General features: G+C 48.7%; 2 protein-coding genes and 1 pseudogene across 8 annotated transcripts in view; all 3 read right to left on the reverse strand.

The window, feature by feature from the left end:
* Positions 1-2,764: 2,764 nt before the first annotated feature.
* Positions 2,765-30,803, reverse strand: LOC123019445 (cytochrome P450 2J5-like). The gene is made up of 12 exons (XM_044422335.1): positions 30,792-30,803; positions 28,933-28,961; positions 24,974-25,088; positions 16,426-16,588; positions 13,253-13,402; positions 9,201-9,361; positions 7,785-7,961; positions 6,946-6,951; positions 5,730-5,871; positions 4,468-4,655; positions 3,581-3,722; positions 2,765-2,955 (listed from the first exon to the last, which is right to left on the reverse strand). Exons 1-12 carry the CDS (start codon positions 30,801-30,803, stop codon positions 2,765-2,767), a joined length of 1,476 nt encoding a protein of 491 aa, XP_044278270.1.
* Positions 30,804-35,096: 4,293 nt separating this feature from the next.
* Positions 35,097-60,798, reverse strand: LOC123019446 (annotated as a pseudogene).
* A 6,313-nt stretch (positions 60,799-67,111) lies between these two features.
* AP2M1 (adaptor related protein complex 2 subunit mu 1) overlaps positions 67,112-71,092 on the reverse strand; it is a 32,034-nt gene continuing 28,053 nt past the window's right edge. For all 7 annotated transcript variants that reach the window (XM_044422298.1, XM_044422305.1, XM_044422302.1 and 4 more), the window contains 5 exons: positions 70,911-71,030; positions 69,774-69,909; positions 69,197-69,294; positions 68,936-69,047; positions 67,112-68,185 (listed from right to left, as the gene is read on the reverse strand). In XM_044422298.1, the coding sequence (XP_044278233.1) occupies positions 68,051-68,185; positions 68,936-69,047; positions 69,197-69,294; positions 69,774-69,909; positions 70,911-71,030 (601 nt within the window). In that variant the 3' untranslated portion in view covers positions 67,112-68,050. The remainder of the gene's footprint in view (positions 68,186-68,935; positions 69,048-69,196; positions 69,295-69,773; positions 69,910-70,910; positions 71,031-71,092) is intronic.

Below are 71,092 nucleotides of genomic sequence, written 5' to 3' on the forward strand. Positions count from 1 at the left end.
TATTTTAATGCATCCATGCTTTCTCTTGTACTGGAGTTCTGGTGTCCTCCTATATAAAGACAACCGAACCAACCCAACCCCCAAAAATATTGGAGGAGAGGAAATAGGCCAATTATAAAATTAATTAGAATTGTTTATATTTTTGCATATATCAGCAAAATAAATGTTTTCTTTCACCAAACATAAAACCAGCATTATGAAATTGTGAAGGACGGTATATAAAAGCCTAAAATAAAATAAAACACTTTTTGGGGAATGAAACCTGAATGGTAACAGTGGATGGAGCAGAGCTGAAGGAATAATGCATTTATTTAGCACTGTTACTCCACTGTTTACTTCCAGAAGAGTTTCAGTGTGGCTTACAAAGGTCTGCAAAGATCAAAGCAGCACACCCTATGGGCCACTAGCCGGTCTAGATGGCTACAGGACTTTTCCGAGATACAACTACGGGGCTGGAAAGAGAGCCCTCCCCTTTCTTTGCAGCCAGGAAGAAAGAATTGCAACTAGGGGGTTTTCCAGGGGGCAAGGAGAGGAGGCCCAAACAGGAATAAAATGTCATTGCAACCTCATTTGATTGGAACCCACTGACCACTTTATTTAACAATACAGAATGTAAGAATATGCCCGGTGTCACTGAGATGATAACCTTGCCCACAGGTGGTGCAATTTTCAACTCATGCTGCACATTAAGGCTTGCATGAGCATGATTCGCAAGCACCGGTTCGACTACACTGGTTGGGATGCAGTGCGATGCAACAATGCAACCGGAAGGATGCCCCAGCGAAGAAGCAAAGAGGCTGAGATCCCACTGGAACGCATCTTCCTCGGTGGCAGGAGTCCTCTTCCCTCTGCACCCTCCTCCGTGCCCCCAAACCCTTCTCCGAGGGGCCTCTTACAATGCACAGTCCTGAAAATTTAACGCACAGCAGCAGTTGGATGGTTCTGCAGGGTTTGCTTGGCCGGCTGCCACAGGCATGTTCTCTTTGAGTTTGATTATCCTGTTATCTTGTTTGTGCATCATCTTAACCAGCAGCCAGACCAAGGAACAATTTGTGTGCATTCAGTAATCATTAAATAGTACAGCTGCAATCCAAGGGTCCCGGTGTGGCCTGAGGGGAGCCTGGGGGCTAGGAACTGGGACTCCAAGGGCCGAGTCCCCACCCTGCCCCTCACAGCCAGTGCAGAAGCAACCATGCCCAGCTGCCCTCCAAGGGCTCAACTGGGCATCAGAGGAGGAGAACAGGGTGAGCCTGGGGACAGGGAAAGGCGAGGCTGATTGCAATTGGTACCCCAGCCTCCCTCCCTCCCTTCGCCAGTGCTAAATCTAGAGGGCCAAAAGCAGCTGTCCAGGGAAAACACACCTCTCACACCTTGCACTGGACACTTGTGAGTCTCCAAGTTCAGGGCATCTGCCACGGTGGCAAGTGGATTGCATGCTAAATGTATTGAACTCTAAGGATTGCGCTACTTTCCTGCAAGGGAGTAAGAGGGCTGCCTCTCTCAAGAAAGGCATGCAGGAGATGCTTTGACTCCCTGCATCTTAGACCTGTAATTTAAAAATAAAAATAGAGCCCACCCTTTCAAAAACCACTCATGTTCAATTTCCAGTACAGGTTTTAATTTCATTTTGTTACTAAAGTGCTTGGATGTTTTCAGGCATGAAGGTTAAAGTATCCCTTGCTTCGATCAGGTCTGTAAAACAAAGCATACTTGGGCCAGAAAGTTTGTTCAAGGAGCAAAAGACAGTTCTCTGCTTTTTCTTCCAAAACAAGGGCATATCGTTTATGTGCACATGTAACAGCAACGGTCAGCTGCAAAGGGACCCTAAATAATCAAAGCACCATTCACATGTGGTGTCATTTCTGGTTTTATCAATATTCTGCAACATTAGGGTTACTCTCTGAATGCTACTTTGGAATTACACATTTATTTGTTTGTTTATTGGATGTATGTCCCAGCTTTTTTCTTACAAAGATCTCAAAGTAGCTTACATTATTCTCCTCCTCCTGCTTTCCATCTTATCCCCAAAACAACCCTGTGAGGTAGGTTGGGCTGAGGGTTGGCCCAAAGCCACCCAGGGGGCTGTCTCCATGGCTGAGCGGGGACTGGAGCCCAGATCTCCTGAGTTCCAGTCCCACGCTCTTAACCATGACACCACACTAACCTTCTCTCACCTTGTGGGTATATATACACCAACTTATATTGTCAGCCCAGTGAACACTGTGCTTCCAATACCCAACCAGAATACACCACCAAATCCACTGTCTACAGTTCCAGAGCTTTCTTTTTGACCCAGTAGTTTCCCTTGTAGTCTCTGAAAGACACGGGAGGAGAAATACCAAGTTTTATGCACTGCAAGAAACCAATACTAAACACTCACACGTAAAAGAGCAAAGGACCAAGAATTAGACTTGTTAGGCAAGGCTGAACTACTGTTTATCAAGTAGGTTAGATCTGCTTCAACATATTGTATGTTACAGAAGGTGAAGTTGTTGTATGTCATGAGAAGGCCAGACTCTGTGGAGAAGACCATCACAGCAAGGAAAGTCAAAGGCAGAAGAAGGAGAGGCAGACCAGCCGTGGGATGGATCAGTTCCATAAGGGAGGCCACATGGAGTTTGCAAGAGCTGAGCAGGGCTGTCTAGGAGAAGATATTCATGGTGTCACCATGGTGTCACCATAAGTCAGAGGCAACCTGGTAGCACATGACAACAAACAGGAGAAATGGTTAACTTGATGAATGGCCCGCTCTTGGCTTAATGGTTTATGACGTACTGTGGCGGGGAACTACACAGATCTTGTAAGGATGGGGATGCATGGTCAACCCTACTACGGGTTTCTTATTGATTTTTTTCACTCCTTTGGGCAGCTGAAACCTGAAGGTCCTGATCAGGCTGGTCAAGAAGATGAAGAGCTCAATCCTCGCCAGCTGCTCCCCTGGACACACACGAGCTCCTGCGAAGGAGGAAATAAGAGGAAAGCTGCATGTTAGTCATGGCCTATCATCCAGAGCACCCTCCCAGTCAGCAGCTAGTTCAGACGCCAAGGCAGTCCCCAGTGGCCCTCCAGAAACTCCCACGAAGTCTCAGCACTCTCTCTGTCTCCCTTTTAATATCTGGGTTGGCCTCTCTCGGGGATCAAGCTTTGATGCAGGGATACCAGAGGCTGGACCTGGCGCAGGAGCTGAGTGGCCTCCTGTAGAAGTAAAGAACCTACTTTCTCATCATCCGTAAGATGCATGAATGGTCTGAAGAAAGCTGATTGAAGTGAGCAGTATCCAACAGGGCTACTTCACCTGCTGGTTGCACTGTGCTCACGGGGCCCTCCACTCGCACAACAGGGTTGTTGCTTTCCTAAAACAATAACCTCAGAAATGGTCCATTGGCAGCGTGGGGCAGGTTAGCAGAGCCCCCTTTGAGGAGCCCCACTGATCTTCCCCATTCATTTGAAGCTGATGCCGAGTAGGTTTGTGGCTTAGGGGTGCTCCTTCTATAAGCTGCCTTGAGTTCCTTGGAAGGGAAACAGGAGGGATATAAATCTAATAAATATATATCAATCATAAGCAAATTTCTTCATGTACCTGCACCAAATGGAAGAAATTCTTCTCTATTCACAAAATTCCCATCCTTGTCCAAAAAGTGATTTGGGTTGAACTCTTGAGGGGTCTCCCAATGCACAGGGTCAAGAAGGACAGACTGCAGGTCTGGAACAATAATGGATCCCTTCCAGGAAGAAAGAGATGACTCAGAATGTGCCTGGTATTTCCCTGGGACCCTCAATTCACTGCACCAACAGCCCACCCACCTTCCTATACTCCTGCCTGCTTGTAGAACTGAGAAATCCCACTGTCTTTCTTTAACAAATGCTGATGCTGTAGAGTTTTAACCTAAAAAGCACCACCCAGCTTGGAACCACCGATGTACCAATGGAACGTATCTCCCAGCCACAACCTATCCAGACGCTGTGGTGATGGTCTGGAGCCTGCCTCTGATTGGGAGGCTCATTTGGTAGCAACGTGGAGAAGGGCCTTTTCGGTGGTGGCCTCCAGTTATGGAACAAGCTGCCCACTGATGCCTGCTTGCCACCAGCTTTACTGCTTTTCAGTGCCAGGTTCCTCTACCACAAGGCATTTAATTATTTACTATTACACTGGGGCTTTCTTAGCCGCTTCAACAGGTCTTAGGATTTAATTTCTATAAGCTATTGTAGCTTTCATTTTATATTAAAAAATAACATGCAAATAAATAAACTTGGCTTTAAATTTTGTATAGTCCTCTTTTTATGATTATATAGCTGTCAGTGTTTTATATTGTATTCAGTTTGTTCTAAACCACGTAGAGAGCGTTGGCTATTGGGTGGTATAGAAATCAACTCCTTAATTAAACCTTGTGTGATATAATACATTTGTTTGGAAAGCAGGTGGGCCACAGGTGGACTTTTTTGCATAGCCATAATGATTCTAGATACCTTTGGGATGTGGAAGTCACACATGCCCACATCTGCTGTACTTTGCCTGGGAAGCCCAAATAGTAAGATATATTTTGCACGCTGAATCTCATGAATCACGGCATTGGTGTAGGGCAATTTCTTCCGATCTTGGTAGCAGATGGTGTGAGACGAACCAAATACATCTTCTATCTCCTTGTAGACCTTTTCTGAGGAAGATGGTGGACGAGAAAGGGTTTATTTTGGATACTCGATCTCAAGGCGGGCAATGACTAAGAGACATTCACTCCATTAATAAATGGTTCCATTAAATAAATCTGAATAACAATTCCCAGGGGGAAACCCTTGTTACTCTGTTGCAGCAAAAAACAATACAGAGTTTTAAGAACAAAAGAAATGCCATGCTGGATTTGGCCCATTCACAAACTGGCAACCAGCTGCCCAATGGATCCCTCAAGCAGGAGGGTGCAAGAGCTCTTCCGGCCATAAGGGTCAAAACGATGCACCTGGCCACTTACGGGAGACCTACTGGAAAGCTGAAAAAAGAAACACGCAAAAGAAAAAGGGAGTGTAGCCACCGAAACTTAGCAAAGCTTTGAGTACTCTCTGGATTGACCTTTCCATTGGTCCTAGTTCTGTCTTTCCTGCATGCAAGTGCATCGCCCTTCATACTTCAAAGAAGGAGAAAGAAGTAGGAGAGGCCTCTTATATGGCAAAAAAAGATACTAGGTTCACTCAGTAAGACTCATTTCTGGTAACCAGACATGCCTGAAAGGCAGGGTCCCTTCGTCCCCATTTCCTTCTTCCTTGCTCCATGGTCTTTGTGTTTCTCCAGCACCTGAATATCCCTGCTCCAGTAATGGAGATTCACAGGAAGGGTCAAACTCAGAATCCTCCCGTAGTTTCCCAGTGCTTATTGCCTGGAAGAATTGAGCTGCAAGGTGCCTTCCACCAAGTACTGCTAGGCACCCCCATCTGGATATATCCCGAACCTGATAGGAGTTTCCTGCACTGCTAAGGAGGACCTTCGCAGGTGCCATCCTGGCAGAGGGTTATCAAAATCTGCAGGGCCCCAGAGGACCTGTTCAGCAATGAAACTTCCTTCTTTCCCTTGCCCGAGTGCTAACCAGCTTCCACATCGTATACTTTCCAGCTTCCTTCTGAGTCAACTTGCGCAATTAGTTACAGATGGAATCACAGAGCAGTTCAGAACTCCTAAGGATCAACATGCTTCCTAGGGGATCTAGGACAGTTCTTGCTCCCACCAGGCAGGTCTCCCTCACCTTGGACATCTGGGTGAGCCATCAAGAGGAGCAGTGCCCATTGCAGAGTCGTGGCGGTCGTCTCTGTTCCTGCCACAAAGAGGTCCAGGATGCACTGAGCCAGGTTGGCTTCATTATAGGTGGAAGTCGGGTCATTCTTGCTCTGTTGTTGACAGTGAGAACAGTTAAATTTAATTCCTACTGCAGGCATTTCACTATTAGGAGCAATGCACCCCGCAAGGTATCAGCAATTCTGCACTGTTGAAAATAAGGTTAGCATTTGGAACAGCGACGTAGCTGACGAACAGGCATTGCAGCCATCAATGCACAGACATTTCAGCCACATGCTTCACACATTTGCCCAGGCAAAGCATTGCAGAACCATAGCGCAGGGAACCCAGGTTCAGTCTGGACACCAGGAAGCACTTCCTGACAGTCAGGACCCCGGGGGTATAGAATGGGCTTCCACAGGAGGTGGTTGAGGCCCCATTGGTGAGGGTGTTCAAGGAGAGGCTGGACATGCACATGGGAGGCATGTCATGAGCGGAGCCGGCTGGAGCCAGGGGTCAGACTAGATGGCCCAGGAGCCCCTTCTGACTCGCCCTGTTTCTATGGTTCTATATCCAACCAGACCATAAGCTGTCCCACTCTTGACTTTTCCTAGTGCTAAAGTGATAGTTTGCTTCATTTCTTGCAATCAGTGAGGGACCCAAGAAGTTACACACTTTCTGCAGGACATCACAAACACACACATACAAGCCGAGAGGAATTCTGCAGATGCTCTTGGAATGGAAGTTGCCCAACAGGCAACCTTCTTCTGCTCCCAACGCCACCTCAAGTGTGGCTCAAAGACCACAGGGACCCTGCTTGCACAGCAGTTGTGTGGGGTTTGTTACCTGGTGAGGGCTGCACCCACACTGGGCACACCCCCCAGACTCACAACCATAACAAAGCAGAGCAGAGTCCAGGGATTTGGCCCAAGGAATCTGAGAGATTTGCCGCAGCCCCAAATGGATTCCTCATGCTTCCCTGGCCAGCACTTCTTCCGTAGCAGGAATGCCGAAGTCTCCCGCATCAGAATTCACTGCCCTCTCTAAGCTGGGTGAGAATCCTCACAATAGTTGTTAGAAAATGAATCCCACTGGCCAGCTTAGACTGTTCCCTGTTGTAATGCAAATTATTTTAGGGTGACTTGGTCTGGAATGGATAATTAAGACCCTTTTGCCATACCAAAGACCTGCTCCTGATGGAGATGGAAATGGCTGGAACTGGTTTCTTGGTATGGATCAACATGGCAGCCTGAACTGCTGTGCTTCTCCTTGGGGGTATTAGGATGAGTGTCCGCCCTTCAAAATTCATCCCAACGCCCTTGGGCATTCCAAGCCATGCCATTCATGATCCATTTTTGTGGCTGATTATTCAGGGACGTTCTGCATGTGCCTGAATGCTAATATCATCAAAGACTCACAAAATCTTCTTAGCGGCCCTGCAGAAATCATTGCTCAGTCACAGCAGGTGATGGAACAATAAGAGATTGGTGAGGATATTATTTGAGTCATGTTTGTATAAGATTTTAACAAAATTCTCAAATTTCTTCATAAACAGAATGGAACAAACTTGAGCATTTAAAATAATAGTAATAATATAAGGGAGAAAGTGAATCAGACAGATTTCAACAAGGGGTTTTAAGTGGGTATCTCTTGAAGTCCTGGGTTTCTGTCCTGGCCTGTCTAACTTTACTGTGTTGCCACAGAATTTGGTTGCCACCTCTCTCTGTTTTGGCAGCCTCTTCATCTGTTGAAGCCTCGTCTCAGGTGGGTACAGAAAGTTTCTCTCCATGGCAGAAATATCAGTGCCATTCCACTGAATTGGGCAGATTCAGAGCAGTGAAAATTGAATTGGTTTCACCATCTGCCATAAGCTTACCAAACTTTCTACATGTCTTCATAAACAACACAGAAAGAATTTGAGATTGTAAAGTAATTGGATGTGGGAGAAAAGTGAAATGTATAGATTCATCAATCGGAAGTCATGATTTTTGGAACAAGTGGTTGTCACCTGTAAGGCAGATATTACCTTTTCCATCTGTAGTAGATAGAAATCAATGAAATCCTGTGGATCATGCATATTTTGATTCTTCTTATGTCTTTCAATCTCCTTATTCGCAAATGTAATCACAGTCTGTATAGCAGAGATCGCTGTATTGTGAGGCCCGGGGAGATGTTTCATGATGAATGGGAAAATTTCATAGAGCTATAGGAAATAAAAACACAACTGGTCACAACTGCAAAGAAGTTTGGTAACACGGCCTGTGAGTCGACACCGCTGAGTTTCTAACTCAGCAACATGTTTTGGCAAATTTTTGAGGAGTGGGGATATTTGGCATGGGGTAAGGTCCGCAACGGTCCTTGTCTCCTAAGGACAAATAGGTGTGACCTTAGGGGGAAGGATCCTCTCAAAACACACACACACAGACTTCAGAATATATGTCCATTGCTATATACTAATCTGTGAATTTTTTCAGGGTATCCGCCTGAGCCCTGAGTCTTTTCTCTAGCTAGCACTGAGCCTTCTCTTTTCATTAAAAGGTGGAGTGAAACAGCATGATTTTGACAGCCACCAGCAGTACCAAAAAGGGCCAATAATGAATCCTATTGGCTGGGAGAGAAGCCAGAAAGAGGGCGGCAGTATCTGGCCTGACCAATCACCTCAGACTTTAGGCAGTGTTTGCTCAACGAGGTATCTCAGTCCCAGAAAAGTCCCTGTTGCAGAGCTGAAGTGCAAGTTGGGCTCCCATGATGCACTGCTGGACACGCCCCCTGCTCCTGTGAGCCTTCCCGGATGTAGTTGCCTGGCCCGAGTTTATATTCTTTTCGGCACCAGATCAAAATCTTTTTATTTAATCACTATTTTTAAAAATTAATATTTTAATTGTGTCGAACAGTCGCTTTGATTTTTCCTTTATGTAAAGTTTTATTGAATTATGTTATTTATACTTCTGATTTTATTGTATTTCAATTTTATGGATTGTTAGCTGTCCCAAGATGCCAAGGCATAAGGGACGGCATACAAAAGTTTTAAATAAATAAATAAATAAATAAATAAATAAATAAGTTAGATAATGCACTAGTACTAGCAATGCAATGCAGCCACGACCCTCGTTTCAGGCTCCGTCATCCTCGGCTCCCACACTGCGGCCCTCGATGAAGTGAAGCGGTTACGAAGTTTGTTCGTCAAGCACAATTTAAAATGCTCCATCTCCGTATAGACTGGAATGGTTTGAAGAACGTGCTATGACCAGAATCAGTAAGTAACAACCCTTTGCAGCTCTTTTAGGATAGGCTGGACATGCACATGGTGGGCATGTCATGAGCAGAGCCGGCTGGAGTCGGGGGTCAGACTAGATGCCCCGGGAGACCCCTTCTGACTCGCTCTGTTTCTATGTTTCTGCAGCCAGTTGGTGCACTGTAAGTGGAAGGTTTGCTGACTCACTCCGTGGAAGAAGCTCCCTCCGAAGGTCACGGCAATCTGAACAGCATCGATCAATTTCAGGAATTCTTCATCTTCCAAGGAAAACCGGTGTCCGAAGGCCACTGCACACACCACATTGCAGACTGAATTCGTGATGGGTAACAAAGGGTCCAGCGGTTGCCCTGAAAGCAGAGAGATCTCAATATTAATGTGACACTGGCATTAGACCAGATCACATTGGATCCTGCGTCTGTTCAGAGCTGGATTTTAGAGTGAGACGGGTAAAGGGAAGAGCCACCATCAGGACCTCTTTTTGAGTATCGAGTGAGTTGGGGCAGCATTTGGTGGCCCTCATCCTGGACGCACGGAAGCCTCCGCAGGACTCAGAGGGCCCTGTGAATCAGAGGGCAGGACTCAGAGGTCCCTGCCTTCAACTGCTTTACCATGTGCTTTTCATCTAGACGGCGGTTTTCACTGATCTCAACAAAGCACCAGAGGGGTTTGTTTGTGGAAACTGGAGCACCGAAAGGAACTGACCTAGGTAGGCAGCCCCGGACTCCCCACTCCACCCATGGCACACACGCATTTGCGCTCTTGGAGAGGCGGCCGGCATGCGGGGGGGGGGAGGGTGAGACTCCACTGTTGGCGTTCCAGCACTGAGATCACAGACACATAATTCTGGAACTCCAAAAATATCCTATGCCCTCCATAGGAAGTCAGGAGACCATAGGGTTGTGTCCTTAGTTAATTTTTAAAATATACACATCATACAGTAACCAAGAGAGAACAGCTTCCCTTTTGACTATGGACTGAGTTGAGACAACAGAATAACCTACATTCAGGGGCTGAATAGGAAGGATTGTCATCAAACCATGAACCCAGGCAAATCCCCTTAAAGTTCCTTCCTTATGTCCTGTATTTGTTGAATCCCTCCAGTATTTATTTCTTGCTACCGTAGTGTAATCAACTAGGTATCCTTATGCAGAAGAATGAGATAATTAAATAGCCCGTCTTCCATACAGAGATCAATATGTACAATCAGTCAATCTCTATCAAGCACGATCTAAGGAAATGAATCGCACAAAGAATCCCAATTGGACAGTTCCTTCAATTAAATGCATACATAAATCAGAAATGCCAGAAGGCACTTTGCTTTTGAATCCAGCCCAGAGTTAACTGCATGCATCATCCTAATTAATTGCTATCAACTGTAAGTATTGACAGAGCTTGAGAAAATATCACTCGCTGGCACAAGGCCAAAGGTGCTGATTCCACCTGCTTTCGTTCTCAGAAAGAAACAACATTCATTTCACACTTCCTAACTATTGCACTAACTGCAGCCATCATTGGCATTGTTGTGGTGATTAATAAAGTAAGAAAGGCTCCATTGCACAACTGACAAGCTAAGCTAATAAACAGCCTTATATGTTTCATCTCGTAACAGCTGCTAAGTATTTCTTTTCCTCGGTGATTCATACCCAGCTAACAGGCTGCCCAGACTCTTGCTCTCAGCTGTCAAAACAGAACTATTCTCTTCTGATGTAAACCTAGAAACTAGGCGTCAGTCCAGCTTGTGCATGATCCCAGGAAGGGCTGCCTCAAAAAGCCATCTGGCTCCTGCCACATTCACACTCTTTCCTTCTCCAATAGGATCTCTTGCTATTTTACTTTTGTATTCAGGCAATCATCAAATGGTCCTATGGCCCTCCCAGCTCTTGCTGTAGGGAGGGCATAGGATCACTCAGATTCCCAGCTCTGGCCTCAGATATAGGCTTGGAGCGCCAGTCTCCCAGCCTTGCCCCATCACAGCTGCCCCAAAGAAATATGTCAGCTGCTTTGCCATCGGAACAGCACTCTCAGGGAAGAGGCTAAAGGGGCATTTCAGGGGACTGGGAGGGGAGGAACCTGGAGTGGTCTGGGCATGAACTATGCTGCTCCAGGCCGCTTTCCCCCACCTCTAAAGCACCCCAGCTGAATGGCCACGAGCAGCTGCCTAGTAAGGCTCAGGATGGAGGGGATGACCTCCACCACTCATCTCCAGCCATCCTTGGATGCCCGCAAACCTCCAAGGCACTGGGCTAACGGGCAGCCCCACTGAATGCCCCCTAGGCAAACTAGATGACATGGCAGCCTGGATCATCCAATGGACTCAGTTTAAACTAGGGTTGGAATGAACCCTTTGGGAATCTAGCATCCTTCTAGCATCCATGGACTTCCAGTCATGCTCAACCCAGTCCATGGAAAAAGAAAGGCCACCAATGCTCGTGAAGTTGTGTAGCCAGCAACCTTCCCCATCATGCACAGCTGCCCAAAGAGTGCTGCAGGATGCAGACGAGGAGTGCAGAGAGAGCGCTCACCAGGCGCCACTCCTGGCAAGAGCCTTCATGCCCAACCGCTCCTGCCGGGCGCCATGTCCTGCGGCCAACCATTCCCAGCAGGCGCAGAGGAAGGGCACTGCTTCCGCAGCACGTTGGGCTTGATTCCAAGCCAGCACCCGCGGCCACTGGGTGCACTCGCCAGCGACACGGGCCCCTGCAAAGCAGGCTGGAGTCTGGGCAGCTGAACCAGGGAAGCCAACAGTTCCCAACCCCAAATAGATTCCTCAGACTGCCCAACCTAAACCGTTTTAATCAAGGTTACACTGCAAAGCACTTCAAAGTGCATCCAGCAGTCATGGAGGGGTGAGGACAGCGCAAGAGGCCAGAGATGTCTGCTCCAAATATGCCACTGAGGCAATCGCCAGTTTCAGGGGTGAGGGTAAGTGGACGTTTCTTTCGGTGTGTTTCTGGTAAGCAGCTTACCAGAATTCACACCTTCCCTCATAAACACCAAGGATACGGGCAGTGCATGTTGTTCTCTCTGCATACACACAAACCTTCTTGGATTCTAACATGGGAATTTAACAGGACAGGGTTCATTTTATTGTACTTTTAGTCATTGCACTGTTTCAGGGGAGAACAGCACCATCACAGCTACTCCAAAGAAGGTTTCGTGCACGAGGCTGTTTTCCCCACGCCACCACCCATTCCAGCAGCCATCAGTGCTGACACTACCAGACTCTGCGATTTCAGTTTCCACCAGGCAGGATCAGCATGGGCAGAGACCTGTTCTCCCCTGCAGAGGAAGGCAGGACGCGCTCCAACAGAGCAAAGCTCAGGGAACCCAGGTTCTGTCTGGATGCCAGGAAGCACTTCCTGACAGTCAGGACCCCGAGGGTGTGGAATGGGCTTCCCTGGGAGGTGGTTGAGGCCCCATCGGTGCAGGTGTTCAAGGATAGGCTGGACATCCACATGGTGGGCATGTCGTGAGCAGAGCCGGCTGGTGCTGGAAGTCAGACTAGATGGCCCGGGAGGCCCCTTCTGACTCGCTCTGTTTCTATGTTTCTAACATGGCACCTTGACAGTGCCGGATAAGGTTGGGACAAACCCTTTCGGAATCCACCCCTCCAGAATCTGTGGCCTTCCTGTTATGCTCAGCCCAGTCCTGCAAAGCAAGCGGAGCCACGGGGAAGTCTGCGAAGGTCCACAGACCCCCGGTTATGCAAACAGTAACTCTCCCCAGCCGCCACTCTCAGTGGCTGAATTTCTTCCGCATTTGCAAAGCAATGGCCCTGCTTGAAACACGTGGTGATCGATTCCCAGGGAATACCCCACCAGTCCTAGATGCTGTTTCCAGAAACTCAGACTTTGGCCCATTGCAATGTGGACTCAAGTGCAGGAAGGCCAAACCAGGGAATCTGATGGATTTTCTGCACAAAGCAGATTCCTCTCACATCCTCCGTGTCAGATGTCCATGGATTGGACATTCTGAAAAATATTCACCTGGAGTTCCAGAGGACTGTGTGCATCATATTAATACAATATTAATACAGTATTAATACAATTAATACTGGCAGCTTGAAGCACAACGGAAATGCAGTCTTCTGGTTAATATACGCATGAAGTGAGCAACGAAAAGCAGAGCAACGAGGATGACGAATGGACGGATGGATTTTATTCCTGGACTGCCCAATAGCTGAAGCTGTCTAGGTGGTTCACCCAAGAATTTCTGCAGCCCTGCCTGTGATCACATACCCTTAGCATGTGTAAAGATCTCCACAAGCTCACGGGCTTCTTCTGCGATTTCGTTCTCTGTGCCTTTCTTCCCCAGTCCCAGCTTCCTCATGGTGCCTACAGCAAACCTTCTCTGCTGCTTCCAGGTGTGACCGTTGGAAATTACGATACCTGTGGCCATCAAGGATCAATGAAAAAGTAGTGCTTGTGAAAGACATATCAGCAAAGGCAGTGCAATTCATACCCGCACATTCAAGAACTACTTATTTTTACACAACCAAAGAAATACAAGGCTGAAGCAAAATCATTCTAACAACCTGCTCCGTCTCTGATATCAGCCAGCAAAGCACATTTCAGGAAGTGCCTTGTGAAGGAAGACTTTCAATTACCCTTAGGAGTTCAGGGCTGGCTTTCAAAATTCCTTTACATGTGCTAGTACAAAGCAGGAAACAGAAGTTTAGAGAAATCCCATAAATGCAGACCATCCATGTGCTATCTTGGGACCTGGATACCTAAAGGAACGCTTGTGCCCATATATGCCCTCCCGCTCCTCGAGATCAGCAACAGAGGCCCTTCTCCGGGAACCCTCTGTGAATGATATTAAGATGGTGAGTACCTGGAGGAGGGCTTTCTCTGCAGTGGCGCCCCGCCTATGGAATGCGCTCCCCAGAGAGGTCCGCCTGGCGCCATCATTATATGTTTTTCGGCACCAGGTTAAGATCTTTTTATTTGATCAATATTTTAATATTGTATTTTTATTGTTATATTTTAACCGCAGCCAGGGTGGGCTGATAATTTATTTATGTTTGGCGATACTTGTATTTTATCTTTCTAAGCTGTCCTGAGGCTTTTGCAAAGGACAGCATATAAATATCCTAAATAAATAAAAATATCCCAGGGCATTCTAGATGCTACAATTCCTATGGAACATGCTGGAGTTACGCAGGTATTTCCTGCAGCACAATGTGCATGGCCTTCACACCTGAGTGTGTCCACATGGGAGTACATCCATGCGGGAAACTTGATCGAACAGGTTTTTCCTAGAGGGATGCACGCTGGTATTATAAGATGCAGCCATATTTGTTTGCAATGTCAGCTTCAGGGTGGCAACGAGGCTCTTGGGACTGAGCTTGCGTCATTCAACTCCTTCTCATGCTCAGTCCTGTCTTAGGAAGCAAGCCGAGCTGAGGGGAAATCTACACACATTTGCAGAACTCTGCTTGTGCAACCAGCAACCTTCTTCCTCAGCACGTGCAAAGAAAGGCCTCAGATCTCCTGTGTGAAAGAGAGATGTGGGCCACGTGCTCGGCATTCGTGTGGGCTCGATTTCTGGAAGGCATCTGCATGGATGCTTGGTGCACTCAGAGCCACGTGGAGTCCATGGCCACAGGAATGTGGGCCAGGCTGCAGGGAGCCGGGCCAAGGGAATCCAGTGATGCCCATCCCTAAAGCAGATCCTCAGTAAACTTGGTAGATGTCTTCTGTGGGAATCTCTGGTTTTTCCCCCTTTGGTAGTTTCTGGAGTCCGTAAACTTGTTGGCCAGGGGACACATTTGGAATGGCAAAGAGTATTGGAGCACTGTCACAAAATGGCTGCCATGGTGGGTATTGTTGATCACAAGATACCAATTTCCTAGACTCAAAGAGAGCCACAGAAAAGTTACCTGGCCCAAAGCCCAGGTACAATGTGGCAGTGACATCTCAGCTCCAAAATATAAAACACATTTTTTTTATGCTTTAATGCTCATTTCAGAGGAAGCAAATAGTTCACACCCACAGGCAATACAGCCAATTTTGCAAGCTAGCACTTCATTGATCTTAACCCCTCTTGGCTCCCAATTGATTATTTCTATTAAAAAAAAACTTCTTAAAAAGTAAAAAGCCAGTGGGACAAGAATCTGGCAGACAGAAATGTCCACCAAACACCAAAAGTGGTAGCCCCCAAGAGCCTCTGAGGCATAATCCGCTTATGTTTCCTCAGTCAGCTGCCCATGATATCCACGACTGTCAAACTGGTGCAACATATTCCCATAATGTATTTGCTCACATGAGTAGTTTCCTGAGAAAAGTATCGGGTGCCTGCGTGAGGAACTAATGCATCATTTAATGGACCTCCCTTTTTGAAACCGTAGGGGCCCCTGAGGGCCACCTTTTGAAACCAAACTCTTGATGCATAAGTGGGGTTACCTGTGATCAGACACCACTTTGGAGATTCCCTCTTTTGCTGCATCAGGATCAAGCCCTGCATCATGATACAGATGCGCACACGAAAAGGAAGGCATTGACGTTGCTCTCCGAGGCCTTGGAAAACAGCTGCCAACATTCAACCTCTGCGCATCTGCAGCTCATTTGCATGATTTAAAGTCTAATATGAAGCAGATGTGTGCACTTCTACGATGCTGAGTGGGGAATGGATTGGCACGATGCGTCTGTGTGTCAGCTTAACTATAACCGACTTCCGATACGTGGAAAGAGTTCCATTCTTAAGATTTCTCTCATGGAGTAACTTCTGGCACAAGGCCCAGCAATGCAAAAATGCAGGCATGTTTTCCTGGCAGCCCTTGCCTTCAGTTAACTCTTTCCCCGGATTCACCCCCATGCCTTCTGCACCCTGTTCATTATGCAGAAAAGGTGTCCCCAGCCTCTTTCAAGGTAGCAGGACAGTCTCTTCTCAGGATCACCTCAAGGTCCCAGGTTATACGGCTTTCCCCAGGTAGTACAACTACTCTATATTTCCTTTGAGAAAATCCTTTTAATGCTGGTTTTTTTTCCCGGTGTGGAAAAAATGGTGGAAAAAATAAAGGAGGGTTGCAAATTGAAGCCACACTGAGCTGGTAAATGCAAGTCAATTTCTGCACCTGATGTTTCCAGTGCTCACCTGCTGAAGAAATTGCTAGCTCTCTTTTGTTTCAAGAGTCTCCACAATCTACTGGGGAAAAACCAGTCTAGAACCAGTGTGGTGTAGCAGTTAGAGAGTTGAACTGAAGCTAAGAACATCCAGGTTTTAACCCCTCTTAGCCATAAGCTCACTGATGACATTGCATCAGTCATAGACTCTTGGCCTAACCTACCTCAAAGGGTTGTTGTGAGGATAAAGTAGAGAATAGGATTCTGTCAGCCACCTGGAGTCCCTTGCAAGAGAAGAAAAGGCGCATAAAACTATAACAAGAAAGTTACCCTTCGCAGTGGCCCACCTCTGTTTTTCCCTGTCATTTCAAGGAAAGGAGTCACAGGTCTGTCAACGAACTCTTCTGCGTAGCCGGACAGGCATTCTTTCACTGCACGGAATCCAGAGAGAATGATGGCAGGTTTGTACCCAATCCATATCGTGTAAAGGTTTCCATATTGCTTTGCCAGCTGCCATTGGAATCAAAACAGAGGAGATAAATCTTAGAGTCACACACAGGCAATGGCTTCAGATGGATGCGTGAGGGTCTGCCCACATGATCTACTCCCCCTTGCCCCTCCTCCCCCACCTCAGGACATACACACGCCTGCTGCTCTTTGCTGGCTTTTCCAAGCCACCCCTCAACCAATATCCAGGCAACCAGCGGCGAGGAGCGCTTTCCTCCAGCTTCGGCTGATTCATCAGCTGCGCCCCTACCTGGAGTACGACTGCCTTGCAACAGTGACTCATGCGCTGGTGACTTCCCGTCTTGACTTCTGTAACGCGCTCTACGTGGGGCTACCCTTGAAGACGGTCCGGATACTTCAATTGGTTCAGAATAGAGCTGCCAGGCTGCTGACGGGGACTGGACGTTATGTTCACATGACTCCAGTTCTCCGTCAGCTTCACTGGCTCCCCATTGAAGTCCGGGCCCAATTCAAGGTGTTGGTAATGACCTATAAAGCCCTAAACGACTTGGGTCCTGGTTACCTGAAGGAGCGCTTACATCCATATTTGCCCAGTCGCCCCCTGAGATCGGCGGGAGAGGCCCTTCTCCGGGAGCCCCCCGTGAGAGAAATTAGGAGGGTGGCTACTCGGAGAAGGGCTTTCTCAGCGGTGGCGCCTAAGTTATGGAATGCGCTCCCCAGAGAGGTCCGCCTGGCGCCGTCGTTATTTGTTTTTCGGCGCCAGGCTAAGACCTTTTTATTTAAGCAACATTTTAAATGCTAAATACAATTGAATTTTATCTGGCCAGGGCGGCTTATTTTATAATGTGTGTTTTAATTAAGATTATTTTATATGGATATTTTAACTTACTGTTTTATCTATGTTGTAAGCCGCCCCGAGGCTTCGGCGAATGGGGCGGCATAAAAATGTTTTAATAAATAAAATAAATAAATAAATAAACCAGTGTGGCGTAGTGGTGAAGAGCATGGGACTGGGACTCTGACGATCTGGGTTCGAGTCCCCGCTCAGCCATGGAGCCAACTGGGTGACTTTGGGCCAGTCACAGACTCTCAGCCCAACCTTCCTCACAGGGTTGTTGTTGTGAGGATGAGATGGAGGAGGAGATGTAAGCTGCCTTGAGCCTTTTGCAGGAAAAAGGCAGGATATAGATCAATCAATCACTCACTCAACCAAGCCAGGTGCTGTTGGAGCCCAGCGTGGCTGCCCAAACCAGAAAATGAGCCAGTCAGTGCCAAAGACGTTCTCACCCCTGACAATTCCCTATGCAGATTGTAGCCCTTTTCTCAATCCAAACATGCACAGGATTCATAGAATGATAGAAGAGTAGAGTTGGAAGAGGCCATGGAGGCCATCGAGTCCAACCCCCTGCTGTTGCCAGGCACCATGTTACACCATCCCACTCTGAGGGCTGCCCAGGTTCTTTCTGAATGTCTCTAGTGTGGGATTTTGCAGCAGCTGGACTCAGAGGCTCCCATCATCCAGTGCCTGGAACAGGCAGTCTCTGCCCCTTCTGCACCATGGCCCATGCATTCCATCTAGAGGGAGTTCCGGGGAGGAGGCTGGGGAGCTAATGAACAGAGGGGGGGACAGAAGCCGCAGCCTTTTCCCCTCCCTGCCTCCTGGCAAAACACTCCCCCACCCTTCAAGGTATGTGGGGAGGAAGCCAGTGCTGTTCCTTCTGTGGCAGATAGGACAGGGTGGCCTTTGAGGTCAGAGCACCATGGTCAGACGACCACAGGCTGAGCCCTTCAGTTCTTATGAGATGGTTGACTTAGGGACTGTCACTGCTTGTTATTCTTCCTTTATCTGCACCATTTCTGGACCACCCCACACCTAGACAGATTCCAGAGCAGTGAGCAATCAAAGGACAAAACAGATAATGAGAGAACGAGAACAATGCATTAAAGACAGAAAAACACTGAAATAACGACTGGTCTTCAAGGAAGGCTTCCCCCACCCCACCCCAAAAAAAAGACATCTTCAGCAGGTACCAGACTCTACAAAGTGTTGGTGCTTGCTTGACCTCTGATGGCAAGGCATTCCTTAGAAATGGAGCCACCATGTTGAAAGCTCTTCTCCTGGTAGACTCCATTGGGGCCATAGGTCCATATGGAACTCCCAAAAGAATGTCTTCTGCTGACCAGAGATCCAACAGGTTGGTAAGGAAGAAGGTAGCTCTGACTCTTTTAGCATGTGCTTGAGCCACCTCAGGATTACACTATGTTCCCCAAGGTTTAGTCCTAACAGCTCAGTTCAGACAGCACAACAAGCCATTGTGGTTTTTACCACTGTTCGTTGGTCATGTTGTCTGAAGCCAGTGGTATTCACCATGCTATGTTTGGCCTTTTGAAAGGATGATAAGAGAGAATGGTTTGTTCTATGGTTACTCTGTACCACTATGTCTTGTTGTGTTATCTGAATCCAGGATCATGGTTTCCATAGTCCGGCTATGCAACTACCACAGAGTCTTCTGGAAAGAGTGGCAACTGCAGAAGCCACTCCAGCCATCCAACGTCTATGTGCGGGCCAATGAGGAAGAAGCAGGCAGCATAGGCAGGAAGTGATGCACCTTGGGACTGAATTTCATATGCAGTGGCTGATGGGATATCTGCCCACAGTAGGAGGACCGAGCAGGGAGAATTGAAACCACATTAAAGTAGAAACCACTTGATTGTCAGGTAGATCATGGTAAAGAACAGTAAATGGTGGTAACTACGCAGAGTTCTTTGTCGTGTTGTGTGAATACAGCCAGTACCTTTGCATGTGATACGGATGGATGATGGACAGGTTATTGCAGAAGGAAAGACCCGAAGGCGAGAGGCGAGTGCTGGTCTTGCCCCGCCTGATTCAGTGACCTGCAAGGCAGATCTGACAAGCACTTCTAGGAAGCCCAGTGTGTTTTGACCCGGGGAGCCTGGTGCTATAGACGCAGACCACTGGGGGCAGCTCTGGGGCCCTGCAGTGCGTGGAGCCCCCAGACACAGTCATCACTCCCATCTTTTGAAAAGGGGGACCCTTCAGATGAGGGTTGGCACACCGACGAGGAAACTGCTGGTACGTGCGGCACCTCCATTGCTCCAGTGGGCAGCTAGGTAGCATCATTTGAGCCCAAGCATCCTCTTGGGAAATCAGGTTGCTGGGTGTGACTGCAGCATTCCTGAGCTGGAAGGAAGGAAGCAAGCAAGCAAGCAAGCAAAAAGGGAAAGAGAGCAAATAGGGAGTCAAAAAGGAGAGAGGGATAGCTATTGAGAGAGAGCAACTGAGACAGACAGACAGACAGACAGACAGACAGACAGACAGACCAACCACCCAGAAGTGGATGATGGCAGACAGCATCTCGCCCAGGACCTTCTTACACCTGGTAGCACCACTTGCCTAGAGGCTTCCTGGGGAAAAACTGGAGGAGTAAAAATAAATGGGATTAATACTGCTGTTGATGTAAGTAGGTGTTTATAGGCTCATAATGAAAGGCCACCTAGCTAGCAGTTCTAGGCACTGGGTAGGATGTTGGCTCGAAAACTGTGCTATGGTTGGGCCTTGCTCGGTCTCAGGCAAAGCATCTGGGGCTGCAACAAAAGATTGCAGCACGAATTGGCCCTGCTCAGGATGGCCCCTTTTCAGATTATCTCCCAGCGGCCAGCACTCTGTGTCCATTTTCAGAGCTGCTTTTGTATAGCCTTCTCAGATACAACACCTGTATGCCTGGGAGTCTTGAACTTGGGACACTGCATTTATTTTTATTTTAAATGTTGTTGTTAATTTTGTATGCCGTCTTTTATAGAAATATCTCCAGATGGCTAACAGCAGTTTAAAAGAACAATTTAAAACCTCTCATAACATCCAATAACAAATTAAAACAGTAATACTGTGTAAACAATAAAGGACATCAAATAAATCAGATTGAATCAAAATAAAACAAAGCAAAAGCAACTGCAAGAACCATTAAAACTATTAATTTTTAAAATATCGCTTAAATACAAATGCTATGACATTTGCATACATGCTAGCTTTCAAAAAGTTTTCAATGACATTGGTAACCCGTTTTTATTTTGCTTTGTATGGAGTTTCTGACTTGCGCATAAGGACTAAAGTGATCTGGGGGTCATGGCGGATGGCTCAATGAAGGCGGAAACCCTATGCAAGGCAGATGTGAAAAAGACAAAGTAAATGCTAGAATATTATGAAGTGGTTGGATGTGAATTTGGCACCTGATTAACTGCTTCTGTGGCAGCATCTCAGTTGCCAGGGAGCCTGGGAAATAGATTTTTCCCAAGGCACCCAAGTCATTTCCCAAGGCACCCAAGCCAGTGTGGTGTCGGGGTTAAGACCATGGGACTGGAACTCAGGCGATCTGGGTTTGAGTCCCCGCTCAGCCATGGAGCCAGCTGGGTGACCTTGGGCCAGTCACAGACTCTCGGCCCAACCTACCTCACAGGGTTGTTGTTGTGGGGATGAGATGGAGGAGGAGAATGATGTAAGCTGCCTTGAGCCCTTTGTAGGAAAAGGACAGGATATAAATCGGGGGGGGGGAGGGGAAATTGAATAGAAACCACATGTCCTATGGCTCTAGGAATGGTGGGACACCTGATGTGCCTACTTTTCCTAGGGTTTGAGGCCTAGCACACTGTCATGCAGCATTCCAACAGGTGCCTGAGGCAAGAAGGGCCTCGGGAACCTCTCCAATTCCCCGCCTGTCCTGCTGCCGCTGCAAAGTCCAGGTGCTTGTGGGTGGGTGCTGAGTGCCTGTTCAGCTCCCGATTTGCACTTCACCTTATTGTCAGACACACGTTGGGCTGCAGGTCTAGACAGGAAAGAATCCTGATCCCCCAGCAGTGTCCAGCCAGTCCGGCCACATTCCCCAGGCTGGCTGGAGAATTCATGGATTTGCAGGCAGGTTTTCTGTGAAAACACGCATGGGCCAACTCCTTCCCTTGTTAAATTAAGAGAGAGACACATCAAAACCGAGAATTTGGTGTATCATGTTCCAAGGGGCTCCACCTTCTGGGCCGAGTGAAGTTTCCCATTGTTAACCATATCCAAGTTAGAGTACACCGAATCATCCACACTCACACCCTTTCCTTCTTCTGGGAAAACAACTTAGCTTGCTAAGGCCAATTCCAAATCAAGCCTTTCATGGAGGAGTGAGGGAGATGCCCATCACCACATACAAGCCTTGACTTAGCCTTCCATTCTTAATTGCTTTGTGACCATTTCTGCTCCACCTTCACATCGGTAGGAAGGCACCTCAGTGGGAGGAAGTGAGGGATTGTGGTGGGAAGCGAAGTCTGTCTGTGGCAGGTTCACACAATGCTTTAAAACAGGGGTGGGTTGCAAGCCACCCCACCCTCAGGCGTCCACTGTGCCTGCCCTCCATGTCTGTCAGGCAGAGGGGGTGTCCTAAGGGCCCTCCAAATGTTTCCCCCTTGGTCTTCCACAGGCATCCTAGGGGACCCCGTGGGAGAATCGGCAGGAGAGGGGAGCTGGTTCACTGCCAGCCTCGCCCTGACCCACAACTCAGCCTCGTAACCCACAGCAAGGGCTGCTGCTGCTGCTGCTAATGTCAGGACCGGTACTGCTGCCAAACAGGGACCGAGCCCCACTAGCTCAGCCTTGTTCCAGGGAAGTGGGGCAGAGTGCAGCTCCTTCCAAGCATCCCCCCACCACCACCCCAGGATTGGCAGCGGGGCACTGGACTGGGGGCAGGGGACTGGACCTCTGTGGCTTCCAGCCACTTTAGTTAGTGGCCGTGGCAGGGCAAGGAGCCTCTGGAAGCCACCCCCAAGTCCCAGCTGGACACTCTGGGCGACTGTCCTCAGAGCCCCGCAGCCACCTGGCCAGAGCAGTCCATTTTTGCCCTTCTTTCCAAGCAGCTCTGTAGCCATTCGGACAGCCCCGAGCTTGTTGCGTCATCTGAGTTGGGATGATATGCTAAGCCAGGGATGACTTATAAAGCTACATCAAGCACCTGGGCTAAAATCCATCCTCCGGGAAGCACATCCATGTTTGGACCACACACTAAGCTTATAAGCGCTGGCTCCTCACCTTGGCATGTGAACCCAAATTCTATCCCAGATGCTTTTCTGAAGTTCAAAGCAGCTGGCAGTCAAATATGAAAACAACAATCTAACAATTTGAAGGAGTGGATAAATGTGCCATAAAAGACTTAGATAGCACAACACCTTTGAAAAGGAAAAAGATAAAGGCTCAGCCATAGAGGTCTCTCTTGAGCTAAGATGGTCTTCTGTTGACTTTTAGCATTGATCAGGCATCTAGACAAAATCTCTTTGCTCGAGACAAAGAACTACGGAGAACCTTGTAGCCCATCTTGTGTTCCTTGCGAGAGGAAGAAAGACAGGATATTAATGCATAAAAGTGGAGGAGGAGGAGGAGGCAGGAAAATCAAGTATCAGCAGTAAACCTGGGACTCAACTTAGAATAGCCTAGGAAACAGAGGAAATTAAAGAGTGGGAGGATTTCCAGCAGCCTAGCAGCTGACTACAACCACAAAGACATGCCAAATAGCAGAAGTGATGACCTGGATAACAGTAAGCAGAATCAGGTAATCTACCATCTTCCGGGGCACTGCTCTAGTTGAGAGGGAAATGGGTATGGGGCACCCTAATGACCAGCAGGAAAGTTATCCTACTGTTATGATTTTTAACAGATGATCTAGCAGCTAGCAAAAGGCCTTGGACATCAAAGACATGCTGAAGCCTGAAGTCCTGCCTCTGTTCCCAGGACCAGAAGGGCTTCTCACACCTCATTTGGGTTCTGGGTCCCGGCAGTGCTTCTCATCCCATCTGCTGCAATTTCCTTCTTCAAGAACAATGGCAAAGCTACCTTCTTTTCGGTACCTGCAAGTGTGACTTTCTCTTCTACTTTCAGGAAAGTGTGTTTTCGTAAGCTTATTTAATTAAGCTTGTTATGAAACTCTGCTCTTCCTGCCAAAAGTTTGGGTCTCAAGTCCCAAACTCACCTCTCTTCTCACTAGGCAGGATTGGAGGGACGCATCTTAGTGGGATCTCAATTCATAGAAATCAAAGCCAACCCAACTAGTTTGGGGACCAAATGTATCCTACAAATCTCCTACAAATTAATTTGAGAACAAATCAATTAATATAACACCGAAAATGGATTCAGAGACATCCCTTCCACCAGCCAAGGACAGCCAGAGAAGACAACTGGCTCCTGAATCCTAAACTTTTCTGAATCAGAGTTCTTGCATTTAATGGTCAGGAGTGATTGAGGAGTGACTCACGCCCACCCAGCAGCTGAAAAAGACAACTGCTGTTCTTCAACACCCCTAGAGGGGGCCGGACTGGGAGCACCTGCACAGACCACCAAAGCGTACTGCTGAGTCTCAAAAAGCCATTATAGCTTCCCATACTGGGACAAGGATACCTGCAATCACAAGAAATGGCCAGGGTCCAGCTCACCAGACACTCCTTTCCAATGCAGAGCTTCATTGGCACTTCTCAGCTATCAAGACAATGCAATTCAGAGAGGCCTCTAGCACACTGAATGAGCAGCCTCTGCTCATGGAAAGAGCGCTGAGCCCGAACCGGAGACTTTTCCGCAAGCCTTCCCTTTCAGTGGCTCCCAAGGGGAGAGCGAGCTGGCAAGGGCTACACAAACCCTCTGGCTGAGTGTCTTGCCTCTCCCAGGGCCAGGGACAAGGCAAGGCACCGGCTCTCCTGGTCCCTCCCGTCTCTCCCAAAGCAGGTCTGCTCTCAGGGTCAGCCAGGGAAGCTGCCTGCAGCATCCTGGATGGAGCGCCAAGGTCCCCCCTTGATGCTCCTGCTCTCCCATCGCCTCTTCCCAGTGTCTCCCCTTCGGAATCCCACCACACGGACCCTGGGGAAGCTGGCAAAGCTGCGTGCCTGACCCACTCACCCCACCCCCCAACACACCAAATCTCTCTCGAGGGCAAGTGACAGGTGGCTAATCTTTGTCCTTTTTTCATGGCGCCACCAAGTGAAGCCCCTTTTTTGCCTCCACAGAAGTCAATGGGCCGTATTAACTTTTATGTTAAATAATAAATTATACCCATTGATTTGGAATATTCTTTCACAGCTGATTTTTTAAAATGCAAAGAATTAGAACTGCTGCAGCTGTAACCAAGCAGGAAAGAAATATTGACTTATCATCTGCAATCATGAGAAAACTTGATTATCTATTCTTGTCTGTATAATTTCATTTTAAAAGGACAGTATTACATTCGAAATGCACATTATCACTCAAATGAACTGTAGTTTTGTTAAAAAGATGGCCGCATGTTTCAAATCCCCAGTATTTAACAAATTCTAATTATTCTTTATCCACAGCCGCCACATTAAGAAAATACTCCATATTTTCTCCTACTCAGGTAACGATTTTAAAAGAAATACCTTAAGGAAGGTGTCATGAGAGAGCTTGACCCCAAACCGCCACATGCCTCCAACAAGGGGAAGTCTGAGAGGTCCAGGGGGGAGGCGCCTTAAGGAAAGGAGTCGTTTCAGGGAGCGCGGGATCAGGTTTGAAAATATAGAAGTCAAAGATTCTGATGTCTGCATCATACTTCCACTTTCGCCGAGCTTTTCAGATGTAGCTTGGTCATTTGGTTTGCCTTTCTCTGGTGGCATTTTGCTCTCTTCAGAAACATTGCAGCCTCTCCGTTTCTCTACTAACACCCTTTTATATATCCCTTTAAAGACAAGTAGCTGTTACCGCGCACCTGTAACTGCCTAGGAATCTGGTCAGCCAGGCCTGCACTATATTAACAATTATTATATATTTAGGTTGCGCCATTATGAGTGTACATGTTATTAAGATAATTAATTGTTTTATAGCGGTAATTGTTTTACATGATGCAGGTTTCTCCTGCTCTGAGAAACAAGAAAATTTGTTCTGCTGATGTCTTTCTGAGATCCTTTTGTTTCATGATTGTTAATCTGCAATTATTATTTCTGTCCATGTGGATTTTGTTAGGGTTCTGATTACATGTATAGCTGAAAATATATGAGTTCCAAATTTGAACATATAGTATGTTTGCTTCTTTTTATAAGCAGGTTTAGTTATTCTAGGAAAGGACCACATATATGCTTGCAGAGGAAAGAATTAATGACTCCAGTTACATGTTGTAAACCGTCTCGAGACATTAGTAATGGGACGGTCTATAAAAGCTTTTAATAAATTAATAAATAAACACAATGTTATTCAAATATTAGAACAGAAGAGAAATTATTATCAGATTTTGTTTTCATATTTTCTAATCCCGAAGAGGCACAGGACCAATCGTGTGCCATGTATTTTCTAAACATTTAATCTACTCTATGTTCGGAGAGTATACTGGGAAGGATGCATAAGAAATCCGTTCGGGGTTGGGAAGCCATTGGTGCCCCTGTGCTCGGCTCCTCGGACTCCCTCCCACTTTGCCGCAGCCCAGGCTCCAAGCTCCTGGTCCCTGCCGCTTGCCCCCTGCCTGCTCTGTGCTGGTTGTCCCCCTTTCCAGCACCAGCGGAGCAGCTGCAACAGATGCCAAGGAAGGTCACCGGTTGCACATCCATGGATCTACTGGCTTCCTCCCCACTCAGCTCCCGTTGGAAGACCAGGCTGAGCTCAAGAGGAAGCCCACAAATGCTTGGAGGGGCGGATTCCAACAGGATTCATCCCAAACCAACCTGCCAGGATACCTTTAGTGATGAAGTTCAGGCCTCCTCTTCCAGGTGGCATTTAGGGTTCCATTCTGTCCCCTTCAGGGCAGACACACACAGCCCTCTGAGCTCGGCAGCTGTGCAGCCTCTGCGCACCATGAGGTCGAGCAGAAATGTTTTCTCTAGATGGCTATTTTCAGCTGGCAAAGAGGGACCGAAGGAGGCCGGGGTTCCAGCTAGAATTTGCAAATAAGTCCCTGGACTTTGCATCTTCACTTCCCTGTCTCCCGTTTCATCCTTGGAGGCCTGCAGTTTTGACTTCAGGGTTGTACTGGTGCAGTTCTCCACCTTCAGTGTCTGACCACCAAGGCCAGGGGACCTCTGAAGAATCCAAGGATTCCCCAAACGATGTTGGGAAGCCATTGGAGTGTGCCTTAAATTTCTAATTTGGTGCTCTGACTCTTAAGTCAGATCCCTAATATTTTAATATTTTCACTGTATTTATTATTTTGGTTGCCGTTCCATCAATGTCCATGATGGACATAGAAGTTAGTTGATCGGATTATGCATTACAGTGCTTGCTGATAATGGGCTCTGAGGAGCCTCCCAGGTGTAACACGCCCCATCAGTGTAACCATGTGAACCTGAAACAGAATATGAATCCAGCACATTGTACAGCAGGGAGCTGTGGGGGAATCATTTCCAGCACTTGTTTGCCATGAAAACAGCATCATCTGGTGAAGGTCATGAGCAGCCACAGCCCCTCCAAGAGGGCAGGACCAGTTTGCATGACTCATCCTTGGGGAGGGGGATGGGTCCAGGAAGGTTGTAGGGCATCTTTGGGGGTTTTCAGCTGACACAGCCAGCTTCTGGAATTAAACCAGACATAGTCCCACAGTGTAAGTTTGGTGTACATGCTTCCTGTTTAATTAAGGTCATCCTCATCAGTCCAGCCCCAAGAGTGATTAGTTTGTTGGTACACAATGCATTTTTCCTGGCCTTCTGAAGTAATTAAAACCTTGCAAAAATGCCAACATTTGATCCTCTTATCCTTAATGAAGTGTTCTGAAAACTTTTCTTGTCTCTGTATTAGATTAAGAGTAATTAGACCTTTCTAGGTCAGTCAGAAAGCATTGTGCAACTTAGCTACTCCATCTTTTCCTCTTTAATGGATTTCTGTGTAAGAAAACAGGCAGAAGATGCCCTGGGAAATCACGGGAGTGTTTTCAGTGGAATAAGTTGTCATTAAATTCCATGAACAAGGTAAAGCAAATAAATGCCTTATCTGGGAAAACTTTCCAAATCCTGTTCAGAAATCTGACACAAGTCTTTGCAGTGGATTCTAGAGAGCTTATGCTACTACCTGACGAATGTCAATAGAAATTTTGAGGTCAGATCTCTATCGTGTGTTGCAACTGTGTTTTCTTTCCTTTGCAAGCAGGACAGCTGTCTGTGCTGATGTGGACACCTCCTTGAAGACACCTCCAAAGGAACACAGAGATCTTGGAAGGGAACCTGCAAGTGTTTTTGCTGTACAGATCAGCCTCCACCAACTTGGTGCTCTCTAGATCTGCCAGACCAGTGGGCATGCTGGCTGGGAATGATGTGAGTTGCAGTCAAGCACATCTAGAGAAGCACCAGTTTGGGGGGAAGCTGATACAGATGTTGGAAATATGGAAAGAGTGACTCTATTCTACCTTGGATATGCCCTTCTAATGTAGGAATGAATTGGTAACCCTACATAGACGTGCAGAGAGAAAGACCTTGAACTGATCATTTCTTGGAACTTGGTTGTTCTGAGAGAAGAGAGTTTGTATCTTGGGGCTACCAGACATGTGCTGGGCAGAGAGTTTATGGCTTGGACTGGGAACAACTCTGATCTGAAAGCCCAAAGAGACTTGGCCAGCCAGGGCAGAAAGCTGGCCTAGTCCCATGATTTTCTGGGACTTCTGTGTTGCACATGTGTTGGTCACCAAGCCTAGAACCTCCATCTCCATGTCCTCTGCCTTCTATTGTCCTGTCTCCTTCCTGTGAGACCAGGTGTGAAGTGAGTCTAACAAGGTACTCCAGAAGTTACAAGTGACTTCAGAAATTACTCCATTTCTCCTTCAAATAATCATCTCCAATTTGCAAGCCTGGCCTGCAAAGGACATTTATGGGCCGCATACGAAACATAGGCTTGCCTTGAATGCCATATGAAACTGCTGCCCCCTCCCCATGTTTAATTAAAAGAAAGAACCAGGTGATTAAAAGAAATTCAGAGAGGGTGGTCAGAGTGAGGAGCAGAGAAGATTGCAGGGTCCAAAACATAAGCTGTTCTGTTTCCTCTGCAGCCCCTCTGTGTCCCCACTCTGGCATCCCCCAGGGGCTAGACAGACACAAACACTGCAGATGCAGACCACAGTAGCATACCCTTAATCAGCCAAGTTTGCAGTTCTATGAAGTCTAGACAGAGAAAAGTCCTGCCAGCTCCCAGCATTTCTTAGCCTGCCATGCTGCCTTTCCCAAAGGAATTTTTTTCTGTCTAAATATGCATAGGATTAGACCCTAAATTATTAAATTATAGGCCCAGGTACCATGTACCAGATCCTTAAGAACACAAGAACTGTAGAGGTTTTCAAAGAGAGTGGTAAAACATTATGTTTAAATATTGAAATATGTCCTGAGATCACATTACTCTCACTTTTTCACAGGAAACAATGGAGTAGGAATATTAAAGAATTAATAACCAGATTAATAACAGCTGTGAGATTAATTATAGCAAAGAACTGGAAACTAGAGAATGATTTTCAATTGAGTGATTGGTATAGGGAATTTTGTCATATAGTTATTAATGATAAATTAACTTATGATATTAAAGTGTGAAAAGATATATAGAGAAGAAGAATTTTGATGAGATTTTGGGGTTCATTTATTAATTATTTGTTTAAAAAGGGGAAAGGATTTGAACCTTCACAGGAGTCATTGCAATTTTGGAAGCAGGGTGGAGCTTTTTGAAAGAATTGTTGAAACCGTTTTTAACATGTTTCTAATGGTCCGGGTGGTAGAAACCACAGTTTTTTTATGTTGTGCGTTATTATTTTAATTGTATTTTCAAAATTTCAAAATATTTAAAATAAAAATAAAAAAGAATATACTATGCTGTATAACCTAACCTGTATAACTACATAACCTATCCTGCATTCTGTTCGCATAGTGACTGATCAGCTCCCTATGGGAAAACACAACCAGACTGGAGCGCGACAGCGAAACGACGAGGCCGGCAAGGAGTCCTTCCTTGGATTCGTCCTTGATCGCCCACCAAGCAGCTTCCTGGGATGTGCTCAGCAGGATTCCAGCATCACAAGAGTAGGAGAAAAATGTCTCCTAGCTGCATTCCATGCACCTTGTATAATTGGTGCCCCACTATTATGTTTCCCCTGTTCATAAGCCACCTACTTGTTGGGCACTTTACATCCAAGCAGCCTCAAAAACTCGCTGCAGGCTTCTGCATGTTCCAAACCAGTCCACTGCGGGACCAGCAATTAGCTTCTGACTCGACCTTGAGCTGAGCCTGCCGCAACTGGAAGCTATGGGGCTGCATGACTCACCTTTTACACTCCTCCCAGAGGTCATCAGACTAATGGTTAGAGTAAAAGGGAACGTCATAAAACAACCTGGGTGTTCTCTTCTGCAGAACTTTGCACACACGATGGAGAGAATCAGAAGGACTTAGCGCAACACCTAAGACAGTAAGATTTTTATCACGGAACAGGATCTTCCGTGGGAGGGGTTCCATTTTTCCAAGTTCATCGGCAGAGCAAGCATTCCATCCGCAGCACTGCTGAAAGCAAGCCTGCAAGCTACAATTCCAACACCACAGGGAACATTTTAACATCTGCATGGTGAAATATCTGGGAGATTTCCCCCTTAAATTTGCCCCTCTAACTGTTAGAAAAACCCACTTAAGCTACAATAGCAATCCCATAATCCTTCACCCAGTCATGTGTGGCTCCTCCGGTGGATTGACGCTGAGTTGGTTGCCTTCTCAAGCCACTTCTTGCCTAAATTAAAAAGTAACAAACAGGAAGAGCACAACTAATTTGGGCACAACCTGTCGTCTTTGTGGCACCTAGCAAGATAGCCTGTTTCATGGCATGATGGGGCAGTTATGTCAGCTGATTTTCTTTCTTTATTTGATTTCTAGCCTGTCTATTAGCCAAGTTGACTCTGGGAGGCTTACAGAAATATAAAACAACAACATGCACAATAAAATGAAAATATTAAATCCAACATAATTTGAACAGGTCTAGTTGTACTAAAAATTGTTTCAGCTGAGAAAGATTTTTAATGTATATTGGTAAAAATATGCATTTATGCTGCTTTTACTGTATTTGTATACTGTGTTTTTATAAACTGTGATGTCCATGGAGCTTCAACTTTTCGGTGGTATAGAAATTAAAATTTAACAACAGCAACAACTTGGTATAATTATGTGATACTTAGAAGGTACGCCTATTTCCCAACAGCAACAACTTGGTATAATTATGTGAGGCCTATTTCCATCAATATCTTCCTTGCATTCTGCACTTACGAAAGAAATCATGGTATTAGTGCTGGAGAGTTTGAGAACCAGTCTGGTGTAGTTAGAGCACTGGACTAGGATCTGGAAGATCCGGGTTCAAGTCCTCATTCAGCCACAGTGCCCACGAAATGATTTTGGGCCAGTCACTGGCTCTCAGCCTATGCTTCCTCACAGTGTTGTAGTGGAGATACAACGGAGAGAAGGAATATGGAAGCCACCTTCAGTTGCTTGGGAGCAAAACAGTTGGGATAGAAGCACAACAACAACAACAACGACAACTTGGTGGTGGTTAGTTGAAAAAAGCATTTCTTCCTACTCACTTCCAAGTTCCCTTCTGAAAAATCTGGAGTGCCCGCCTATGCATGTTTAAATGCAAAGAAGTCCTGCATTTCCTGGCATCCTGGCTACAGCAGTCTAGGATTTTTAGACTGAGAGTGTTATGTTTTGTCAGCAGGAGCTGCCTTACTTCCTTAAACTCTGTTCTTGAAAACGTCTGATTGACATAGCCTCATAGAAGCTTAAAATAGTAGAGTAGAGAGGGGTCAAAAAGGTCATCCAGTCCAACCCCTGCTCAAGGCAGGAGCCCAAGTAACAGAGGGCTGTTCAGCCTAGTCTGGGGGAGCCCATGACCACCCTGAGTCACGGGTTCCATTGTCATATTGCTCTAACAGTCCGGAAATTTCTTTTACGTTCAGCCAGAATCTGGTGTCCTCCAACTTAAGCCTATTGTTCCAGGGATGACTGACAACCAATCGCCACTCTTCTCTCTGTGATAATCCTTCACATACTTGAAGAATACTGTCATACCTCCTCTCAGCCTTCTCCTCTGAAGGCTAAACGAACCCAGTTCTTCCGGTCCCTCCTTCAGTGCCCTGACCATATTCACCGTCCTCCCCTGAACCTTTTCCAGTTCATCTGTTTATTTAAACTACCAGGCCCAGAATTTGGCACAACACCCACCAACCAGTGCGGAGCAGAGGGGAACTAGCACCTCCCATGATTTGGAAGTGATCCTTCTATTAATGCAGCCCAAAATTGCACTTGTCCGTTCTTGCAGCCGCATCACACTGTTGACTCATGTTCGGCTTAGGAGCTGCAACCATCCAAGGTCCTTCTCACTTGCAGTCTTTGTAAAGCCATGGATTCCCCCGTCTTGCAGCAATGCATTTGATTGATTGATTGATTGATTGATTGAGTGATTGATTGATCGATCGATTTATATCCTGCCTTTTTCCTACAAAGGGCTCAAGGCAGCTTACATCGTTCTCCTCCTCCATCTCATCCCCACAACAACAACCCTGTGAGGTAGGCTGGGCTGAGAGTCTGTGCCTGGCCCAAAGTCACCCAGCTGGCTCCATGGCTGAGCGGGGACTCGAACCCAGATCCCCTGAGTCCCAGTCCCATGCTCTTCACCACGACACCACACTGGCTCTCCTATCATTTGGGATGGGTAGCTGCCTGGAATGGGTAATCCCATTTAACGGTCCTTCTGGTTGTTGTGCAAACAAGGCAAGATGCTGCCTTTTTCATTTCCCATACCAAGCCACTTTACTATAATGGTTTGCTATACTCGGTGGTAGAGGCCCTTCTCTGGGAACCCTCTGGGAATGCTATTAGGAGGGTGAATACCCGGAGGAGGGCCTTCTCTGTGGTGGCGCCCCATCTATGGAATGCGCTCCCCAGAGAGGTCTGCCTGACACCATCATTATTTGTTTTTCGGCGCCAGGCCAAGACCTTTTCATTTAAACATTATTTTAATTGTTGAATTTATTGATTGATTTTATATCTATGCCGGGATGTCTCCAGATTTTTAATGTAATTGTATAGTTATGTATTTGTATTGGAAGCCGCCCGAGGCTTTTGCGAATGGGGCAGCATATAAGTGTTCCAAATAAATAAAATAATATTAGTCGTAGTAGTAGTACCACATTTCCCCGAAAATAACACCTAACTGGAAGATAAGCCCTGGCATGATTTTTCAGGATGCTCGTAATAGAAGCCCTTCTCCAAAAATAAGTCCCAGTTCAGATCCGCAGCCAGATGGACGGTCACAACACACGACAGACGCATTGAATTAGATGCTCGGACAGAAGGCGATCTTGCCCCGTCCTGCCGGAGGAATCCTGCCGGCAGCTCGTTTGCCACTGTGTGGATAGAATGCGGCACTGGATGGACCATTGGCCTGATCCAGCAGGGCTTTGCTCACGTTCTCACGTTCTCATGTCAGGCCAAGAGGCCGCGGCTGGCCCAGTATCACCCAGTGAGTCCCAAGGCTGAGTGGGGCCTGGAGCCCAGACCTCCTGAGTCGCAGTCCAGCACCCTTAGCCGTGACACACGCTTGCCTGCCTCACTCACCGCATTTGATCAAACTTTGACGTCCTCGCCAGATAAAGTCTAAGGATTAACAGGCAATTAACCACCCACAGGTGGAAACTCCTAAACCAAAATAACTCGCCACCACCGAAGCCTAAGTTCATTATCCCCATTATTCCAACTGGCCACTTACTGGTCCCACCCCAAGGCAGAAGCTGGTTTCTGCGGAGTCCAATGCGCCACCCAAAGGCCAGGCAGGGGCTAGGAGCTGGCGAGGCCGCCGGGGCACTGCAGGCCCCTCAGGAGCCGGTGTCAGCCCAGACTCATTTATGCTGCGGATGCCTTGGCGTACCCAGCTCTGGGAAACAACAGCCGGAGATGCCACCGCCCTCATTTCCTACTTCTGGACATCCAAATGCGGTCAGACACAACGATCGGGTTTGCGTGACACATCGAGCCATTGTGAGTCAGCAGGGATGTGGGTTGTGGAGGCCCTTCCACCTCCACAGGGCGGCATGTCTGCAGGCCACAGAGCACCCCAACAACCCTGGTTTAGTGCAGGGGTTGTTGAACCCACCATGACTGGCAGGTCACCTGAACCCACCATGGGTTGTGGAGGAGTTGAGCCCACTGGTCAGGGAGAGTGGCAAAACCCCCTGGGTGCTCTTGGGGATCTTGTGCCAGCTGCCCCAGAGCGGGGGAAAGGGGATGTGCCAGCGGAGGGGACAAGAGGACTCATCCCATCAGCATCGTGGCCTCCTCCCCTCTCCCTCCCTGGCATTTTCCAGATGGCTCAGAATGGCTCTCCGTGTGAAAATCAGGACACAAAATACAGCAGCAACGAACATCCATCATTGTCACTGTGCCTCCTTCAGGGCACAGGATGCACGCACACCTCCAGGCGCAGGCCTTACCTGCATACAAGGTGCGCCCCTGCTGCTCCAGTCCGAATTGCTTTCTCCTGCTCAGCTGCCAGAGCGAACGAACAACAAACTTTACGAGGAATAGCAAGGCTGCTGCGATTGCGATTGCGGAGAGCACAGCTGAATTTTGCTAACGAACCTGTAAAATGGATGCTTTGCCAACCCTTTGCAACAAAGAGTCCCGTGGCACTTGAAAGGCGTAACCATTTTATTACAGCGCATGTTCTGCAGATTAGCTTCCCCTTGTCAGATGCAGAACGAATATCTGCGGATGTCCGGCTTATGGAGAGAGAGAGAGATGTAAGTAGATGGGCATTAAAAGCAAAACAGACAGTGGCGATTCTGTGCAAAGCTAAAAATAGGACCAAGGACACTTCACTGCAGCAAAGAGGAGATAATGCAGGTTCCAGTTTCTAGATTTGCTGTTTTAGCCCCACTGTGTACCGAGGCATAAAGGCCTGGTCGTCATTCGAGCCCAAAGTGGCAGAATTGGACTTCTAGCTAAGCGTCAATTCAGCACTTTCTTCCAAAAGAAGAAAGTTGCTCCCTCTCTTTTATCACTTTAATTGCCTTTTTGGTGCATTTTGTAGGTGCTGCAACCAGAACTCTGTACAGCGATCCAAATGTGGCTGCGTGAGAGGTCTTACAGATCGCTTTTCAATTTGTTCCCTAACTATTCCCACCACTGTCACCGTTATGCGTAATAACAATAACAAATCTTTTGTTGTTGTCATCCAAAGAGGCCAACTACCTCCAGGAACTGTTTTGTCCGTGTCTGAAGTATTGAGGGCATTGCCACTTGTCTTAGGGGCTTTTCAATATGCTGTTAATATCAGGCACTCCCCAGTCTGAAGCCTTACAGATGTTTTCAGCTATGCCAACTGGGGGATTGCTGGGGCCGCAGCCCACCACATCTGACGGAGCCAAGCTGGGAAAAGCTGCATTAAGGTTTAGCAGGTCCTTCGTGCATTCAAAATAGCACATCACAGAGCAAATTTGTAATGCTGAAGTGCAGAAAAACATGGATCCAGTCCAAGGGCAGGAAGCTGAAGACCCACAGCAACAAAACCAGCTGCTCTCAGCTCTCCCCTGCGGGTCTTTCGTACGCGGCAGTCGAACGAGGAACGGCACAGAGCTTGAACTTGTGGGGATGCACCACAGCCCCGATTGCAGGCTCCGAGTTCGCCTCCTTCACTCCCTCCGGCAGCCGGAAGGTGAAGGCTTTCGTGAGGCTGGCGAACAGAATGAAGAGCACAGGCCCGGGCACTCACGGCATCCTGCCGAAGGGAGACGGAGAAGGTGGCAAGTGCCTCATCACTGGAGCGCCAGAAGGACACCTATTCCATGTGCTGTGCTCAGGACGCAAAGCCAAGGCACGTGTGCTCAGGGCTCCCCAGGCCAGGCTCAGGAGCTCACGGAGCCCACGAGGAAGCACGGTGGCGACCGGCTCCGCCACTGCCTTGCCCGCACCGGAGACTCTCTCTCGGCAGCCGTTGCAGCTGCCTAGATCTACAGCCAGGGACGGGGGGAAAGAGACGCTGGTGCAAACTGGCATAGTAAATCCATGGCCCGCCCTCCCTCCCCACCCGCGCAGCCCCCTCCAAGCTCAGTTGCCGCCTCAGGGAGCAGCCCGCGCGGTTCTCCTGGCACCAGCTCTAAGAGGGTGTGTGGGGACCTGCCCTTCAGAGCCTGGGGAACAAGCGACCCTTGACACAGCATTCGGAACCAAGGCGGCTGTCCCAGTGAGGCCACTGGTCAGTCTATTGTACCCCATTTCCACAATCATCTGCCGCTGGTTTTTAAATTCACACATAAATAGTTCTAAAATGTGCTTTTGTTCAAAATAAATCACTTGCTAAACAGTTTATCTCAAAATGTGTAGTTCATATTTTGAGCGTCAGCACAAAATATTTGGGGAAGCCACACAAACCAGGGGTGCTGCACATGACATGGAAGAGGGCAGCTGCTTGGGCTGCAGACACACGGGGCTGGTTTTTGGTGAGCACCACATGAACGCTTGGCTGCTTGCCACGAACTTGGGCTCACGGCTGCAGGAAAGTGCAGAGAGCCAAGCCAAGGACCCCACTCAAAAACAAGGGCCATCCCGGGAGTTACCTGTGCCAAAGGGGATGAACGCTTCTCTTGCCATAAATCGCCCACCCTCATCCAAGAAGTGGTTGGGGTTGAACTGCTGAAGTGTCTTCCATTGCTTGGGATCAAGAAGAACAGAGCACAAATCTGGGACCACCGGGGTACCCTACAAGGCAGAGGGAAGGAAGATCAGATGTACTCTTAACGAGTGAGTCAGATAGAAGAGGTGACAAGGAACAGGCCTGGATGTGGGGCTGGGACCCATGGCTTAGTAGGGCAAACACTGGATGCCCTTCACCACAGCAGACAAGGTTCCAGGGTCCCTTTAAGTCTCTCAGCCCAGTGGCAGCAGTTGCAGCCGGAAGATGAAGATGGACACAGCACCCGGAAGTCTAGCTGCATGGCACATGGCACCAGAGCGTGAAGGAGCACTGGATGATGGTTGCTGTGGTCCCCACCACTGCAGCCACCAGCTTAAGTTCTCCACAGTGCAATGCCTGCAAATCTACCCAAGTGGTGGGCATTGCAAGGTGGACCAGTGGATGGAGGCCACCCCAGCAGGTCCATCTGCAGAGGCCCAACGTTCCTTTCATCGCTTCTCATGCACCACTGTTGAGCTGCCCCTGCCAGCTTCAGTCCTGCCCTGCGTGCGCCCACGGATGTGCCGATGACAAGCCTGTGACCTCCACCCAGCATCTGCCGCTGAAGTTCCGGTCGCTAGAGAACACGAGGAGGGGGCTGCCCTTCTGCTCATGCCTCGCAGGGGGCTTCCCATAATTGTCTGCTTGGCCACCTGGCATCCAAATGCTGGACTGGGGGCACCTGATCCAACAGGAGTCTTATGTTCCTACATTCAGAGTGATGTGGAGAACCAACCGTATCCATAAAGGTCTGCACAAGCCGGTGAACGTCCGTCCAGCTTGCATTCGCATATCAAAGCCCGGTAGCGCTGCAGTCTCTTCCTGATGCGGATGGTCCGATGCAGCCTTCTTCAACCTGATGCCTTCTTGACGGCTCGGAAGGCAACTCCCATTATTCTGAGAAGCGCGTTTGGAAGGAAGGTCCTAGCTTGATGTTAACCAAAGAAACTTCAGGTATATGCAACAATGGAAGACGTCGTGGTTCACACATGGGGAATTAACATTGCCCAGTGGCTCCTGGGAACCCCAGCCAGAAGGAACAACCAGCAGGTTGCTGAGCTCAGGCTTCCAAAGAGATAGTGCTTTTACAATCCTGTCCTAATGTTTAATCTTGCCTTGCGGGGGGTGTCCCAGCGTAGCAAGGGGGTTGGGTTTCCTGCTCCTGTGTCAGCAATGCAAAGCCCAGGCTACAGTATCATCAAAGTGAGAAGCCAGGCCAGCCCAGTGCAGAAGTGAGTCCATAGAATTCATTGTGCCAAGGGGTGTCCAAGCGAGGGGCCCAGGAACAGCCCTGACGCACCAGGCAGCTCTTCCGGCAGAAGGCTCTCAGCGGCAGCATCAGCGCCTCTGCCTGGCACCGGATGAGGCCTCCTGTCCTGGCTCTCCCCCATGTCTTCCCGTGATGAATCCGCTTCCAAGGAAGTCACCGCACTGGGGGCAAAACCAGGCCCTGCCGGGATTACCCGAACGGCCTTGCCCTTCCCCCTGGCCCACCCGCATTCCACCAGCCCCTTGTAGTTCTGTGGCATCCTCTGTTTTGTATGTTTCCTCCTTCTAGCACTTGCAATGCCTCTCCTAAAGCTCTTGTATAAACAGTAAACCTCCCAGCTAAAATATTCTGCTGTTTTGGTCTCCCTCTCTCTCTCTCTCTTTTTTGGTACTTGGGCCACACCTATTTTCCTTTGGCCCCTCCCCTTTTGCTCTCAGCCCCAACCAACACTGGGATGCCACCCCCTCCCCGAGATTCTTTGAAGTTGGATTAGGCCCTTGGGCTGAAAGAGGCTCCACACCTCTGCTGTACCCCCAGCCCCTTTTCTTGGGCAAGAGTGTCGTCACTGTGGTGATTCTGTACCTTCGGAACGAGTAGGCCAAATATACTCACGTCACATATGCATAATCTGGGGACGCCAAATAATACGATGTTGCCAAGGCGCTGGATCTCATGAATCGCAGCATTGGAGTAGGGCACTTTCTTCTTTTCTTTATAGCGGATTGCTCTGGAGGGACCCAGGGCACTAGCTCCTGCGGGACTTTCTCTCAGGAAAAAAGAGCAGCGTTTCATTCCATAGGTGGGAGAGGAAACTCCTTTGGGAAGCATGATTGGATCTCAGGTGCCCAAGAACCTGGTGCTAAACTACTAATCCACTGAAAGCACTGAATAAAGGCAGTTGCTTGGGAACTTTATCCTGTGTCTGCAGCATCTTCCCTCCCAGTGCCTTGGGGCTAACAGTCTTTATGAGTTTGCATAAACCATGTTTATTGGTCTCATCTCTATGTCCTAGCAAGTGTGTAAGGATCTTTTTCAAGCGGCTGCATAAAGGCTGAGAAGGGAAAGTAAAAAACCTGTCCAGCCACTGAACGGCCGAAGCAAGAACATCCTCATAACCACCTTCTGCGTCTTGTGCCTTCATGAGTGGGACGTCTAATAGTCCTTTATTAGCACGTAGGACATCCTGTGATTGCAACCTGGGGTTTTGGTTCTCTGTAGATAAAGACAGCACAATTGACTTTCACATCCCTCGCACAAGTTCTTCTCACCTTGAATATTGGGATGAGCAACCGTAAAAAGCAGAGCCCAGGAAAGAGTGGCGACTAGCGTGTCCACGCCGGCAACCAGCAAGTCAGCAATACCTTGAACCAGGTTGTCTTCACTGAATGTGGTTGTGGAGTCCGTTTTCCCCTGGGAATTAGAAGCAAATACTCAATCCAAGGCCGTGTCAGTAGCAGCGACTGCATTGCTTTCAGCACCTGAGTGACGGCAAAGGCTCAAGGCCCAGCCAGGGCATCACGGGGAGATGGGCAGGTGATGCTGCTGCGCAACTGCTTCTCACCCCCATCTCTGTGACGACCCAACAATGTCTGGCTGAAAAACACAACAGCAGCAGTGTTGACGTTTCTATACCTTCGGCTTTCCTTCAGCTCTGACTGATCCACCGGCTGCGTCCTTACCTGGAGGAGAGCTGCCTGGCAACAGTGAAACACGCACTGGTTACCTCCCACTTGGACTACTGTAACGCGCTCTATGTGGGGCTGCCCTTGAAGACGGTCCGGATACTTCCAATGGTGCAAAATAGAGGGGCCAGGATGCTGTCGGGGACTGGGCGTTATTCTCACATAACTCCAGTCCTCTGTCAACTCCATTGGCTTCCCATCTAAGTCTGGGCTCAATTCAAGGTGCTGGTTGTTACCTATAAAGCCCTAAACAGCTTGGGACCAGGATACCCTAAAGGAACTCCTTTTTCCCTATAAGCCCTCCTGCCCCCTAAGATCGGCAGCAGAGGCCCTCCTCAAGGAACCCCCTTTGAAAGAGGTCAGGGGACAGAGTACTCGGTGGAGAGTTTTCTCTGCGATGGCACCCCAACTATGGAATGCGCTCCCTAGAGAGGTCCGCCTGGCGCCGTCATTGTATGCTTTTTGGTGCCAGGTCAAGTCCTTTTTATTTGACCAATATTTTAAAGCGAATCGATTTTAATTGTATATTTATTTAATTTATTTATTTTAACCATGTCTTTTTTACACTCAGTCATGGTTTAGCCAAGTTATCTTGCTTAGGATTTATAATATACTGTAAGCCATCCAGAGACGACAGTGATGGACAGCCTGTACATCTCCTAAATAAATAAATAATACCACCTGTAAAGCTGTCTGGGCAGTTCACAACATTAAGTCCCCCATCCAGATTTCAACCAAGCCCAACCCTGCTTAGCTTCTAAAATTAGACAAGATCAGGCACTTTAGGCTACATGGAAGCATGACTCCATGGTTGGCATCTCACTTCCCCAGCTCTGCTTCCAGAGCGATGCAGGTAAAGAAGCGGGGACAACGACAAAACGGCGTCCCATCACATGTATTTGTTTCAGGGACTCATTTCTGGAGTAACACAGATTGCCAGTGCTCACACGTCTCCCCGTAAGGTGTGGTTTGGGTCATTCCACACAGCCCTCACATCCATTTTGCCTTGACCATGAGCTGGAAGCTTCAGCGGGCCCTCCAGTTCAAGGCCTGGTCAACACAGGAAGCCCATAATATCCAAAGCATGACACAGTCGCTTCCCACAAAGTTTCTGCTGCCGCTTTAACTACATGGATCGTACTCTTAAGATCAGGTCAAGGACAACCCTCCCCTTCGTTCCATCCTGCACCTTTTGAAAGAGGAAGGGTGAGCAAGACAAGTGAGGCATTTCCTGGAGATTTCGTGCTTAGTGACATTTGTCTCCCAACAGATACCAGGTGGTTGAAGACCTCCATTACTGCTAACGATCACTTCCCTGAAATACACCTGCTTTGTTTCAGCAAGTCCTTGTTCAGACTCCCATTCGGTACCTGGTCAGTAGCAGACGTCCTGCTTTGGTGCAGACATATAACACCACCTGTCCCCCTTCCATTGCAGCCATTCTTTTGGAACAAGTTCTGTCCTTCGGCTGCTGCATTCCAACTCTGCAGGTTACCCTTCCAGTCTCAGTTGCACCACCCACATTGCATGTCTTTTAAAGCTGCGTTTAGCTAGGAGTTGAGTTTCCTGTTGATTTTCCAGAATTTTTCCCATCCATTTTTATGACCCTCCTGCTATGTTGGACTGCAGATGCCATAATTCCCTTCCAGTGGCCATGCTGGATGGGAATTGTAAGCGTTCCAATCCAACACGTCTGGAACGCATCAGCTTGGTGAAACCTACATAGCCTTGGATATTCTGCTGTGCAGTATCTCCCGTTCAGGGAAGGTTCTAGATTTGGACTGGCAATACTCAAAGCGTTAAATCAAGCCTGAACAGGTTGTGACCCACCAAGGCAAACGTAGCCCATCAGCCCTGTGCAGTTGCTTGATCAGCCTCATCCCGGCATCAAGTAGGCTGTCCTTCGTGGCTGCTGGGGTGCTTTTGGCTCAGCAGGTCACAAGTTGCACAAGCCTCAGCCAAATGTATTCATTCATTTATTTATTTAAAACATTTCTATGCTGCCCCCATCACAACAAAGCCTCAGGGCGGCTCACAAAGAATACATAAAAACATACATAAATAATAATAATATAACAATTAAAAAACATTAAAAAACCCCTGGTGCATTCTCGGCTAAAAATTTTAAAATCCTAATTAATTCAATAATTTAACAATTAAAATAAGTTTTAAATAAAAAGGTCTTAGCCTGGCGCCGAAAAACAAACAACGACAGCGCCAGGCAGACCTCTCAAATTTACACATCATGTCACAGAAACATACTTTCTTGATCTGAGCCAGGTAGAAGCCACGTCGCCCTGAGGCTCACGGGCTGCCCTACCCTTCTTGTGGTTTTCCACCTCCTTCCTGACAAAAGAGCACATGAATTCACAGGAGGAGAGTGCCTTCTTGTGAGGTCCAGGGATATGGTCCATAAAGGAAGGCGAGATGTTGTATATCTACAGGAGAAGCAAAAGAAAACTTGTGCAAATGTTCCTGGAAGCCTTGGGACAGTCGTCCTCGAGCTCCCGCTGCTGGGCTGCCCATTTCGCTTCATGCTCTGGGGGGCTGGTGTGCCAAGGACCCCCAGGTGTGTGGCCATAGAACCAGAAGTTTGTAACCTCGCAACCAGATCTCATCAGAGATCTCACATGATAGGTTAAAGCCTTCCCCAGCCAGGTGCCCTCCAGACGCATTGGACTATGAGTCCCATCATCCCTAGTCCCTGTGACCAACGACCATGGACAGTTCCCTTGACAGTTGAACCCAGGGTCACTCCATGAGGCTGACTGTTGGGAAGTTTAAATAACAGGAAAGACTTCTTCGCGCAGCATGTAGTCAAACGATGGAGTCTGTTGCCACGGGAAGTGGCGATGGCCACCGATCTGGCTGCCTTTCAAAGGCGGCTGGACAGATCCATGGAAGTGGAGGCGATCAGCGGCTACTAGGCTTGCTGGCCATGTGCTCCCTCCTTCCCCAGAGGCAGCCTGTGTGCACACACCGGTGTGCAACCAGACCTCCATGAGTGTCCACAACCTTCTTCTCAGTTTGGCTCGCTTCCTAAGGTCAGGCAAAGAACAAGAGGAAGCCCATGAATGATAGAAGGATGGATTCCGTGGAGCTTCATCCCAAGCCTCGTTGGGGAGCCGAATTACCTGGAAGTCAATCTGGATTGATGCTATATTGTAATTTTATGGATGTAATATCTTTAAATTGTTTGGAAAGTGTTGGCTGTGAAGGCGCCATAGAAATGTGATGAACTAATGAACGAATGAGGATATCAATTCATCTTTCTTCTATACTGGTTGAGGTAAGGCAAAGAAAAGAGCCCTTCCCCATCCAGCCTGCTCTTAACAATCACCTACCCTTTTCTTTTCCAAGCAGTTTAAAAACCGGGATCAGTGGCCACCCAGATAATGCTTCCGGTTCATCAGTGAGCACACAATTAACCGTTTCAAATCCAGAAAATACAACTACAGGCGAGTGTCCAATCCACAAGGTGAAAATATTTCCATAATATTTTGCAAGCTGCAAGTGGGTACAAAGGAGACCAATGAAAGATGACCCTTAAGGTCAAACCAGATGATCTGGGAATCCTCACAATCAAGAGAGGGACCACCACACATGGGAAGGGAAGTTTAACCCTTTCTGCCTTGAAGTGGGTCCCAAAAATCATACCTAAACACACCCATAGCTGCAGTCCCAGGCACGAGGGACGTTGCTCTCTGACTCTCTTGATGGGTGGTTTGTTTGCAGCAATGGCACCAGTGAAGCTGTGAAAAAATATTCCCAGAAATACGAGTTATGGACTGAAATGCAGGGTTCCTAGTTTTGTTTTCTGCCGCAGCGTCGGTGGGAATGAGCCGTCATCTCCAGGGCCTCCTCGTTCCAGGCTCACAGCCTCCCGAGCAAGCCAGTGGCAGCCATGATGAGGAAGAGGAGGAGGAACATGAGCAGCTGGTGGCCCTGACAGTGGGACAGCAGCCAAAGCCTTCAGAAACCTGAAGCTGGGGATGTGGCATTGCCATTTTCTTGAGTGCCGTGGTGCCAGAATATTTGCCCCTCTTTCTTCCATCGTGGCCCCTAACTCCTCAAACACCTGGGCCTTCTAAAGATTATCCTGGCTAAGCCCACCTTTGACCTGGCTGAGGTTTCCTTTTTCTGTTAAGCCCAAGAAAAATGAGCCCACAGGGAAGGCAGCGCAGAGTTTGGGGCTGAATTGCATCCCCTCGCCGAATCTAGTTTCCTGCACTGCATGGAGAGAAACAGTCCAACAGCGCCACCTCGCAGAACCAAGCACGACTCTCCCTGCTGCGCCAATAAGCCCTTGGCAATGAAGGCACCATCCTGTGATGCCAGAGAAATGAGTCACGCTCACTCCGCCAAGGATCACGTGCTCTGAAATCAGATTTGCCCAGTGTGGCAGATCAGATTCTTTTCCACGGGGTTCCTGTGAATCACTTACTCCATGCGCTACCTGTGCTGGCCAGATTGCAGGTTTAGGAAGAAGGTATGTCCTGCCTGAAAGAATCACAAGCCCCCTGAAGTTAACCGAGAGCTAGTTCAGAGAAGCAACGAGACAGCGAGACACGCTAAGAGGATTAAGTTAACTTCAGGCTACCGGTCACATAGAATTATTTGTTTTTGGTGCCAGGCAAAGACCTTTTTATTTAAGCAACATTTTAAATGTTAATACTACTGAATTTTATCTGGCCAGGGCGGCTTATTTTATATTGTGTGTATATTGTATTTTAAATTATTATTAGTATTTTAATATGTATATTTTAATTTATGTGGTTTTATTTATTGTTGTAAGCCGCCTCGAGGCTTCGGCGAATGGGGCGGCATAAAAATGTTTTAATAAATAAATAAATAAAAACACTAAGTGAATTGTTGGAGAGTGTTCTTTGCAACCGATGGCCGGTTAACTCCAACCTTACATTTTTCCACTGTACACCAAGACCAGACAGCACATTTCATTTATCTGATGAAAGCAGTTCTAGTTGAAGGAAGGCTCTTCCATCTTGGAATGTGGCAGCAGGGGTCCTGTTGATGTTTTTAACGGGCAATTGCTCAGCCTCGTTCGTGGGAATTTATTGGAGATATTCTGTGTGCAGGAAAATGGAGAACCTTGCAAATGAGCCTCCCCGCCTCTGCCTTTTGAGGAATTAAATCCTCTGGAGAATGCAAAAGGGCTACCCATCCTGCAGCAATGAGTGAATGCCTGAAATGCACTTCTGGGCTCGAAGTTGACCGTTTTTGGTGTAGGTTGGCAGGTGGCTTGTTAAAAGAGACTCACGGAGAGAAGTCTGGGACTGCCTTCAGCTGGAAAGCCAAGGCTCGTCCTCGGGCCTGCCTTGTGGGAACACCTCTCGCTCTCCACATGTGCTCTGCTTGTTCCTTTCCAAAAAAAGACAGCGCTGTTGCTCTCCCATCCAAAGGACTTGCTTCCACTTTCCCTGGAATGACTCACAGCTCAAAGGGAAGGTTAATGAGCCAGGTCAGGCTCCTGTGCTGGAGGAGTCGCATCGCATGTAATCAAGGAGTGCCATCCAGATAAGCCACCAGGGTCTTTCTCCGCTTTCAAAGGAGCTGAGTGGGAGTGTGGGGGGTGGTATAGCCTGAGTCTGATGCGGTATAGCCTGAGCTTGTTGGCAACTGATCCCGACAAGCTGCATGGATGCTACTGCCAGAAACAATTACTGCAGGTTGAGGTACGCCACTTTCAAGTCTTTTCAATTTGGAATTTATTCAAGAGCAGGAATTTTCCTGGAGGAACCCTGCCAAGCTATGCATTAATCTCTAATTATTGTTTTGATGGTGTACTAATTATGGATCCATCCAAAGAACAAATTCCCAGAGCGGCACTAAGATGTTCCACAGAGAGTCTGTCTGTCAGAATGGCTGGGTTTGCACAACTCGACAACTCACAGTGGTTTTTCACCATAGTTGGTCTGTTGAGCCCCACTGTGGTGTTTCAGGGTGGTATGTCAGGTCTTTAGAACCCATGAGAAGAAATAACCATCTACTCTGTGGCTTCTCGGTACTGCAAGAGCTTGTTGTGTCATCTGAACCCGGAAAGTGCCAGTCATCGCTTAGGTGACAAGGGCAAAACCAGAGGGTCCCGCTGCAGCTCTTGCCAAAAGGCTCTCCAGAGAGGACCATTCACAGCTGCTGTCAGAGGTGCCCCACTTTACCCACCTCCTGCTCAAAGGTCTTCTTGGGGGCGGGGGGGGCATCAGCTGAAAGGAGGGGGCTGCACCATCTTGTGCCCTAGAATGTTTCTAAAGACCCTAGAACATTTGTGGCCAGTTCTGCATAAGTGCCCCTCCCCTCCCCTCCCCTCCCCTCCCCCACCCCATGGACATAGCTAAGATTGGTAGTGAGCAATGAGCAGGAAGCTAGGCCACATGATTTTATTTATCTAAGTTGCTCTTTTCATAAAAGAAGCACATATACAAATGTAACATAAATCCAATGAAACGGTGCAAAACAATGTCTTTGCTTGTGTATAACATGAACCCGTGAGTTGTTGAATTTTGGATTGACATGGTATATGAACTTGTGGTTTTATAACTTGGATGAAGCCGCAACAAAAGAATCTGTCTGAGCTGGGCCGAAACAATGAAGTTGAGGCAGCTGCTGGCCAGAACACTCCCAGATGCAGAAAAGAGGGTGGTGCTAAGCAGAAAGTTCAACAAAGGGAGGTGCACCTTCAGGTACCCAAAACCATGTCCTTTTGTGCAGGCTTTGCAACACCCAGGTCTGTGTCCAGACGCTGGCCATGCTTTGGGGTGAGCAGTTTGGGCTTGGCAAAAGCACAACATTGTTGTCGTTGCTAGTCACAAAGTCACATCCGACCCATCACAACCCCATGGGCAACATTCCTCCAGGCCTTCCTGTCCTCCACCATCCCCGGAATCCACTCAAGCTCACACCGACTCCTTCAGTGACCCCATCCAGCCACCTCATCCTCTGCCGTCCCCTTCTTCTTTTGCCATCTATTGTTCCCAGCATTAGGCTCTTCTCCAGGGAGTCCTTCCTTCTCATTAGGTGGCCAAAGTATTTGAGTTTCAGCTTCAGGATCTGACCTTCTAAAGAGCAGTCAGGGTTGATCTCCTCTAGGACTGACTGGTTTGATCGCCTTGCAGTCCAGGGGACTCGCAGGAGTCTCCTCCAGCACCACAATTCAAAGGCCTCGATCCTTCGGCGCTCAGCCTTCCTTATGGTCCAGCTTTCACAGCCATACATTGCAACTGGGAAAACCAGAGCCTTGACTATACTCGCTTTTGTTGGCAGGGTGATGTCTCTGCTTTTTAGTATGCTGTCCAGATTTGTCATAGCTTTTCTCCCAAGGAGCAAGCATCTTTTAATTTCTTGGCTGCAGTCCCCGTCTGCGGTGATCCTGGAGCCCAAGAAAATAAAATCTGTCACTACCTCCATTTCTTCCCCATCTATTTGCCAGGAAGTGATAGCACATAGGTTAGCCTTTTATCCTCCGCAGCTATCGAAACTTTGCTGTTCAGTGCAGCTTAGACTTTGTTTGCTAGCCCTGGTCCTACTTTACCTGCAGAGCTATTTGGCAAGATCCATTTGCTGTCTCTTTTCCCACCTTGTTTGGGCACAGATTTCATAAAAGAACCTAGCCCATCATTGCCGTTTCTCTGGGGAGCCTGCAAAGTCTCGCTGCCTTTGAGCAACTTAGGCTCCAAGACGAAACTACTCAATAAATTTCACTCTGGATCCTTCCCATGACGTTCCCTTTTTCAAGATACTTTCTATCCCACTGGCTTTGGAACATGGCCTATTCTAATATCAGATGTGTGCTCACTTATCCTTGTGCACAGCAACTTTTAGTCATATTTAAATGCGGACGGACATTTCCGGCAGCTGATAATGACACACATCACATGGGGCAATTTGCAGGTGAAGGAACATTTGGTGCGGTGGCTTCACTAGGTCTTGTGAGACCGTTGGCTGGATAGGATGGCAGAGGGGACATCTCAGGCCTGGTTCCTGGGTCTGCCTCCATTCTGCTGTGGCTGGTGAGCTGCTGTTTGAGGTTATGAAGCTGTGCATGGTAAGCTAGGCCAGGCCTGTGAGAAGGAGCCGACCGAAGGTGGTGCTCCAGCATTACCTCTGCTAGGATTGTCCTACGGTGAAGCTCAGGAACATCCCGTCTTCCACACTGCATGTATCCACATGCTTGTTCACGCTTACAGAACTCCAAGAACTGATGAGACAGGGCTGCACTTTGCAGAAGCCCTGCTGATCTTAATTAAGCCGGGCTTGTTCATCTGGACACTTCTGCCTTTAATAACACTTCCTACTCATTTTTTAGGAACAGAACCTGATGATCAAGGGAGAGCTTCATCTGTTTTCACCTACGGTACCCTGCGAAAAATGTTCCCATGCATGGTCAACAGTGCCTTCTGGGGCTGGGCTGAGATTTCTTCCAGGGGGACTCCATGCGGCATGCCCCTCTTCACTCTGCAATTGCATTCTAATAAAAAAAATACTCATCAGAAACCAAGGACTATCTAATAAACAGCAATGACTAAGAATCCTGACCTTGGAAGGCACCCAGATGCCAGGGCTGTCTTTTCTCATACCTATTGGGCGTGACATTATGTAATACTGACCTAGGAAGAGAAGCCTAATAATATCAGGGGATTATTCCTGGCACATCCGGCCATGTGTGTGTTGCAAGCCATCACCTCCGCCATGTATCATTAATAATATTTCTGTACTGCCCATTAGCCAAAGCTCTATTTCCTCACTGTCCAAGCAGAACAACAATGGAAACGATTTACCTGGGGAAGTCGTGGGCTCTCGCTCATTACAGACACTCAGAAAGCATCTAGACAGCCACCTGAATGAGATGGTGTGACTTAGTGTCCCGCAACAACAGGGGATTGGACCCAATTCCACTATTCTATGATTCAGTGATCTCTCAAAGACCGTCCTGTTGACATGTGTTTTCATACCTCTGCTACAAAAGCATGCCTCATTTTGAATCCGATGAATTTCAGATGTACAGTTTATCCATAAATTCAGCTCATCTAGCAACAGGTTGAGGCTCCAGGTTTCTTCCATTTGGTTTTAGTATAGCAGTGATGGAAAGATAATACGAATGATTTAAGAAGAGCTGGGCTGGATCAGATGAAGCTCCATCTAGTCTGGCATCTGGTCCACACAGTGGCCAGCCAACTGCCCAGGTGGGAGACCTCCAAGGAGAGCATTTTTCAGGCTCCCAGCACCTGGCGAGCCCCAGCATCCTGCCTCTGATACTGGGCATACCAGGGACTAGAAGGCATCAATCGTCTTCTCCTTCATGAATCCTCCCATCATTGTGGGCTCAAATTCCTGATAGCGTCCCAATTGGCATGTCCCTTATCTCCTTCTAATTCATATCCTTACTGGTATAATTTGAGTCAAAACATCCTACACTTTCCATACGTTTCTGTTATTCCTGCATCATCTAAAACCTCCTGGCACCACAAGCAGGATTTAGGGAACAGCAGCAACTTCTTCCCCCACTCATTCAGCCCTTTTGCCGCAATGCATGCCTGAGCCCGACCTTTATACTCTCACAATGGCAAGTCCTTAACATCTTCATAACTAATTTTTAGAGATTCCAGTTATATGGATCTTCTTCATTTAGATCCCTCTAATTTTAATGCCCTCTCTCTGGCTTAAAGCATTGCGGATTGCTCAGATGTTGCTTAAAACGCTGCTGAAAAGGCCTCCGCTTGCATTTAGCCTGCTCAGAGGGCATTTAGCACTGATGACGTGTGTGAATTTGCACCTGTGGTGCTGCTCAGGTATTGGGTCGCTCCTTAAGGAGGAACTGCAAGACAAGAGCTGCTGCTTCGGGTCTGTTGTTGCTGAATAGGCCCTTCCAGCCGTTTGCCTTTCTTCTGGGTACTCCACATACATCTCATGAGAAGAACCCTTTGTTCAGCCTGTGAGCAAACCACCCCATCGCCCTTTCCTCCTACGGGTGGTGCTGGCCCGCTCCATCAACACTGTCCAAGGTCCCCCTGGACCTGCTGTTCCGAGATCCACAGAACAAGTTAAAGAACAGAACCAAAACTGGGACATGCTCAATTCTACACCAGATATGAGCAGGATTGAATCTGTGAAGGAAGACACCACAAAGGATGGGACATTTTGGAAGATGTGCATTCATAGTGTCGCCGTCAGTCAGAGATGACTTGACGGCACATCACAACAACAACGACTCACCTAAAACAATGTAACAAACAAATGTGAACTTAATTCGGTACCTTCCGTTTTGACCCACCACCATGCCTACAAAGGGATTGAAGTCAATGGGATTCTTAATTGCCCTGCTAACTTCACGGGGACTGGGCGTTATGTTCACATGACTCCAGTCCTCCGTCAGCTTCACTGGCTTCCCATTGAAGTCCGGGCCCAATTCAAGGTGTTGGTGATGACCTATAAAGCCCTAAATGGCTTGGGTCCTGGTTACCTGAAGGAGCGCTTACATCCATATATGCCCGCCCGCCCCTTGAGATCGGCGGGAGAGGCCCTTCTCCGGGAACCCTCCGTGAAGGAAATTAGGAGGGTAGGTACTCAGAGGAGGGCCTTCTCTGCGGTGGTGCCCAATCTATGGAATGCGCTCCCCAGAGAGGTCCCTGGCGCCGTCGTTATTTGTTTTTCAGCGCCAGGCAAAGACCTTTTTATTTAAGCGTCATTTTAATTGTTAATATTATTCGCTTATTTTATCTGGCCAGGGCGACTTATTTTATATTGTTATCTTTTGTATTTTAATTTATGTTGTGAGCCGCCCCGAGGCTTTGGCAAATGGGGCGGCATAGAAATGTCTTAATAAATAAATAAATAAATAAATAAAATCACATCAATAAAGGACGGGGGGGGGGGGGGGTCCTTGCTCATACCTCACTGAAGCCCACCTCGTCTTGTATGCTCGTCTTGACTTATCTGTAAGCAGAATCCCCCATGCAGAAGTTTGATTCCAAGAAAATGAAGTTATTGTGCTTGACTCGGCTCTTTTGATAGCCATATGACTTTCCTCATTATGCCACCAGCCTTTTTCCATATCATAATAGTTGCCCTACTATAGATAAGCAGAATCCACAATTTTGTTGGAAAACACAAGGTAATAATTCTGCCTCAGCATCTTTTCTTTGAATCCAGCCTCCTATGGATTCTAATTCTCCTGATGGAGTCATCCTATCAAATAGAAATGTACATCGTTAGATTTAGTTAGTTCACATTCATGGCTGGAGCACCACACTTGGGGAAAAACTGCTACCTGACGAAAAAAGGTTCATCAGCTGCTTGAAAAAATAATTTGTTAATTTCTTACTAGATACAAGAAAAACAATACAACTCCTATTCATTTCTCTGAGACTTCGAGGTGAATATTTTACAGACACACTGAATTTTTGATCATTGTTCCCAAGAGAGGTTTTACTTGCAGTTATGCTATCTGGACCATATTTTTCTCTGAGTCTCAAAGTCCCCTTCTTTCCTCAGCTTGATAAATTCAAGGAGGGAAGCTTTTAATTCTTGGGTTCAATCAAATTTTTCTTGTTGCGCCAGATCTAGTGTTGTAAGCTGCCCCGAGGCTTCGGCGAATGGGGCGGCATAAAAATGTTTTAATAAATAAATAAATAAATAAATAAATAAATAAATTAGCCTGGCCAATGAGATTGCAAACTAAGCCTCTAAGGGAGGTTTCCATGCCACCGGTCCACTTGTGACCTGAGGGACAATTATGGCTCCAGGAGCATCCCCAAACTGCAAACCTTGTCCTGTAGGAGGAATGCACCCAGACTAGGTTAAATTTTGCCCAACTGGACCAGCAGCACCTCCATCTTGTCTGGATCAAGTCTGCTTGTTGGCCCTCATCCAGTCCATGACCATGTCCAGTTCCTGCCTCTCCTAGGCTTGATGAAGAAGAGGTAGCGTTCCATGTCTTCTGCATATTGATGACACCTAAGTCCATACCTCTGAATAACCTCCCTCAGCGGTTCCATGTAGATGTTAAATAGCACAGGGGATAAGAAAGAGCCCTGCAGAACGCCCCAGCATATCTGCCATGTGCAGAGCAATAAGCCCTCAACCCCCCCTTCTGGTCAACTAAGGGTGGAACCACCGCAATGTAGGACCTCCTGCCCCCAACCCAGCCAGCCTGTCCAGAAGGACACCAATGGTATCAAAAGCCACCGAGAAGTCCGGGAGAATCAGCTCCTGCTGTCTTTTCCCCAGCAACCGTCTTCCCACAGGGCAACAAAGGCAGTTTCCATTTCCAAACCAGGCCTGAAGCCCAACTAATAAATCCAGATAATTTGTTTAATCTGAGAATCTCGGAGCTTGGAGCCACCACCCACTCAAGCACCTGCCAGGAAGGGAATGTTGGCCACAGAACTACAGTTGTTGACATCTGGGCTGAGGTTAGGCTTTTTCCAGAGAGGCTTAATTACAGCTTCTTTGAGACGAGTGCCACTCCCTCTCTCACGCAGGTATTGACAACCTCCTGGACCCAAGTGCAAAGCACTTCCTTAATTCTAAGAATAAGCCATGAGAGGCAAAGGCCGGACTTGACCAAGCACCTTGTCCACATCCTCAGCTCTCAACAACTGAAACTCATCCAGTGAAACCGGCCCAGATGGTGCTCTACATACCATCTGTTAGTAGAATTGCAATAATTGTGGTGCCCGATTCATGGCCGATCTGAGCAACTTGATCTTCAAAATGCAGTGCGAATTCATCACAGCGAGCGACCGAGGGTTCCACGATTTCTTTCTCTGGCCCAGAGCGTAGCAAGCCATGAACTTCTTGGAAATTTCTGCTGGATGACACTGATGTTTCAGGCATTTGCAGGACAAAATCTCTTACATAATTCTGCCCAGTATTCTTTTGCAATGGTTCCTAGTTCTAGAGTGTTAAATGCTCTATCAACCTAGGGATATTTTTCATGGTTTCTTAGATATTTATCTAGCTTAAACAGTTCATTCCTTGGTGTTAGAGCAGCTTTAATGGAAACCAGTTCAAAAATGAGTTTTAACTTAGCACTACTCAACAAGCAGTGCTAGGACTCACCTGATTGTTCACGCAAACAGAGAGGGAGAATTGAGATACATCCACAAAGGAACTTTTAAACTGGGGCTTGCCTGTCTTTGGGGAGAAAGTGTGAAGGAATGACAACTAGAAAACATCTTGAGCAAGGCAAGGCAAGCTTTAGGAAACTCACCAAAGGCCACTTTTTAAACTATACAGGATTTATGCAAAGTTTCAGAAAACAGAGGTGCTAAAACCTCTCACAGCTTATCACAAGAAAAATATGGGGGCAAAAGTAATAGGAAAGGAGAGAGTTTACATCCTTGAAACGGGAACACCTTCCTGAAAACAAACCCACAATACTGAAAAACGAGAACGCTGCATCTCTTGCACTAAGCAATGCCCACCCATTATGGGGTGTGTTTTGCCAGCTCACTCTAAAGCAGAATTTAGCTCACCCTAAATCCCAAAATCTGGAATGCCACGGACAGAAAAACCCGTGATGTCCCACTAGTTTGCTTTTAAGGGAAGCCAGCCAAGGATAAATTCCGAAGCAAAGGGGAGGGGGCCAGGCTCAGGAAGCCACCGCGTGATGATGGCCCTCAAACCTGACGGCAGCCACAGCCACTCACGGGTCCTGCTGCTGTTTTGCAGTTCTGCCTGATTTTATGAGCAGCTTTGGCTGCTGCACATGCCATCAAGGCAGCCCTGACTTACGGATGGCCCAGGAGTTCAGGCCCTTCAAGATGCCCTGCCATTGGCAGCCCTGCTCAGCTCTTGCAAACTCAAGTCCCCCTTGTAGCACATAGAAGAAGGTAGTGGAGACAAACAGTCCCATCCAGAGGGAAGGGAAGGAAAGGGCGCCTTGAGCCTACCCCTGTCCACTGAGGCCTGATTCTTGTGGTTGTGCGGACACAGTTGTGATGAATGCATGAGCTGTGTGCAGCCTTGCAGGTCAGTGCCCTGCTTTCTTACCCACTTGACGCCCGAGTTGCTCTTGCGGAGAGGGGAGGGGCCGCGAGTAGGGCTTCCAGCATGTCCTGACTTCCTCTCCATTGCCCTGTTCTGCTGTTTCCCCTGGTTAGATATGCTCATCCAAATTAGAGCTCATCAAGCTATCCCTGATGAGTTTCTTCGCTCCAGCCTTCTTCGGGGCCATCTCATCACTTTGGGGACCCTTCACCATTCACCAACCCTTGGGGTCTCCCCCCAGCCACGGGCTCTGCCCCATCCCATCAGGACAGGAGGCCTCTGTCGGGATTCTGGTCTCATCCTCTCCAGCACGGGTCAGCCACCAGGCAGCCAGCACACACCTCCCGCTTCGTCTTCAGAGGTCCACGCGGTGCTCCTGGCCTTTCCCCCGCTGTCCTGGCGACACTTAGGCGCCGCTTAGACAAGGCCCTTTTCTTCCGCTGCCTCCTTTAAGCACCGAACCCTTCCAGAGAGAAGGAGCCCCATCAGGCCAAAGCATCTGTCATCACACACGTGCACAAACACACATGTGTCCGTGGATAATAGCTCACTAATCCGCATTGTTCTGCCAAGTTCCTGGCATGCCAGCTGTATTGACGCCCCAGTCCTGCACACTCACTGCCAAAATCTATCCTACCCTCCACGTGGCTTACCTGAAACAATTATAGCATTTCCCATAATGAAGAGCCATCCCAAACTGAATTCTGCAGGTTTCCCTGTTGCACATCCTGTTGGATGCTAAATGCTGGTGCCGGGATTTCCTATGATGCAAACCCCTTCGGCTGTCACTCTCGTGGCTAGACAGCCACCACTGCTGGCATTTCGAAGTCCCAGCATGGAAGTCCTACTTGTGTTGACTGTCTGTCTACTTGGGGCACCAATTCAAGGTGCTGGTTTTAACCTGGAAAGCTTTACACTGCTTGGGACCGCAGTGCCTGTCGGACCCAACCATATTCTACTCTGCTCTACCTCTGTGGCCTCCCACCAAGTGTCAACTCTGAGGGAGGTTTGGAGGATGGTAAAAAGAGGGGCCTTCTCAGTGTGGCCCCCACATCTATGGAACAACCTTCCCACTGTGGCCTGCCGGGCATCAAGTTTGTCATCCTTTCAGCACCAGGTTAAGAGGACCCTTCATTCCAAGGCCCTGAAAGGTTTACCTGAAAGCCCAGGGACTTGAGGAGATGACCTGCCCCAGGGGCTTTTACGGAGTCATTCTCCGTCTGTTTTTAGCTGTTGAAAACTTCTTGATGTTTCTTTGTCTTTATTATATTTTCATGTTATTATCTTGTTTTCTGTATTGTTGTAAAACACCCAAAGAGCTTCAGCTATGGGGTGACATAGAATGAAATACATTATTGTTTTTATTATTAATTATTTCCCTGGAATATCTTTTCTCTGCATGCTGGAAATCAGTGGGAGCTGGGACAGCATCCTGGATTCTGGCAGGATGAAAGAAGCTTTATTTCATTGAACATTATCCTAACCAGGATACTTTGATGTTTGAGACTATGTCTGTGTGTACGGATGGCATGCCATTACTGAGAGCTGCCTTGAGGACACCTCATTCAAAGGGAGAAGAATCAAACACAGTTTATAAGTTTCTGCAGCAAATGGCAAGACTGCCCTTAAAGTCATTTATTATTTATTTAAAACTTTTATATACACTCCACTGCCGAGATCTCAGGACGGACTTACAATAAAACAAAGTTATGCTCGGTACCGCTTGTTAAAGGTGCGACCTTAAGGCCTTCCAGGGTCGTCTGGGGGACCACAGCATAACTTGTGGTCCATGGCCCTGTGGTTGGTGACCTCAGGGCTGGGACTTTGCCACTCGGTCTCCAAGGGAGGGGAAACAAGGAGGCTGGGCCTGCCATCTTCTGCCAGTTCCTATCAGTGCTCTGACTTCCTTCCTTCCCCTCCCTGTGGCTGGATCTAGGCCGCCACAAGTGACCATCGAGATCAGACCCCTGGCATGAGGCATGGCCGGGACTAAGACCACCACCATCACTCCTTGCCGCACGGACTGGATGCATGGAAGCCTCCCAGCTCTGAGGGCAAGGGGATTGCCTTAAGCCCTAAGAGGAGAGGAGATGGACATGGTTGTGATCTTCAAGAATCTGGATGGTTACCATGCTGAAGATGGTGCAGACAGGTTTGCCTCATCCTCAGTCCTCCTGAGAGCAAGACAGAAACATTGGGTGGGAAAAGCAGTGAAGAGATTTCTGCCAAGTATTAGGCAGACATCCATCTACTGGGGGCTTTTCAGACTTGGAAGAGGCTGCCTTGGGGGTCTTTGCTGAAGGTATCTAACCAGATATTGGACATCCATCATGGATCCTACATTGCAGAACCAGAGCTGAGCAGGGGTTGGCTGGACTAGATGATCTCCAAGATCCCTTCCAAATCTGCAATTCCATGACCACTATCACCATTTTTTAAAATCCAAACTCACATTGGGTTTTTTTAATAACCCCAAGCCCTTCTCCATCTGGGAGCTCCTTCAAGTGCAGACCAGGTGTCTGGTTCACCACTCCGTAGCCCCGGTTGTTCCCCTCACATGGGCACCAATTAGCTAACAGAGTTGTGGTCATTTTCGTTCCAGCATGTGCCTAATGCTGTAAATAACCAGAGGAAGACACAGTCAAGCACCCGAGGTGGCCCGGGGCGAGCATCACTTTTCAAAATGCAAGTTGCCACACGTGTATTTTGGCTGGATCGTGCTGGCGTCGATCAAATGGCAGCCGCTTCATTTCCGTCACCCAGCAGCCAGAGCTTTCAGGGACGTTTGCAGCAGTCACAACTTGAGCACATGGGAAGAGAACTTGGCAAGGAGATGCTTGATGGGTAAAGCTCCAGGTAGGTCAAAGCACGCTGGGTGTGCGCTGAGCGCTTGCTGCCGGCGGCGACCATTATGTTTATGTGCGTGTAGAGTGAATGGCTATGTGCAAAAGGTAAATAAGTTCTTTATTTCAAAAAAAGTTGGTGAATTGGAAATCTTTTTCAGTGTAAAAGTGTGGCTCCAAGACATGAATCCCAGTCCGTCTGGCAAACTGAACCTGCCTGCTACCCCCAGAGGCAGCTTTCGACTTGCCAGCAAGAAGCCCAAAGAAAGTTGCATGTCAACCACACTTGGCTCATATTTGAGCTGGTCCGACTTCTCTGAATGGGTTCATGGCAGGCATATAACAGGGAAGAGGGAGCCTCCGGATGCCGCTGCTCCCATTATCCATCGCCACTGGATGTGCTTGCTCCAGTTCGTGGGAATTACAGTCCATTGCATCAGGAGGCCGGCTCATTCCCCAGCCCGGAATACAACATGCCGGAAGAGCATCTGAGGGGAGTCAAGGCTTCACACCGAAGCCTGTTTTCTGATGCCTACCTTTACCAACAGCACTGAATAGAGAAGGGAGAGCTACATCTTACTCTGCTACAGGCAGTCCCAGGAACCAAGCAAAGGATGAGACCTGGTTCTCTCTTAGAGGGCTACTCATGCCTTGCATCTGGGCTGAGCTGCCCACAGTCAGACAAAACCGGGGAACAAGCAGAACCACTCAGTGGAAAAGACAAACCAAGTCCCAGGATCATCTAAAACCAACGTAATAACGAAGTTTCATTCCCCGGAGCAGCCCAGTGTGTTTCAGAGCTGTGCTATTTATTTATGGCCCTCCTCCAGGAGCTACACAAAAAGCGAGCACTGCACCACATCAGTTCAGACAGACAAAGCATTTCTAAATATCTCACCAGACTTTGTGCACATCCTGTAACCCCCCCCCCGCAAAGATGTGCATAACTGTGCCCTCTATTTTTTTAATGTAGCCTGCTGAAAAAAAAAATATCTCCAAGAAGGAATCCTGAGACGAGTGACATAATTAGTAAATAGTAAATGGCATAGATTTCCCTTAATCCATCCCAGATGTACATATTATTAACTTCCGCACCACTCCCTTAGAGAGTGCTGCGAAAACTCTGCACTTTAGGGGAAGAGAAGGCAGTCCAGTTGTCTGTCAAAGCTTCCAGGAGTCAAATGATGGGAATTGTAGTTGGGAAGGCAGGCAGTTAGTTTATGTGACCTCCATACTGCTGACAGAGGAGAATGAAAGCCTTAATAAAGGGCCAGGATTTTATCCTCGGGCCCAGATGCCTAGATTCATCTGAAAACCTCTCTCCAACTTAGAAGCGGCACAGAATCATCTGCCTCCGATCGTGCCACTGGAATAAAATGTGGCTACTAAAGATCCCCCTTTTCTTTGTTCTTGCTGGCCTCTACTTCTCCCCCTACTTGCCAAAACCCCCTTTAGAAATAAACATATTTGGATTTCCTGCAGTTCCCACTCCCCACATTTTAATAGAAGTAACCCACCCGGTCTGGCATTTTCCCCCTGCAGTGCTAAACATAACCCATTTCGAGTGCCTCTGTCCATGTGTCTTGCATTCCCTGCGCAGCCGTTTCCCTCATTGCGGAGCTGCTTTGAAGCTTCTCCAACGAACTCAGATGTAATAAATCTGCCTGCGGAAGTCCCTCTTCCATACTTGGGGCTAAGCCAGGAATTCAAATCCATTTGGAAGATATGGTAAGAAAAGAAGGGAAGAGCAGGGTTGCTAGAGAGGTGGACATGAGACCCACCCATTGCGGAGCAGCTATCTGAGCAGTCACACCCGAACCTTTTCAGGGTAGAAACCGTGCAAGTATTTTCACAGAAAAAAAGCACCACTGGTGCTTTGCTCTTCTGCACATGATGCACAGGAATACAACTTGGAAGCGAGCCAGCGGTGCTTCTTTTGGGATCCGTTTCTCCAAACAACAGCTTTGGGTTTTCCACAAAACACAAATGGCTCGCTATCTGAAAACTGGCTGTAAAAGCAGCATTGGAATGCTGACAGAAATGGACCTCCTGCCCACAAGGCAAGGTTGCGATGCTTTTTGAGTGCCCAGCGGAAGTGTTCCATGCTAAGGATGGCTTTGCCAGTGCTCCACCTGATCTGGAATGACACGCAGGGCTGTAAAACACTCACAGAGAACTCCTCTAGCATACAGACCAAAGTACTCCAAAGAGGACTCTGCTATGAAACAAGAAATCCCCAGTTAAGGATGTTTCAGTTGAGGGACAAAGTACGCAAAACCCAGGAAACCACCCAAGGTCTGTGGCTGGAGGAGCAGGAGTAGGTCTGGGGATGGACCTGGTCAGCTGGGCATCCCTGGAGGCTTGGTCTGGCAGGTCAGATTTGGCCCCTGGGCTTGGACTGCAACATGCCTGATGGAATCCTTGGGAGCAGCTGCTTTTGCTTACATGGCTCTGCAGAGTACAGTGTGATGGGACAATATAATTGCCCCTTCTTTGAAAAGGGCAAATCCAACAATATGTGAAGAGGGCAGTTCAGTACCCTTCGTCACACCACAGTTGCCAGGTTAGTGGGGATTTTTGAAAGCTTCAGGCCCTTGAAATCCCTGCGCCTTGAACATAAGTAGCCAGGCTGCATCCTCGCGGCCTTGGACCGCACCTGTGCAGCATCGCATCGCTGCAGGACCTCAGGTTCAGGGGCTAAATGCATCCCTCCGGGGTTTCCCACACCGCCTTCCCCTCCTCCTGCCCTCCAACCACCGGTCATTCGTGGTTTCCCAGCTTTTGTGCACGGCCGTTGTCTTCTTCTCTCAGTTCCCCCTCCCCTTCCCTGGACTCTACAGCCTTCCAGGCAGCTCCTACCGATTGCGATATCGGCTGGCTGGGACGGGGACAGGCGCCTGAAGCGGAGGGGAGGAACATCACTCCACATGCGGAAGGCCCTGGCGATGGCTCGCTCGGTGTCGCCCTTGTCGAGGGTGCTGGGGAACGGCACGATCCTGGAGCGAGAGCAGGGCACAAGGAGAAGCGGAGGAGGAAGCACCAGCCCCCTTCTCGCCATGGAGAACCTCCAGCACTCACCCGCCTCCGTGCCCTCCCTGGGCTGTGCGGCCAGAGGAAGCTGGCCACGCGGCACGCTGCTCTCTCCTCCTCCGGTTTACATGCAGCCAGAGGAGGAGTCTGGTCAACGCCCACATGGAAATGGAGGGCGCCTTCCCAAAATACTCTGCAGGGGCACGTGCGCAAGGTGCTCCTCAACTAAACTCACGTGGGAATGAGCTCACAGGATTGGGCCTGCCTGGTATGACCACAGAATCATAGAATAGAAGAGGTGGAAGGGCCAGAAGGCCATCTGGTCCAACCCCATGCTGGCGCAGGACTCCAAGCCACACCGTCCCATTTAGATGGAACAAAGACACTGAGTGAGTCAGAAGGGTCCCCCAGGCCATCTAGTCTGACCCCCGGCTCCAGCCGGCTCCACTCATGACATGCCCACCATGTGTGTGTCCAGCCTGTCCTCGAACACCCGCACCGATGGGGCCTCAACCTCCTCCCGGGGAAGCCCATTCCACACCCTGGGGGTCCTGACTGTCAGGAAGTGCTTCCTGGCATCCAAATGGAACCTTGGCTCCCTGAGCTTTGCTCCATTGGAGCACGTCCTGCCTTCCTCTGCAGAGGAGGACAAGTCTCTACCAGCCTCCATGTCCAAACACTTTTTGGATGCCTCCAGTGAGGGAGCATCCACAGTGTCACCAGGTAATAGGTTCCATTGGTCTTCCCAGTGGAAAGCCAGAGCTGGAACTTTTCCTTCTCTGGAACTGACTCCAGCAGCTTGGCGAAGAGCTCTAAAGTAATGGGCCCCATTCCCAATTGGAGGCAGGCAGGGCGGGAGTCAGTGGTGGAGAACTCTGCACCCAGGCAAGGGTGCGGGGAGCCCTCACTTGGTGCTGCTGGATTCAGCAGGCCTGCCATGGCTGCCCCAGCCCATGGCCTCGAGGGATGCAAGCACTCACTCATAGGTCAGATGCACATGGCCCCACTCGTAGCCGAGAGGGTGGATTGCATAGTGCCTCCTCCTGGCTGAACTCTTGTCTGACAGCCAAACAGCAGAGGGCCCTCCGAAGGACTGGACTGCTTCTTCCCCCTACAAGAACACAAGCACAGGTGTGAAGAGGATAAGGGTGGTAACTGTGCAGAGGTTCCGTCAGGGAGTCCCAAGCTCCTCTCCCACCGTTCAGCCCTCTTTAACTCAAGCTGTGCAGACAATGCCCTTTCTGGATGACTTTTTCAGCTGCAGTTTTGGAGCCCTGTCTTTCCCACCCCAACCTTCTCAGCTCTGGAAGATTAGCGCTAATTCCACTGCCAAGGAAAGGGAAAGCTTGTGAGGAACGTGTGTGTGCAGGGAAGTCTGAAAGGCATTTGTTCCCTTTGCTCAGATCTTTGTACTCGCTGGGAAAGCTCTTTGCTCTGGTGGACATTCTGTTTATATCTCCTTCCTTCCCAGGAAAGAATGTTCTTTGCAAACAGCTTTCCTGCTCTAACCATAAGGATGTGGGCGTGTGAGTCAGCCCTAAAGCCTACGCATTTATCCGCTCCCTGAGCCTTCTCTCAGCTGCACCTGTCCGCTCCTGCTGCCAGCCCCAAAGCAGCTGCCCCAAGTCCTTACGAGAAATGAAGTCGCACCCACCTCTGTGTCAGCATTTTGCAGGATCCAAAGAACTGTGAGCGGCAGCAAGAAGAGCCTGGCTGTCATCACCCCCCAACACTGCCTAGACATGGTGGGGCACGAAAGGAGCGCCAGATCTGCCCCTGGACCTGAATCACTTCTCTCTCTGAGGACCAGAATCTCTCTCTGCACCAAAGTGCCGGCACGCCTGCCCACACCCTGTGCCTCCGGGATCCATCCAGCACAGCTGCTCCATCAATATGCACCGTGCTTCCAAGAAGCCCCACCGCAGCAACAGCGCTGGCCCCCAGCCCTGCCAGACTGGATCCATCTGTCCAAAATACACAGGAACTGAAAGCAGCCTTCTGCTGAAGCTGCCAGATGCAGACCCCGTCTCCTCCCTGCCACCCTGAGCATCACTGACATCCCAGCCCTGGCGCACCGCAGCCACGCTGCGCTCCGCTGTCCCCTTGCAGCAGCTGCAGAAGACGGGTCTTTCGAAGGCTCCTCGCCGTGGCAGCAGAAAGGAGCGCCATTCGCGGAGCAACACGCCTCTGAACTCCAGATGCTGGGACGGGATCTAACCACAACCTCAGCCGCTCCTGAGCCACATCTGACTGGTGGCCGTTGGAAGCAGAACGCAGCGTAATGACAACCACCTTGGAGGCTGATCTGGAGGGCAGGTTTTGCAGTTCTTTTCCCATGCACCCAGCCGTCCAACCTGCTTGTTCTGCAGCCCTGGTGCCGCATATCCAGTGTTGCTTGACCTGTGGCACTTACCTGCTGCTGTTTCCCTTCTTAAAGGGAAACAAAGCCCAAGTGGGTAATCATGAAACTGGTACTTTGCCACCAGAAATGCTCCAGCAACCACAGGACTTGATGATCTGGAGATGGTCCTGGTGATAAGCTGGACTGACTGGAAGAAGCTGGAAAAAGGGCCACCCTGCCAGGAAAAAGCATTCGAAAGGGAGGGAGGAGCAGAAGCCTTCGAAGAACCTGCTGCTGTGCTCATGTCAGGGGAAGGCCCTCTCCTCCAGCAAGAGTCAGTGACATGAAGGGCAGCAGCTTTAGGAAGAGAGTGGATCCCCTGTTCTGCAAGCAGAACGGTCCAGTTCATTCCCTGGCATTCGCAGCTAGGATAGGACTAGGACAGATTCCCGAGCAAATCAAGGAGCGACCACACCAGTCCTGGCAAAGACCAGGAGTGGGCAACTTGCAGGGATGGGTGGGCAACCTCGGCCCTGGATCCCATTACTCACTGCACCCCGTCCTTCTGAACTTGCCACCTTTTCAGAGACAGAGGCAAAAATGTTGGAAACCAGGTTTGCAGGGAGCATGTGGCTTGTTTCTAAGCGGGATGGTTCTGCTTACAGGATGCTAGAAGGAAGGCTCTGCCTGGACACCAGGAATATGTTTCCCACACAGCACTGCAAAATCGGGGGAATTTCAGTTGCTGGTGGAACTGGGGTGCAGCCCTTGGTGGGGTGGGGGGAAATAAAGTAAATGAAATGTAGTTCCCTGAATCCACTGGCAAATTCAGAAGCTGCATCATGGAAAGTGACCCTAAAACTGCCAGACAGTGCACAGAACCCATGGGTTCAACGATGCCCAGCTTAGTATAGCCAGCACCGTGCAAGATGGACCAAGAGGTGTGACTTCTTAAATGGCTTCTTCTACTGTGAATGTGATGCCTATTTTTATGCTTGTTTGTAAAAAGGGTATATGGCCTGTGCAGTGTTGTATGTTTAAAGGTTTCTAATCTCTGTAAACTACCCGGACTGCTTTGGCTGTTGGAATGCATAGAGGGGCGGAGACAGAACATGAAATGAAATGCGGACACTGAAAACAAAATGGAATGTTTGCACTGCCAGTCTCCACAAGGGCGCTTCTCCGGTGGGTACAAGCCCCCAGGATCCTTGTGCGGCTCACAGTTTGGGAGACCCAGAGGGAAACCGATGAAGAGCGGCATGACCTCTGCGCGATCTTTCCTGCTCAGCAAAGGTGCACCGCTTCCTACACTGGGCTTACCCACTGCTTGCAGAAGTAGAAAAACGTGCACCGTGCAAGCCAGAATCAACAGGGCAACAAGCACAGAACTGTGCTAAACTGGCCCCTGCACACAGCTGCTTTGTCCATCTGCCCCAGCTCGACTGGGACCCTTCTGGACAGACCTTTTAGGAAGCTGCTGTTCAAGGAAGAGCAGGATGCCCGCATTTCCTGCATGGATTTCTCTGCAACCCCCCACTTGACCGAGGCTCCAGCTATGGCTGAGATCATGCATTTAGGAGGACCAAAACTAAAGCTGGCCAGACTGAAAACAGGAGCTGTGGAGGAAGCAGATTTGGGGTGGATTTAGGAAAAGGGGGGGGGGTCCCATCTCCATGTCATGCACCACCCCTGCCAAATGCAAGGCTTTAAAGTTACAAGGCTTAAATGGGCTGCCGGACTGCGGAACACGTTCAGGCAAACAGGACTGTGGAGTGATGGGCCTGTAGCTTGCCCTCGCTGCCTCTGATTCCCAGGATATTTATTCCCACACGGAGCTGGGCTCGCCATGAGCTGCCACACAGGACTTCAGACTAGTGTGCAAGAGTATCGAGGGACCCACAGGCTACCATGCATCGCCTGAGGGCTAAGCTGCCTCCCAGGATGGGTTGATGTTTTACACTGTGGCTGACAGGTGCTTCTCCCGGCACAGCAGCAGCGTAGCCCGAGCATGCACGATAGTGACATTCATCCGTTGCTTTGCCTGGCAAAGGGAAAGCAAGCCCCGACTCGCCGGTAGGTCAGCTCTGCTGTTAGCCCAACCACAGAATGCTATGGCCAGTTTTGCAAGAACAAGTTGCCTTGAAGTGCAAAGGGGTATTTTAAACAGTCTTCAGCACACCTACCTGCCAACAAGCCAGAGGCTGGAGCAGGAGAGGGGAAAGCCCTGTTTGCGTTGCTCGTAGAAAAAAGCAGCCCACGTTCCAAGAGCCGTGAGTTGAGGCTCATCCCCAGATCACGGAGCTCCATCCAGCCCCTCACCTGTTAGGGATAATTTTGCAACAGGGCACCATTCTTGTCTGTGAAGGATCCCACAGAATTTGCACTCTGGTTCTGAACTGGATGGAGAAATTCCAAGGCTAAAAGTTACCCTTAAACACATAGAATCATAGAAGAGTAGAGTTGGAAGGGGCCATGAAGGCCATCCAGTCCAAGACCCTGCTGTTGCACAAACCACATTACCTTGTGGGCAGGGACAGAGTGCAGCCTCACATTGTCTGGGTCACCTGCTTGTACCTGAACAAGACTGAGATCTTTTGATTCGGTGAGCAAGAACACACAGGGAGAAAGGTTGCACTACATTGCAGAGACAGGCCTGCTAGGAGGAAAAAAGCTGGAGCAGGTTTTTTGAGTCTGCTCTCTTGTTCTGAATGGTATTATCTTGCATTTCTGCAGCTGATTGTCACAGCAAAGGCTGGGGCATGCAAGTCAAAACCTTTTCAATAGTTCTTTGGGACTACCTGTAACATTTTAGCTCCTTTGTGCCAAACCACTTCTCCAGCCAGGCTCTTTCATTCCCCTCTGGCAGCATTTGCAGTCTTCCTGGAATTCGGCAGCAACTGCTAAGGACCAGTTGTCTTCCAAGCTTCCATCCATCATCTTAAGAATCTATTTCTTCCAAATCAGCTCAGCTCAACGTGCACCAGCCACTTCATTCTAATTGTGGGTTGACTTAAAAATGGGAAAGGAACCCAAGGAATTGTTTACTTTACAGATCATTCCTGGAAAGGCGGCAGAGGGGGGCTGCTGCAGGGAAGGAAGAACAGTCTGAAACAGAACTATTGTGTGGGGAGAAAGGGAAGATTGTCTCCTTTTATGCCCATTTTGAAAACAGATGCTTGTTGTGCTGCAGCACACAAAGAAAGTTGGAACAATATTTAGCTTTTGGAGAGATCTGTAGAATGGCAACAGTAAGAGGGGAAGAGGCTGCTGCTTGCTGGACAGAAAGGAACAGTCTGCATGCATTCAGAGCCACTTTGCTATTTCTGTCCTGAAAAAACTCAGAAATGTTTGGCTGCTCATCAACATCAATATGTGGACCCTGTATTTCATTACTAATGCTTTTGTTGTAAACTACCCGGCTAGCTTGGGCTATTGGGCAGTACAGAAATGAAATGGAATATTGGGAGCTTTTTGTATTTGGGCAGGGTGAAGAATTGTTACACTGAAGAGAGTCAGTTGTCATGCTAGCACACTGTTGAACGACATGCATAGGGAGGACCAACTTTAGTGTTTCAAGGCTGCTGATCTCTGGAAAATCAGAGTGTGTACGAAAACTTCAAGACCTGTTACAAGCTTCCAGGCGAGGGAACAGCTGATTAATAACTCATGATTTGACCTTGTATATCTTCCCACCCCAAGTTAAAGGATACTCAGCATAAGGCCAAAGGAGCAGAGTCTGCATTTCCACGTGATAGAAGGCTTTCCTTGCAGCCAGCTTAGCTTTAGCGGATCGGTTGGGTGACGATGAAGCTATCTTTTTATTTGATTTCTGTACTATTCACAAGCTGAAGTTCTCTGGGCAGTTTAAAACCACCAAGTCTCTCACTGACCCCAAGTTTGTGTTGCAAGGTGTGGTTTTTTCTAGCTCCAGCCTAACAGGAATGCAGCCCTTCTCCTGCTTTTTAAATTACTTATTTTGTTTCTAGATCACCTAATAGCTGCAGCTTTCTGGACAATTTACAGGTGCTTGGGAAACAAGTAAATCCAAAACTCTGGAGGAGGGCCTTGTCAGCTCTATGCCTCTATCTACCTTTAAAAAAAATGCAGCTGCTGTTGAAAAAATCAGGGAACCAAAAACTGGAGCCCAGCCTTTACCAGCTTGGAAATGATTCAGAGCAAGAAACAACTCGGGTGCCGCACATTTCCCCCCATCCCTACCTTTTGAGGTCTGGCCAGTGAGCCATGGTTACATATACAGGCCGAACATGGGCAAGGAGCCATGAGGTTCCAGGTTGCTGGAAGATGGCTGCACTCAAGGAACCATTGCAATCGCCAACGCTTCAATACTGAGGATTTATATATTCCATTCTCATTGACTAGATTTGGACGAATTGACTTAATAGTGCCAAGAAGCACCTTCCCCACATCCAGAAAGTGTTTCAGGCTCCAGACATCCTGTCCAAGTGTACTTTTAAAATGTCAAGGGAGTTTAAGCATGGCGATTTTTTGCGATGTGTAGAATAGGAACATTGGATTGAAATACAGAGACCTTCCAGAGAATTATGGAAGGCACTTCCTGTAACAGCATTAACTATGACTTAACTTGGATAGGTTGTCATGTCTGCTGGGTGACAAACATACTGATCCGCTGCACATACAGCATCAAAGTTTGTTCGTTTGTTTTTAATCTGCAAATATGATCCTGGCTTTCCCCTTCAGCAAGAAAGGAAAAAAATAAGGAGCATGACATTTAGGGACATGCAATCCATCTCTGGGGAATTAGAAGAAACTGCTTTTAGGGCGCTTGTCCTTACATTGACATCAGTGTGAATCTTTTATGCCGTGGGGGCTGGGGGGAGAACCGCAGAAGGCCTGGGGGTGATTTTGGCCTGCCGGACTGCCCCTTGCTTCACACACCAGGTGGTGGGAACATATTTTAGATCACCAGAGGAAACCACTCCATAGTTCTAAAACCAGGTGCACTCAGTCCTTTCACAAGGTAAACTGACCTTCTCCATGCTCTGCAGCAGCTCCAGAGCAACGGAATGGACAACTGGCTTGCATACAAGCTAAAACTGTCGACTCCAGTGCTACTGAGTACTGAGGGGCATGTCCAGGGGCCACAGGCCACCCATGTTTTATGTTAATGTGATTTATCCGAAAGCTCTGCATTCTGCTCCACAGTGATCTATGTGGTAAATTGGGGAACAAGATTGGAAATCTTTCCTACCACATCCAATCACCCGGCAAGTCATGACAGGATGGGTTATCTGCAGCCCACTCTTTTCTTCCAGGACTAGGGCACGGTCCAACCCTGCTGGGCAGTCCTTTACATCAGCCAACTCCTAAAACACTTCCCAGCAGCCTCTGCACCATACAGGGAAAGCTTACTGCAGCAGCCTCCTGCCCCGTAACAAAGGCCTTGGTGCACAGAAAGCCATGCGGGTGACATGAACGCACAGGGCTGCTGAGCAGGCAGTAGCAGCCTCAGTTGTCGATGTTGCGAGGCTTCTGGCTATCCCGACCTGGGTTTTAAGCTGGCGTAATTATAAATACCTGGCCGCCATCTGCTTCCCATGTAGGTGTAGGATACATATCGCCCCTTGTTTTTAGCATAAAAGACAGCATGACAGGAACTGGGGGTCACCTGTGGCCCAAGGCTTCTTCCCCGAGAGTACCACTCACAAACCAGTTGGTTCTACACACTTTATTGGATTTAGAACTGGACAAATCACAAGTGTACAAAATGGGAGGACCACATCATCAGAAGCAGAGGACGGTGGGTTGCAGCAGCATTTCTAATGACCCAAAGCTTTTGGTGGAAGAAGGCATGAGCTAATTGGGCAAAAGAAAGGGGGCGGGGAGAATGCAGCAGAGGAATGACTTACTGGCCAATTCTAAATGAGAGGAATGACCCTGCCGATCATACCGTTTGTCCTTTTGGGGAAAGGGGATACAGAAGGTGCTGGTGCTGTCAGCTCCTTCCAGAGTCTCAAGAACTTTGCACTCCAGGGCTCTGAAACGCTGTGCTGCCCACCCACCCGCCTGCTCTCCCAAACCCTGAGAGGAGATGCCACTCTCAGCCTTTTTGGTCACAAATCTCCCGAGAGCAGGGCCCCATACCAAAGACACTGCGGGGTATCGGGGAAGGGGGAATGCCAAGCCCCCTCTTGCTACAGGGCGACAATCACAATAGCAGTAGCATGAATGAAAGCCAGAATTAACTCAATGTTTGTCCAGTCTATGGTTTCCGGGACTATTCTACGAGTACGTATGCACAAGAACTTTCAAAAAAGTACTAGGGTAGGATGCAAGTAGTGACGACGGAAGAGGTGGGGTTTCATCACGTGGCAGGTGTTCCCTAGAATGGCCACAAGGGGGATGGTGGTTAGACTGGCCCTTTTATACCCTGGGGCAGACGCGAGCCGTGAGCCAGGCTCTTCGGCCCCCGGCTTCAGCTGCAACTCCATCCGTGAGACCAGAGCAGGCACCGGCGTCCTTTTTGCCCGAGCGGAGCTGCAGGAGGGTCTAAGCTTCAGCCGCTGGACAGAGCAGGGGCCAGAGAGGCTCTGCAACTGCACTCGGAGACCAAGGGAGGCCGGGGAGGAGGGAGCCGGCTGGCTGCACTGGGCTAGCATCGCGTCTCATAGATTCCGCTCCTGCCGATGTACCTCACCCATTTGATCACGTCGTGGTCACTGTAGTTCAGCTTTGGCTCGAAGACTTTCAGGTAGCGCACCTTCAGCCCGGAGGGGGCAAACGGGACCTGCACAAAGCACAGGACAAGGATGGGGGAAGAAACCGAGCAGCTCGGCAGCAGGGGCACATGGGAACGGCCTCCCGGCACCTTCTGAAAACCCGCCTCTTCAGCTCTTTCAGTCAAAAGCCACATATCCCAGCTGCCCTGAGAAAATCCGGAGCGCAGGCCACTTGCACTCCTCAGGTGTCACGCAAAGCAGGATCCTGACCATCCTCCTTTAGGGCAGCTTCATTTGCTGAAGCTCCTTCTCGGACACCGCTCTTCACTACAGGGATGGGCCAATTCTGTTCTCAGTGCAACCAGGAATCCTGCCAAGCTCTTCATTTCTCCAAGTCCAGATTTACGCTGATGTGCTCATGCATGTGAGCATCATTTCAAGAACTGCGTATCCTTCACACCTGCTTGCACAAGTTAATGCTTCAGCCTTCCCGTCACGGGACAACAGAAAGCAGTGCCACTCAGCGGATGAAGAGCAATTCAGCAAAGTGCCCTTCAAGGCTGCACCATGAAGAGAGCCAGGCTGGGCAGGCCTCTACAGCAGGCCACGGGCACTTCCGGCAGGAGACCGCCCACACTGGTACACTGAAGGGCAAGAGAAGGCTGTCCCTTCATGACCATCCTCCTTTTAAGGAGACGCACCCCAAAAGAATGCCCGTGCCCTCTGCCCCCTCATTTCTGCTCTGATGCCGAAATCCATTTCTCCTGCCCCTCCCAAAGCAGTGGCTGTGTGCAGAGTACCCGCTCAGGATCTCCTACCTCAAAGTTCATGGAGATGGGTGGCCGAGCCCACTTCTTTTTGTCGTTGGTGGGGAGCAGTTCTATCTCTGCACTAATCTGGGACTCCTTCATTCCAGCCATACGCTTGATTCTATGGAATTCGAGAGAGGGAAAGCTGTTGGCTGAAGCCAGCAGAGGTATTCTAGTTACAGGCAGCTCTTCTTGGGGGCAATGCAAAACCTGCCCAATAGGAGGTGCTGCAGCTACCCGGATTGAGACGCCTACCCGAGGGTCACTTACTTCCAGACAATGGCATTCTCACTGGCCTTGTATTTTGCCTTCCCTTTCATGCAAATGACTTGCACTCCACTAGTGTTCAAAGGTGTGGGAATTCGCACCTGGAAGACAAAGTATTTGAATCCCAGAGGACCAGAAAGCAAAACCCAGGAAAGGAAAAGAAAACTGTTTTGGCAGGGCAACACCACAAGGTGTTCAACAAGGATGCCCTAAAGGTGGCTCCCTTGCCATTCGCAATGCGGCTTTTCTTGCTGGTCATGTAGCCTCCGAAGGACGCCTTCACAGGCTACGGGGAACTACTGGCTAAGAACCTCTTGCCACCAACCATCTGCCAAAGCTTGGATTGCACTCGGTGAGTTAAACTGCTCTGAGCCCGAGGAAGCCGAATGTCTGCAACCCATCCATTGCCTCAGGGCCAAGGGGGCAGGCAGGGCCAACCACCCCACACAGACACGCAGCCCACAGCCTACCACCGTGTTCACTGTCACAGCTGCAGGGCTGGCGAGAGAACAGGCTTGTGCCCCACCGTGGCAACACAAAGTGAGCTCCTGACTGCCCAGCGTAGCCTTCCCATGTTTACCTCTATCTTCTGAGCCAACAGGGAGGGTTTGAAGTTGGACTTGATCACCACCTTCACCTCCAGCTTGGTGCGGCCCACCTCACGCACCAGGGGGATCACACGGAAAGGCAGGATGATGTCCTTAGTGGTTCTATACCTGGGAAGAAAGAGTAAGTTGTGCTTTAGGAAAGGGAGAGACGACCTGTGGCTTCACCACTAGATGGCGACAACAAACTGCAACTGTTCCAAAAGAGATGCAGGGCGTTGTGTCACCAGCGGCAGCAATGCTGGCAAATGTTCCTTGGCCCTTGTGGAATTTCTTGATGTGTGTGATAACCAGACACCTATCCTGTAAAACTCACACCTTCACGCAACTGCACTGGATTCCCCATTTTTATTGGCACGCAACTGATGCTCATTGTGCTCTAACGGGCAAGGCTGTGGTTATTTTACCGTCATGAATTCATAGGGATCCGTTTGAGTTGGCCATCCCATGCATCCATGCCCAGGAAGGTGGCTACCAAACCACCATGGGCTTGGAACGGCCGTGAACTTAAGAACTGTCCTGCCTTTGATGCTTGGGCCTTTCAGAGCGCTTCACTCTTTAAAGGCAAGACAGCCATGATGGAAGCTCCCTGCACAGCTGACTGGGAGTTAGAGAAGCTGTGGTCCAAAACTCTGAACAGTAGAAGCCTGTGAAAGCTGCTGTAAGCAATGCCCGAAATGTCTCATTTTCAGAGCCGCCACAGTTCTCCTAAAAGTAGTCTCACCTGTTAATTTAAGGCAGGTCCTGAAGAGGTTTTGGCCCACAATTCCTTCACCCCTCACCAATGGCTAGGGCTTAGAAGAACTGAAGGCTAAGACGTCTGGAGGACTGTGCTGCCTGCCCATGGCCCTGTGCAGGCATTTGACAGCAGCAGCAAACATCTTCGCCCTGTTACGGCCAACTGATCTGGCACAGGTGTGAGCTTTTAAACCACCGAATCACAGGCCAGCCAAGCAGGGTTCTGACCACACCCCCCACGAGGAGGGCAGGCACGCTTGGGCCTGCTAGGAGACAGCGCCTGCCGAATCGGCAGGCCCGACGTGCGCAACTTGCCACGGCCGCCCTCCTGTGGGTGAGGCTGATCAGTGGAGCGAGCTCTCCATGCGCCATACCTCATCAGTTCGAACTCTCCATCCGGGGGTATGAAGCTGATACTCCTCTCCGAGTCAAACTTGCTGAGCCTCACACACTGGTGGAAGGTGCAGTCGTCGATGGCAATCGACTGCTTCCCACTGCAGCACAGAAGCACAGGACAACGGCTGGTCAGCGGCGGCAGCTACAAGCCTGCACCTGC

The sequence above is a fragment of the Varanus komodoensis genome, unplaced genomic scaffold (genome assembly GCF_004798865.1).
Source record: "Varanus komodoensis strain SLA01 unplaced genomic scaffold, ASM479886v1 scaffold125, whole genome shotgun sequence".
NCBI classification, from domain to species: Eukaryota; Metazoa; Chordata; class Lepidosauria; order Squamata; family Varanidae; genus Varanus; species Varanus komodoensis.

Coding starts and splice junctions, on each gene's coding strand:
- LOC123019445 (XM_044422335.1), bottom strand. Junction 13,403..16,425: donor AATGACAGGGAAAAACAGAG/GTGGGCCACTGC, acceptor TGATGGCCACAG/GTATCGTAATTTCCAACGGT. Junction 2,956..3,580: donor ATTTCTTCCATTTGGTGCAG/GTACATGAAGAA, acceptor CCTCCTTCGCAG/GAGCTCGTGTGTGTCCAGGG.